This window comes from Rhamphochromis sp. 'chilingali', assembly GCF_963969265.1.
Source record: "Rhamphochromis sp. 'chilingali' genome assembly, chromosome: 19".
NCBI classification, from domain to species: domain Eukaryota; kingdom Metazoa; phylum Chordata; class Actinopteri; order Cichliformes; family Cichlidae; genus Rhamphochromis; species Rhamphochromis sp. 'chilingali'.
The window spans coordinates 23,339,256-23,411,344 of NC_137946.1; the positions used below are offsets into that span (position 1 = coordinate 23,339,256).

At 38.9% G+C, this 72,089-nt stretch overlaps 1 protein-coding gene and 1 long non-coding RNA gene across 2 annotated transcripts; one reads left to right on the forward strand and one right to left on the reverse strand.

Moving 5' to 3' along the window:
• Window positions 1–726: 726 nt before the first annotated feature.
• On the reverse strand, window positions 727–9,351 carry LOC308386666. The gene is made up of 3 exons (XR_013969838.1): window positions 9,213–9,351; window positions 2,956–3,023; window positions 727–2,121 (listed from the first exon to the last, which is right to left on the reverse strand). It is a non-coding gene; the product is annotated as an uncharacterized lncRNA (long non-coding RNA).
• Window positions 9,352–9,511: 160 nt separating this feature from the next.
• Window positions 9,512–57,753, forward strand: pdlim4 (PDZ and LIM domain 4). The gene is made up of 7 exons (XM_080866368.1): window positions 9,512–9,754; window positions 20,641–20,792; window positions 30,602–30,683; window positions 43,130–43,395; window positions 45,305–45,462; window positions 52,036–52,174; window positions 55,417–57,753. Exons 1-7 carry the CDS (start codon window positions 9,662–9,664, stop codon window positions 55,619–55,621), a joined length of 1,095 nt encoding a protein of 364 aa, XP_080722494.1. The 5' UTR covers window positions 9,512–9,661; the 3' UTR covers window positions 55,622–57,753.
• Window positions 57,754–72,089: the final 14,336 nt, after the last annotated feature.

Genomic DNA, 72,089 nt, shown 5'->3' on the forward strand with positions numbered 1-72,089 from the left:
CATCAAAAATATCAACTCCTACATAAAACTCGTCAAATGAGAATTACAGAGGACGTTTGGTTTAACCTTTAAAAGAAGGATGAATGTTTAAGGTGTCGAGGTTCCAGACTCATATTACAGTGTTGATCATTCATATACCACATTTCCAAGACAATGAACTGTCCAGTTTCTAAATGGAACTATAGCAGCCCTCGTGAGAAATCTTTGACAAGTGACTTCATAAAAGCTAAGCTGTATTCAGCTGCAACACAGGTGACACAGACTAAGCTCTCTCTCTATAGGAGTGTCTTCAGAGAGCTTATCTTTGATTCATGTTTTTCCTTTTCATCCTACTTTATAATGCGTACTCACTCAAATGTGCAATCCTATTTATCCCTATTATATATTCTTTATTTATATATGTGTATATGTATATATATGGTATATTTATGCTTATATCCTTACTCTCATTCTCCTTATTGTATCTGTAACATGCAACTTCTGTCGGTGCTGTGCTACTGGAAACTGAATTTCCCGGCGGAACCCACCCGAGGGATTAATAAAGTTTCATCTAATCTAAAGAACATTTTCAGAATTATTACAAAACACTGTCTTAGGAATACAAACAGTCAAACCAATATCTCTTGTGCACAGTTAAAGAGTGAGTTTGGCATCATTCCCACCCGCACACCAAAATTTCCAATTCACTTCCACAGCTAACCAAGTGATTAAAGAGTGATTGGAGCTTTGAGGTTGTAAAATTTTTGTTTGTAAAATTTATTACCAGGGAACAAACAGCAGTAGAATGAAGCATATTTAAGATAAATCAGTAACTTTCTGTATTATTTAAACTTTACTATTGCACTGTTTAATGCTTAATAATACAAAGGTATATCTTTATTTTGAATTATAAAGTTATCATAAAGTAATTATAAAGATCCACACATGTACACACACTTTGCATCAGACAACTGTATCATTATTTGATTGCATTAATTTATGTTGATTATTTAATGAGTCAAAATGTTGTATGTAGTGTTATGTTATGCATTATATGTGTGTCATATATTCATCTTAGTATGCAGTTGGTATACATGCTCATATACAACATTAGAAGTCACGCTAAATATGTACATAGACAGACGGACAGTCAAAAAAGCAGGTTTGCCAGCTGGGATCAATAGCTCACTCTGCAGTATTGTCCTACTGGAAGTACAAACAAAGCCGTGAATGTGCTGAACTCAGTTGTCAACAGCTGGCACGTGCACACATGGAAAACATGTGTTTGTCTTTCCCAGATCAGAAACGTCCAGCACAGGACAAAGAAGGCATTGTTAGAGTGTTGATCGGGTCTAATATCTGCATGTGGGGCATTTGCTAATGATTCATTTAGAGCGGAACCAGGATCAGATGATTTAAAAGGCTAACTAGAGGCCCGGAGCAGAGTTTCCCTTCATTTAATTTATCTTTATCTCAACCAGCAGGGGTCTAGTTCCTGGTTTTAAGTGAATTTTACTTTGTTCCGGAGAAAGCCATCTTCCACATGGAACCACAACTGCATTCAATTATTTGTGTAGTAGATAAAATCTGACATTGAGATGCAAACTGTTTATCTCTGTAGGTAGTTTGTTTTCCTTAATGTCTTTTCAAGACTACTCAGATAAACTTTACTCATAAACTGGGACTGGTTGTATAAACAGAACTCTGGTTTAAGTCTAATAAACAGCCAAACTACACACAAATATGTGTGAATTGACATTTACAGACAGCACGCATACTCCTGAAAATTAAAATTAAATTAAGTAGTGCTAGCTGAAATGTAAAAGTTTTTAACAGCACAAGGGAGAAAATGACTCTTTTTTTTTTTTAATTGAGCCACAGCACAAATCATTTCTATGCAATGATGTGCTGCAACATTGTGATCTTGAAGGAAACCTCAAGGAAACCTCAAGAACCTTCTTTCGACATGACAGAGCACGCTTACTTCACTTCTGGTGAAAACCTACCTCCAGAAGACTTAAATGACCATTACTGAATGGCCTGCACAAAGCCCTGACTCGAATCTCATTGAAAATGTGACGGGTGAATTTAAGACCAAGGCCCAGGCCTGAAGACCAATACAGGTGGAGGAGCTCAAAAGATCTGCCAAAGAAGAATGGGCTGGTATTATTCAGAGGAGACACGTGTGAGACTTGTTAAAAACTACAACAACAAACAGCTAAAAGGATACAAAATTGATTATTAGCATCAGGAGCGCTAATAATTTTGACTAATTTTGATTTTTGTGAAATAATTTGCTGTCGGGCTCAACTATACCAGCTGTGCTAACTGTGCACAGGAATTTATAGCACTGTCTGATGAGTAGTTTAGATTGGCTCATTTAGGTACAAAGAGTCGTCTTGGTGTCAATTTGTGTTTTTTTCTTTGTGACTTTGTAGGTAAGTTATCTGAAACTCATTTCAGTGGATAGTTGACTGTAAGCATATACATGTGTATGTTCATCAGATACTCTGTGTGTGAGAAAAAGAAAGTCTGTGCCGTCCACATTTGCAAATCATCACTGAAAAAACAAAACAGTTCAATGAGTTGCCACATGATTCATGGACAGCTCCAATACAAATATAACAATGATTTGGATTAAAGTTATTTATTTACTGTCGAGCTAAGTAATAACAACATGATTAAAGAAGGGGAACAAAACTGTATGGAAAAATGCAAAATGGTCTGGTGTTTGCAAATGCTTAAAAAGGGTAACAATTTTTCCTCCTGTCTACATAAGGTAAACGTCCCCATCTCATCAAACTTTTCTAATAGCCAGCTTTAGTATCATCTAAAATCATGGTTATTGTTTTTCATCCAACTAAAACTAAACAATAACATAAACTAATCCACATGTGAACACCCCATTAACACGCTGCCATACTGTTAATATTTATGCTTGGTTTTGTAATAAGCTTAAAGTATCTGACTACCCACAATTAGTGGCTCAGGTCCTGATCTTCCATATTCCTTTGACTGCTTTACACCCAGCTGTTGCACCCCGCCTGTAAAGGAAAAAGCATGGAATTAGTTACCAAGAACTTTTCATTTGATTGTCAAATGCTGAGCAAGACAAATAAATGCTACAGGATTAGATATAAAGGAATCAAACTATTATACCGCAATACAAATATTATAATAAATGTTAGAATAAACCATTACAGAATTATAATTTATTGTTTAACTGAAAGGTCGTTTGTCAAACTTGGCCTCTCTTGCTTTCGTGCCAGCACATTGGCAGATGTACGATCCTTGTTCACTTGTAACTCAGAATTTTGGACAATCCTTTCAAAGATCCATTCGCATCTGTTTGTTATTTCCAACAACAGCAATGCACCAGATCAATTATTCATTGCCAACATCTGGTCAGTGTGCATGTGTGTGTCCAGTAAATGTAGCCAGTTTGATGATGAATTACTTTGTAACATATCCTTTAACAACTTTCTCACGAGCTCGGCAAATTAAAACCTCAATACCGAAATGCTTTTCCAAAATGAAGTTGCATGAATTTGAGTTCAATCTGATATCCATCATATCACATTTTAGCAGCATTTTATATAAACGCTAACACCTGCTCACAATTAGCCTCTCAATCCGAACATATAGGGTTTAAAATTTTGATGTAGGAGTACTCGTGGAATAGGCATGTATGTACATCTTCAGATATAGGTCAACATAAATGTATTTTCTGTATGTTCATATCATCTTAGGTGTATAGGTCTGCAGCATTCTTTTGAGGCAGCCATGGGGCCACGGTGGTCTTTTGTTATAGCGTCATCTGTTTTTCATTTCTGACTCAGCAATATTGTTGCCACATGAATTAAGCTTCATGATTTCCTTGCAGCTTTTTGCTTCCCCATGAGGTGCTCCAGCACTGTACGTGTCACCATTGTTTCCAGCATTTGCCATTACAAAGCTCTAACCATTTTCAATGCAGGGACATACAGCTACCAAATGTGGTGTAATCTGAAAAGCAGGGTCAAACTTTTTCCCGTGAATGCGTTAAATCTGTTACCAATTAGGAGCTACATCTGCTGCAAGATTTGCTTGCAGGAATTTTTAAAATTGTGGTTTTTCTTTTAAAGCTTGCCTCATGAGATTCTGGTATTAAAATGATACATGCAGGATTTTTTTAATGAGTGCTAAGTAACTCCTAAAAAAATAGAGAACAAATCAAAGTAATGAATGCTGAAGAATATGGGGTGAAAGTAGAGGGCAGATAGTTAAGGGTTCCCTAAACAATGCGAAGACAAAGACAAGAAAAACCACCAAAAGAGAAAGAATACTCCTCCTCCTGTAGAAAGGAAAGGATAATATGGGTAACACGAACCGTCATTCACTGACAGTGATTGCTTTTATTTTTCTAGCTCTCATTCACCTTCTCCATGGTGGGAAGGGCTGGGTGTAGGTGACGTTTTTTTGGCAATCTTGGGGAAAAAAAGAACCCTCCAGCCTTTCAGTGTATGTAATTCAAGTGGTCTAACAGGAAACTAGACTCCTGCACCTCCTCCCCTAGGCACTTTATTCAGGGTATAGAAAATCGAGGCCATGACGTAAGATTTTGGCCACTCACAGAGCGTAAGATTTTGTGGCGCAATGGTTTAAACCAAGGACTTTCCCCTTGGGAGAGCTGAGCTTGAATTCAAAGTCAGCCTCGACTTATTAGGATGTGCCCTTGCTCATCTGGGGGGGAAAGGCCTATTATTAGCTTTGATTTTCACTTTGATCCACTTTTCTAACAAAATCTAACATTTGTTTTCATGTTAGCCCTGTTTGTTGTCCATCAGCTCCTGGGGAAAACATCTGGCTCTTTAGCCGCTAATTGCTCCACTATGTCCACCAGTTACATATTAACTGTCCTTTTACTGTGTGGTGTTGGGCAGGTTATGTTCTTTTGGTTTCTCAAGCTTTTCATTGCCAAAATCAGCTGTGCTGTGGATGCTGCATTTAGGAAAATAGTGAGATTGAGCCAAAGAGGAATAAAATAGTCCCTAGATTTAAAGAAAACAACTAATTTGGTTGATGATTTGTCTTATGCATGACTTGTCTCACATTACTTAAAGTCAGATCTTAGATTGAGTTATTATAATAGCTGCTAGTTGAGGACATAATATCAGATATCATTAATCCAACCTCTGGTTTTGTTGTGTTTTAAAGTTTAAATACAATTCACAGAGTTATTTTCTTTGGACATTCACACCAGTGAAAACATTCTAAGATGTGTTCTGTTAAAAAAACAACAATGATAAGAATAACAACACCTAGGGCAAAAAAAACCCTTGTTTACTAGATGTATTTATCACTTCAGAAGAACATATTTACTGGACATCTGTAGATATTTTCTGATAATAATCATAATTATTATGCTCTAACTATTAATAATGAAGGAGCTGTGTGATTGTGTAATAGCACAGATGACAAAAATCTCCCAGACTGCAGAGAAAAAAAACAGGTGGAGGAAAACAGCTCATGATTGCATCACTGCTCATCTTACCTGCTTCCCCTCAGGTACTTCTTAGCTTTGTAAAGAAAATAAGAGAGTAAATAGATTTGCAGTGATTTGAAAAGGCTTCTTTGACTCTGCAGTGGGTACATCAAAATGATGACCATCCAGGGAGGAAAGAACAGAGAGATGGCAGGTCTTTGTAGTTTGACTCAGATTTACTGCAGACGGGCTTTGAAGAAGATGTCAGCCTGCTGATTTGCTCAATAAATCTACAGCCGTCTCGGCCTTTCTTGGTTTTTGGTTAGTCATCCTTTGATGTGCCCTTGATAGCAAGTAAAGAGCAGTCTGTGAATGCTGTTTGGTCAAACATTTCAGAATATCAGTACTCTGTTTACAAATGTATGGACATGTATTGGTGATAACCATGAATGGCTATCACCAATACATGATTTGATTTTTTTTGTGAAACCAATGAGTACAATATCTTAGGAATACCTTGATTCAGATTTGCCATAAAATGATGGATGAACTGATTCAAACTCGGTGGTTCAAGGGTCAAAATTCAAGGTTGTTATCACTTCACAAAACACACTGTGGCCTTAACTCAAAAATTCTCTCATCATTATAATAAAGAAGCAGAAGGTTATTATGATCTCATATCTGCTCTTGTCTTTTGAATCTGTCATATAAGGTGAACCTGCAGGAAATACTGTCTGGCTCTAATATCCGCCTGGATTCAGGAATGAACTGGTCAGAATTTTGTTAAAAGCAGTATTTTGTAATTAGGTTTTGTTTTGACTCATTCTGACTTTTTGTTTCTACTTTTACTTTTTACTTTTAGTTTTCTTTTTAATTTGTTTCAGTCTGAGTTTAGAACTTTTGAAGTTTTACTGTATTTGGGGCATATGCCAGATGCAAGATTTAGGAAAATCAGTATAAATACTCCATTAAAAACACAGAAGTTCTTAAGAGCAGTTGACTTGCAGACTTATAGACATCCAAACTCTCAGTAAACATGTGAACAAAGCCTCATCAGGCAATTTAAGATGATACATTTTTACCAAATTACCATATAGTAAAACTATTTCCTGTATTTACAATTTTTAGTTTTTTTGTTTTTTCCATGTTGACAAACTCCAGACAGTTTTCAGATGTTTAAATTATTTATTTATCAGTTAACTGTAACTAAAAGTAAAGGTTCACAAAATGTGTTTATAGCTTTAACTCAAAATCCATATGTTATACAGTTACTAGGTCACTGTGACCTTAGATCTGTGCCTCTCCTGAGAATGTCAGACATTATTGTAGGAAATTGTGTGTGGGACAAATGTCTGACGGGACTCAATAGTGAAGTAATTATTTTGACTAAGATGTTTGGCCTTAAATAATTTGCATGTTAGTTATGCTCAAAAGTTTCTTAAATAATTCTTTAAATCTCAATAGAATAATATATTCAAATGTTCTGTGAAACATAATAGCAATCAATCAAAATACCTTCCTTTTCTCAAGGAAGTCCAATGAATTCATGTTTCTTTAACGTTCCTCTCACGCGCTCTCACGCGTTCTCCTGTTCTCTCTTGTTAAAACAATCACACACCTTGCATCATTACGATCTGCATACATTCAGGTTTTCACAACTCTGTTACATCACAGCAGCTCATTGTGCAAAGTTTACACAGGCTTGCAGAAACAGTCACAAAATACCTGATGCTGAGCTGCATTTGTGCTGACATCAGTGCCACTTTGTTACACAGTAACCAGGATAGGCTGGTGTCTGATTCAAGGTGACTCAGATTTTCAGACAGAGCTCCACATGTCTACAGTTGTCTAAAACACACATTCCCAGGAATGTCTATGAGATCATCCCCTCTGCAGCAGAAAAATCATAGTCTAGCTCAGTGACTCACTTTGTAATTGGCTGGGGACATGAACGAATCAGAAAGTGGGGCAGAGAGGATACTAGTATATCCATTGACAGATGGGAGAGATCCTTTCCGCTAGTGAGGCATTCAAGTTACAGCATAACATCTTTTCTTGCTACTCTATGACACTCAGGCTACACAGAATTTTTTGGAGGACCCAGATAAGCAAGTTATTGGCTGGTCTTAGTTTTAGGTGCACGCACAGATTATCCTTCAACGACCTAAAGGCAAGGATATTTTGTGAACTTCCCCAAAAGCTGTTTTGTTTTGCCAGCAAATATCAACAGATGCCTACCTCAACCATATCAAATCAAACAGCTCTTGGATGGATTATCTTAAAAATCTTTTCCTTGGCATCAGATCCAAACATCAGTCTATCCAATATTTTGGTTAACATGTTACCTGTTAAGAATTTGGTTTTTAATAACTGTGAAAATTACAGTTACACTCTGAGTCCTTTAATTGTTAAGGAATTACAGCCATTTTTACACACACAGTGTCCTTTTCAGGGGCTCAAAATGAATTGGACAATTGACTGACTGCGTGACAGCACGACCAGGTGAGGCTCAATCCCTTTTTATTTCAATGGCAAATGAAGAACACATAATATCAGAAGTTTATTGAAACTGCTGAATTTGCATTTTATAGCTTTTAATTTCAAGTGATGTCAATGCAAATTAGGGAGGCCATTAAAATATTACAAAGTAAACCTATCAGAGAAACAGCAAAATATTTAGGAGTGGTTAAATGAAATATGGTATATTTGTAAAAAGAATGATTGCAGTGACCAGCTCAGTAACACCAAAAGCCCCGAAAGGCCACAGAAGACAACCAAAGTGCATAATCCTATTCAAGTGGTTAAGAAAAACAACTTCATAACATCTAACCAAGTGAAGTGGAGGAGGTAGGCGAATTGTGGTCAAGGTGAACAATCATGAGACGCCCTCCTAAATGTAAATACAGAGAGTTTACAACGAGGTAGAAACCACTGTTTACACTCAAGAATAACAACACCAGATTAGACCAAGCCAGAAAACATATGAAAGAGTCTGCACAGTCTCTCTCTTTGTGTAAATGAAGCCCAGACCTTGTACCAGACTGATATAAAAGTTTGGAGGAGAGAAACAGTCTGCCAAACATGGTGGAGACAATGTTACGGGCATGTGCATGTAAGGCATGCCTTCCTCTCCACTCAGATTCAGCCACATGCTGCACGACTGATCAGACGATGCTTCACAGTGTTAAAGGATAATGACGGAGAGCGTAAACGCAACCCAAAAATTTCTCAAGGCAAAGAAATGGGATATTCTTCAATGGTCAAGTCAGTCACCTGATCTCAACTCAGCAGAGCATGCTTTTAGTTATTAAATCCAAAACTGAATGCCGAGAGACCCACAAACAAGTAAAAGAAACAGTAAAGCCTTGGTAGGTTGTAGGATTCAGGTAGTCACAACGCAAAGACTGCAAATGAAGAAACTAAAACTAAGAATGAAAAACAATCCTTAAATTAAAAATGACGTTAGTTTGTTCAGTTAATCTGACAATTGGAGCCTGTGTATAAAAAGGGCTGTAATTCCTAAACAGTTAGTGCAAAATGTTTGTTAAACCCCCTAACTTGAAGCTGAAAGTTTGCACACATATTGACTGATTTAAAATCCTCTGTGGTGGGATACAGAGGCAATACAAAATGTGTCTTTGTCCAACAAATTATGCCTTAAACTAGTGTACTAAGAATGGCATGTATAACTGTAACTCATACAAATGGAAAAGAGTCCCTACTAAAGAAGCAGTTGAGAACAGAAAGTGGCAGATGAATAAAGACTTACCTTTTGTTACTTTCATTGAGGTAGAGGGAGTAGAAGTGAATGAATGACAAGTCAAACACATTTAGCTGATAATGGCATGCACACTATATTCACTCCATTAACATTTGCACAAACACTGCCTCGTATGTGACATATCACCACTGGAAGTCTCCACACGCAGCAGCCACGACACCCAGCATCGTCCCCTCCCACTCTCTCTGCTATGGACCGGGCGAAGGCGGGCACGGCAGCCCGTCGTCCTACGTCAGAAGCGGCTTTGTTATTTAAACCTGAATCAAGCGAAGAGGAAAGTTTTCAGAGCCGGGGCAGCGTTGCCTAGCAGCTAGGCATAGGACTGTGGCTAGTTCACGTTCCCTGTTTTCATCCGTATATCGAGGAACCACGGACACTTCCCCGTCTCAGCCTGCCTGTCATTTATCTGATATTCTCTCACAGTCTTTTTGGCAATCATGACCCAGACCGTGACACTCAAGGGACCCTCACCGTGGGGTTTTCGGCTGGTTGGAGGACGGGATTTCAGCACCCCGTTAACTGTCTCCAGGGTAGGTAGTAATTTTGTCGTCTCTTGCGTCTGCGTGTTTATCCATTCATTGAGCTGTGGGAACAGACAGGGGATATTTGGCTGCTTTAAGTGAAGTAGGAAAATAAATAAATAAATAAATATAAACTGAGTCAGGTTGGAAGTTGCTCAATGAATTAATCTTAACAGGTCTCAGAGGTCTGCTAGCCCTAACGCCAGTGTATAAACGGGAGCTTTACTCTCAAAGCAGACAGATGGGGGCGTCTAATTTCTGGCAGCTGAAATTGCCAGTACGGTTTAGTGAGTCATTGCAGTTGGCCGAACAACACTTATCGACGTTCAAAATCATCAGTCTCAACATAAACAGAACGACACAACACAGGGATATATTTATATAGTTTAGAAAAAGTGTTTTATAATTTGAATGAAACTAAGGCTAACTAATGCTAGTGAACCTATCCTTCATAGTAATATAAACTCTGTGACTTAAATACTTAATACTTATAAATAATTATAAACTATTCTACATTTGGATAACCTGGCAACAACTCAACTGGTTTTAGTTTTTTTTTTTTTCTTTTATTAACTTTTTTTTTTTTAAAGAAATGGCATTTGTGTTAGTTTTAAAATATATAATATTACACTATATTAATAAATCTTAATTAATCACTATTAATATTATTTATGGTAGTACCAGAACCAGTAGATGTATTGTTGATAGTAATCACAAAACCTCCTGAACTTTCCTGACCTTCACAATATGGGTCAGGAGTCAGTGTGCTGGCAGTTTGATCTGGCAGTAGCCAAAGGTTCTTCTCGGCCAGGATAAACACAGCCCGGTCCTGCTGCAGGCCTTACAGAAGGGACGGAGGGGAGGCGCTGACATTTGTTTTTCATCAGAGCTCATTGGTGTTGCTGAGGGATTCCAGGTGTTGTGCTCAGCTGTACCACCAGGCCTAAAACTACCCTTTAACTACAGACCTGCAGCACCTCAGACAAGAGGTTCACCTTTTAGATTTATGACGGCTGATAAACAACTTTGAGAGAAGAAGATGAACTCCCGAAGGTGACCCAAAGCGCTCTTTTTAAACCTAATAAAATATTATGTTTTTTTTTTTAAAAAGTTGTAATATAATGATGTATCCTTGAGTCACATCTTATTCACACATGCTTCGACTCAGAGGGTGTCGTAAAACCTCGAGAGGTTTACTTGCTAACTTGACGCTTTTGACTCTGCAAACAACCTTAAAAGGTAGTTGAACTCTGCAGCTTAAACAAAAAATAGACATCAATCATGATATCAGCCTATATATCAAATATATAATATCTTCAGGAATCATCAAGTTTACTGTCTCTTTGTCTCTTTTCAAACTAGTGTAGTGGCCAAGGCAATAATTGTTTTGGGAAGAATGAGAGTTAACAAGCCTGTTGCAACCTCCTTGAGTTGTTTAGAATATTTCAATGGCATCTCAGGCTTTCCGATGCATGCCTAACTTCTTAAATAATTTGTTCAGCAAGCAAGTTGTGGTTTCAGGGTAATTAATCACACAATTTCTCACCAGATTAATCTGTGCGTGTATATGTGGGTGCCAGTGTTAAAAGCATGGCATGCATTGTGAAAGAGTTTCATAACTCTGCGGTGATGGCATCAGTAAAATTAATTGCAGGTTATATTTTACAGAAAGAGATGGCAATAAAAAACTGTGCTCACATGGAAGAGCTGCAGCAACAGCAATAGGGGATTTTTGAGTAACTCCAAAAACTTGGCTTGATATTTAGACAAGGAAGCAGCTGCTGAGATGTAAGCATATTTAGCCAAATATGTAATATCAGAGGCCTAAATACAAAGTGATTTGGCTGAAAGTCTCGTCATTACACTGCCACTTAAAGACCTTTATTTGCTTCTTGCCGGTCATTACAAACTCCTTCAATGTCCAATTGACACTGGCTTTAAACATAAGGAAAAAAAAGTGTTTTAATAACAGAACTTGATCCTTCAAATTCAGAATGATGTAAAAACCAGAAAATATGTGACACTGATTCTCTGGTGCGGAAGTGTGTGAAGTGATTTATTGTTGCTGAAGTGTGTGAAGTGATTTATTGTTGCTGAAGTGCAGGAGTATCTCGTAAACCTGCAGTTCATCACATACTTGTTGCATTCTTGCTGTACGGTGCATGCCCAAGACAGCAGTTTGAATGCACTGAATGGTGACGCAGAAAGAGTTATAGAGGAAGAGCATGTTTGTGTGTGTCAGAGAAAGATACTTCATGTAGTACAGTAACTAGAATGCCTCCTCAGAGGGTATTTAAGCACCATGTAAGCATTACACAGGCTGGACTATTCAGATAGTTCTTAGTATGTTGGCTTATCCAAGAAAAGAAGAGAAGGCCGAAGATGAGAACTAAATATTAGGAGTTTTTGAGTGTTAGATTACTTTACACAGCCCTCCCCTCATCTAATGTCTTTCAGCAAGCATAAAAGTGAATGTCATGCAACACCTGCACACTGAAAGTTGTAAATACCAGAAAGCAAGTTATGATGGCAGCAGCTGGGTCTTTGCGTAAGGTGATAATCTTCCTGGATAAGCTGATTAGTCCCCTGCCAGCCCTTTAGGACTTCAGCTCGTTAATGGGATATGTTTATTTGACACTAGAAACATTTGCCCAGATGGCATGTGTAGGCATGGTGGGTCTGGTTGTCAAATGGCTTGGTGTGGATGAGAGACATTAAATAGCTGAAAAAAACATTCCTTGATATCTCTGTAGAAGCATTTAAAGAGAACATGTTGAATGTGAAAGCTGTGATATTAGCCATTTTGTTAAAGTTACTTCCAGACAGAAGGTGATGCAGGACACTTGTCAGATTTGCCAGCTGGAAAACCTTCCTGGACAGGAATTCACAACCGAGCGTTGGGTGAATAATGATCCAAGCAGTGCACAGTGTCTCTGCGTTCCTTCTTTTTCGCTCAACCTGCTGCATGGCCTCTGCAAGATGAAGTTTTCAGACAAGTCACAGTAGGGATTTAGTTTTTGTTTATGAATGTAAAGGCCAGTTATTCACACATCAAATTCTTCTTTTAGTTGTCACAAAAATACAGATCTCCAAGTTAAGACTCTTTAATCTTCTAATGTCTAAGCCTTTATAGGTTAAAGTTAGGCAACCATAACCCTAATCCAGCCTTAAACTCTATTTTTGGAAAAAGGCAAAGTTTGTGATCATTATTTGTTCCTGACTGGGATAAGATTATAATACCAATAAAAATGACATATTCTGACTGTCAAAGATGGGTTAGAGTTGGTGTTAAATCATAGTCCACTCGCAGGAAAACTAATATGAACTGCAGCTAGTCACTTTCTGTCTTTGTGGCTGGTGTTTGCAGGACTTTACAAGATAAGGAGCACAAAGAGAAAATCAGTTATACCATGCGTCATTGCTCACGTTCTGCAACACTATCACAATCCTTTAATCAGCTGTTTTTCATGGAATATGATAGAGTACATCTTTAGTCTCAGTGGACTAAATGACTCAACCAAGTCATGTCATCCCACAATTGTTATTCTGCTTGTATTAGGACACTGGAATTACTGAAAATGAATTAAGAGCAAATGCAATTTCGGTGCATTGCAGGTATATATCACAGAACCTCAACACCACTGTACATCTGTCATATAGCAGAGACAGGATATTCAACCTACAGCCACATGGGTTATTTCTCAGACACTGCTGTGTATAATAATCAGCTTCAAGTTGCTGTCTGGGAGCCTTTTTTTTTCTCTCTAGGCTAGAATTACAGATGCTGCATTTCCACAACAAACTGAGCAAAATATAACAGATGGGTACCCTTGAAGAACTTCCTGTTGTCAGTGAAGCTGCTGAGCTCTTGAAACAGTACAGGACAGAGGGAACAATGAAAGTCCTTGGGTGGTTTCTAAGTTTTTCCTGTTCATCTGGTTATCTGATGTATGAAAGTGGATTTCAGTGATTGTTGTTATTATGATATCCATGCTGCAGTTAGACTTCAAGTGTTCTCTAGGGGGAAAGAATTGGGCGACTGCTCATATTCTCAGAAAACATGTTTGTTTCAGTATATTTGCTGCGAAACTTGCAAAAGAATCTTCTGGTGGTCTCATGAGCTTGTACAACATGTTCAAGCATCACATGGTGAAAGGAAATTTCAGGGAAAGCACAGCACATGTGCAAAAAAAAACAGAAGACAAAACAGTCAGTTATTCTGCTAATCTGATTACAAATTAGATTGACTGGAACATCTCTGCCATTCTAGATGCACTTGAATGCAACTGTAATTACTTCAACAGGGCACTCCCATTTACTTGGGTTCTCATTTATGTCTGACCTTGCATCTTTAATCAACTTCAGTGTTGCTTATTGGTCTTGGCAGATTGAGCCTCTTTGTTTGAGCGTGAATAACACAAACCAGTTGGAGCCTCACACTCCAGGCGATGTATTGGGTTTTCAAGGTCATAACCATGGTTCTTATCTCAGGTCCAACAAGAAAACAAAGGCCTGAGACATTGCCAGAAAAGTATTCTCTCTGTTGCTAAGATGTGCAACTCGGCGCTCCCACCCAGCTCAAAGTCTCTCTGTGGACTTTATACACGAGTACAACATCTGAAAATGACAGGCTCTTCTCATTTAAGTGTCGATCTTGTGATTTGCAGGTGAGGAGACATTTAGATAGAAAGCTCTGGTTGAAACTTCCCAGAATAAACAACTGTTGCTTTAGCAGTTTTTAAATAGCTGTAATTCATTGTGAGTCACATCTTAATTACACAGCTTTTTAAAAGTTGGTGGAACAATACAGCAGTCTTGTGTAAACTATTGTCTGTGTACTAGCTCTCTGATCAGTAATCCTGTAGGTTCCTGTAGGCCACCACTCCTTATTATCTGTGAATCTTTATTCTACTTCTTTATTCTACTACCTGGTCTGAAAAGACTTGTGATTGGCCCAAGTAAGTTTTCCAAAGACTGAACTTGAATGAGAATATGATAAAAGGGTATTATTTGTGACACCCACTCACTCCAAACAGTTTTGCGTACTGCAGCTTTAAGTATCACTGCAGAGCAAATAGGAACTTTTCAGGAACTAAGACAAACACCAAAGGACATTTTAAAGTACCTGTGTTACCTTGAAAAAACAAAATACAAAAATAACGTATAACCTGTCAGATTACTTCATCGTGAAGATGATGTCACACTTGAATGAGTTTTGATGCAGCACATGCAGCGCGTAATGTGCAAACACACATAATCAAACATTTACACATTTACTCTTTTCTTTCCTGTGTTCTCGGCCTCGTTGCTTCTCTCGAGTACACGTCCACAGCGAAACCGCACTCCAGCATACTCACCAAACCTCAGCGTGCCACATGATGACTCTGTGTGACATGAGGCTGTCATTTGCTAACCGCTGTATCTGTTAGCATTTAACTGTGTCACTGTTTGTGGAGTAGCTTCTTACGGGAATGGGGATGAATGTTTGGATTGCCTAATAACCAGTTGCTAAAGTTTCTTTATGCACTGTTGATGCTTCCCTGCCATCATGACTGCCTGTCTTATGCTTGAACACCTTAAGTGACCTTGCCGCAATAACAAGTGCCAGGTTTCTCTCTACTTGACATATATCGTACCACTCTTTTTAGGTTAAATCTAAGTTCTTCTTTACAGATGATAAATAAAAACATACTGAGGAAAAAAAAATACGATGACTTGATTGTGATTCAATCAAATAGCAATTTGATGTATTTCCAGTTCACTCACTACCTGGGTAGTGGGCAATGTTCCCTCTAAGCTGCGCACGTGCGCAATTGCGCACTGCTGGCACGGTCTCTGCGCACAGAAAATCTGTGTTGCGCACAAAAGAAAAAAATCTAACCTGCATTGAAATTAAAATGAATACTTTAACAATTCTGTTTTGCAGTGTTAGTCAGTAAGTGACTGGCTGCTCCAGTATGGGATTAGAACGATGCCACCTTATCCCATAGTCCAGCCAATGATGCGATTCACATTCGTATACGCAGCTAATCAACGTCGTTGACAGGCTATGACAGCGTCCTTATGTGCCGACACCAGTGTTTTAACTAGCAAAGCGGCGTGGCTGATGTGGAGTGAAGCCACGTTAATGACAACGTGTACAACCATCGGAGATGTGAGCAGGACAGACGGAACTGACGTCAGTAAATTGTGTTGATTGGCCACGTAAAACCAGAGTTGTGATTAAAAAATAAAAAATAAAAAATGCAATGTTTGGTTTTCTTCCTGAATACTGTCGTTGTTTATATTTACTGCGGAATAAATGGTAAAAACTGCGTTTTATAAGAAAAAAGGCTCGAAAGCGCTCTCCGCCTGTGAGCAAAAACAAACTCCACCCCCCTCTCCCTTTCCTCCAAAAAAGTACCATGTCAACCAATCAAAAAATGATATGGCAACGTGGCATCTAGTTGTTAAGAAACGGGGGGAAGTTTTAGGAGTGACGGCGGTGTTTTGAGATGTGAGAGATTTGCGACTTTTAGCGCAAATCTTGTGTAGTTAGTGTGTAGTGTAGTTTTGTTGTGTGTGTCAGAACAATGAGGCGACTGCTGAATGTTACAGGAGTGATACATCTCCTGTTGTCAGGCCTGCAGGTATCAGGCTGTTGTTCTCCTTTATCTCATAGTGGACAGAAATTATTTTTTGGAGTGGCACAAATAATTTGTGTGGCATCAAATTTGACGCAGAACAGCTGATTGTTCTGTAAATAGTTTGAAATGTTTATTTAAAAATGCGTTGGCTGCATTTTAAAAAAAAAAAAATAGCTGCAAAAAACTTTGTTGTTTGGCAAACTGAGTTACTTTTTTGAAGAAGTAACTATATAATTAATTGCCCAGCATTGGTCATTATATACTGTATTTTGCAGACAGAGAGCTACAGGACTTTACTTCCAATAGTGTTACCATACTACACAGGTCAATGACTAGATTTTTTTTTTTTTTTTTTTTTTTTAATTTTCATTGTTAGTGGGCTAAAGCAGTTAATTAAAAGTAGTCTAACATAAATGTAAATGCTGTAATTTGATTATTTTAATAAACCATGTAACTTGGATGTATTAGATGCTGGCGTGACCACAGTGCCCACGTCTGATGTCGCTCACAGTGGTCCATGGGATCGCTCAGGGAGTTTGTGTGTTTGCTCAGACACATGAAAAATTAGAGGGAACATTGGTAGTGGGTAACCATGCATCATTAACAGCCCCACGCAGGAAGGGTTTTGTTAAGATAATGCCGATTTTTGTAGACTTGGTTTTAGCACTAGCCTCATTGCAGCAACATATGTCAAAGTAATCCATTGAGGTCATAACAGTTTTTTCTTAGCTCAGCTTTCCCCTTTAAGGATGATAGCATTGTAGATAACTCATGTGACTGTGACATTATTCTCTACCAGAAAGGTTCTAACAGTTGGTTAGTGTTATGGTTTCTTTCTAAATGTAACCAAGTGGTTTTGTTGCCTGTAAGTTACAAACCTGTGAAAGAAAAGGAAAAATTATAATAAAAAAGAAGTCCTGATCATGTTATGTCAACACTGATTTTTGGTCTCACTTGCAATATAAACCTCATTCTCCTGGGTGAATATCCTGCATTTGATCCATATGTCACACACTCCACTTCCTAATGGCTTCACCCAACTTTCTAAAGCCTATATGACCGTTAATTGATACATTTAGCATAATCTACGGAAACTAAACTCTAGCAGCCAGAAAAACAACACGATTGCTGTTGTTTTTAATTAAATCCTTAGATATCTGTGGGACAGGAAAGTAGGTTTACTGGGTGAAAGTTAGATTTGAATTCACACCGAATGATATAAAGCCTCTAAGTCAGGTCATTTTGTTTAAATGTCTTTTCTCCCCCTCCAGATTGTACAGGAAACCCAGTTTCATTGTTGACAACAAATTTAGTCACATCATTTTTGAGGAGATTGATGCTTTTCATCCTTGAGTTACATTTTTTTTATTATTATTTTTGCCAACATATGAAGCAATAGGAAATGGATCACCTAACTTGTGGTATGCTGTTGTGAGTAAAAAGACCACAATGATATGACATAGATAAACAAAATATCCATTTGTTATTTAAAAGCTGTTTCGCAATCGTGTAAACTTTAACGCTCTGTAGATCTAAGTAATTACATCACACACAGAGTTAATATAGCACATTATGCGTATGCGTGAACTGTGTAGCTCTACATCATCCTTACATTTCCTTGCAGATGGGAATCTTTTTCTGTTAGTCACTCCATAGTCATGCTATTGTGGTGCTTGGCATACTACTATATGTATTTGTTTTTAGGTGTACTAGTAAATGTATTGGAATAATTCGCTATGCTGCATGGCCTGACGCTGAGGTGATCTTACTCTGTTGCTATTGCATGTCCTTCATTCCACTTTGACACAATCCAGACATAAAGCAAAGACACACACAGACATCTGACATGCATTCTCACAGGGGAGGTTGTGCTAAATGACAGGGGCAAACTATAACCTCCAGTTAGTGTCTGTGAAAACAGGCACTGACAAACAAGAATCCACTATGTTTCCAACTCCAAGAAAAGCTTTGTTTGTGCCTCTGCTCCTTTGAAAGGATCTATCTTGAATTTACAGAACTTAGATTACACTTGCTCAGTTGTTTATGCCAGGCTTCTACAAGAAGCAGCTTATAAACAGTGCAAGCTTAGGTGGGTTTGCATTTCCCAGGGACTCACCGAAACACACAAACCTACTCATACTCCCCACAGTTTACCGGAACTGAGTCAGGGACATTGGGCGGTCAGAGGCTGTAAATTAGGAATTCCACATTTGAACCACACGACTCAGCTATTAGTGCTTCGTGGAGCGTGAACTTGTATGCCTTTGCTCTTGAAAGGCTCCTCCCAGTTAGTGAGTCTGCTTCTCTTTTACATGCAACTGTCTTTGGATTCTGTTTATTTTTCCAGACTTTCAACCAATCATATCTTTATTTAGCTTTAATTAGATTACTGAAAAGTGCTTGTGAAAATGTGTTAGATCATGGTTTTTCAGCCTCCAGAGACAGTATATCTTAAGGTTTAGCTGTCATTGCAGTAGACATTATAAGAGGGTGTGGAGTTCGGCAGAGAGTAGTCTGGTATGAAGATGAATGAGCTCAAAGAGTGATGCACTTACCAGCTCGCATGATGAAACAAAGATTAGTCACAGACCCTTGATGTACAGGAGTAATAACAGGATGCTCTCCAAAACCATCAGTTTCCTTATCTTCTTATCCTGATAAATGAAAAGCAGGTTTCTGCTTTTTAGGTTGCCTCATAATTTCTTTAGGATAATAGGGCTAGCAGGCTAGTGTGCAGTCATGCGCTGTAGCTTTTTTCTTTTAGTTAATTTAGAGGAAACAGACCATTTCTCCACCCCCCCCCCACCACCCCAGGGACCAATCTTTTGGTTTAAGAGAAATAATGATTTCAGTCAACCAAGATTTTGATTGGTTGAGTACAGCCCTTGTGACCAACTGGAAAAAGCAAGTCCAGATGATATAAAAATGTAACATATTATTGCTTAATATTCCCCCCAAAATGGTGCAACTACACAAATCATCATCGAGCTGCAGGAATCTCACATTTAATGGCTGGGAAAATACAGACAAACTAATAGCCATGCAGGTCACTGTTCACAGCACATTACACATGCAAAAAAGACTAGAGACATGATGACAACTGTTCACTTTGCATCATGATTTTTGTTTCACTGCTATAAAAGACTTTTTTTGCTCTGCAGCCTGCCAGATGACAGCGACTTGTTTTACTGCGGAGGAAATAAGCTGCAGTTTCTTCTTATTAATGTCAGACAAAACCATATGATCAGTCAGAGGCACATGTTTGTGTATGTGTAATAATGCAAAATTGATATCACATGTGACTGCCCTCCCCCTTACTCTCCGTTGGGGCTCAAATATCCACTGGCCAGGAGAGTTTTTCGGAAAGAGAGATCACAGAGAAGAACCTGCTCTCTCTAACTCTTGAAAGAAAATCCACATTAAAGAGGTGGGGACATGCTGTGCAGAAATAAAAAAGACAAAAGGAAATGCATTAATTATATAAAGAACTTATTGCACAGATGCCTGGAAACGAGTCTAACATTACACAGATACATTGTTGTTCAAGGTTCATGTGCATGCCTGGTTCAAAAGTAACATACTCCCCAGACTTGAAACTTCACTGTTTCAACTTGAGCTGATTATAAAATTACACATGCATAGCCTCAGTGAGGTATTGGAAATTTCTTTTTTTTTTTTTTTTTTTTTTTTTGGCAAAAGCTACAACCATTAGGTTAGTTAATGTAGCATACACCGAATTATCTGCTTATTGGCCTGCTGTTTAACCATTCTACACATATGAAAAAAGGGGGAATAAAGAACCAAATCAAATACTCTTAGCCATTTGTTTCATCTTGTGCACATAGATGGTTATATTGCATGGATGGTGCTACATAACTGGAGTTCATTAAATTCCCCCAACCCACACACACGGCTTAGCAACTTTTCTGATGAAAACCCCTGATATGGATTTACTGAATTTGAAAAGACCGGGTATATAAAGTGTTACCCTTCCTTCCAGGTATTTCACCACCTTTAAAAGTGAGAAGACGATTCACCTGGGTCATTGTTGAAGGCTTTTGACAGTGTAAACCTGGAGTGCTGCCCCAGGTGCTGTGACATAAATCAAAGACTGGCTTATCTGTGATGACGCTCCCAGGCTAATTCTCTTTTTCTCACCAACATTTTGAAACCACTTATAATGGCTCTTTATTTTCTCTTTTCTTTTCTTGGGTGTGCTTGGATTGTTGTGTGTGTCTGTGCGTATCCGGTATGTGTGAATATTGTTAGGTGACACCTGGCAGCAAGGCAGCCCAAGGTGACCTGTGTCCAGGCGACACCATTCTGGCTATCAACGGTGACGCGACAGAACACATGACTCACATGGAGGCTCAGAACAAGATCAAAACCTGCACTCAGCAGCTTACGCTCAGCATCAGCAGGTATGGAAACATGAGACTACCCTCACTGGAAAACTGGTGTGTTTAAACCATAAATTGACCTGTAATCACACTCTTTCAGTTGAGGGAATGGTTATATTTAGCGCCGCAAAACATTGCAGAAAAGAAAAGAAAGCGAATCTTTGAAGAAACACTATGTACACAGCTGTTGTACCAGCTGAATAGTAGTTTACTATTAGCCAGCTAGCTGTGTGGCATCTGTGAGTTGTATTCATGTGACACACTGTAGATTAACCATATTTTCCATGAAGGGTGACCTCACTGGAATTTTAAGGTTCAGAATAATTGGATATCAGGAAATGCTGAGCTTTCTAATCAGTCGTCAGCTTATGAGTTTTGCTCTGAGGCTCATTAAGAAAATTGAGTTGAAAACCTTGACAGATTTTTTTTTTTTTTTTTTTTTTTTTGTATGACTCGGGTCATTTATTGCCTCTCATCCAGAAAAACATGTTGGTGATTCGTCTGTTCTGCCTGGCACCGTCGAGTTACAGTGACAAGTGACGAGTTTACAAGAGTTAAAATGATCGAGTCACTTCACCTACAAAGCGCTGTCAAAATCAATGAGGCTTGTACATACAGTGAGTCAAACTGTAGTCAAATGGTATTCCCGGGTCGATATTGTGCATTGGTGCGCTTCATGAGTTGGAAAATGATCATCGTTTTCGACCTGGTATGTGAAGATGTATGAACTGACCTCAAGTGAAGGTCAGGAACAACAAGTTTCTGTCAACATAGCAGAAAAAAGATCATCCATCTAAACATTTAATGAAGGAGTGGGGTGGGAGACGGGTAGGTCAGGGGTGGTTGGAGGTTAAAACCAAGGAAAATCTGAAATGTCAGTCACTTCCCACATTTCTGTTAGATGGTTGCTTTGGGTTGCCAGAGTACTGGAAAGTGCAGAGCGAATCTGGCAATCTCTAAATCCCATCCCCTCAGATGGAGAACACTGTGTGGTTTCAGCCTCAGTTACAAGTGACAACTGCCAACTGGTGCTTCAGCGTTCTCCTTTTAGGGCAGAAGACAACGCAGTCTCTCTCCCTCTCTTTCCCTTTGTCTGGTTAGAAACATGATGGTTACTCGCAGATTGGAGTGTGAACAAGAATTATTTCTGAAGTAGTAAGACCCATCAGATCAAAAAAGACACAAAGGAACTCTAAATTCAGATTTTTTTTGTTCTGTTTCTGTATTTGTGTTTTACAGTATCCACTCTAGCATAACAACTCCTCCTCCACCCCCACAGCCTGTAGTAGGAACCATCTACCCATATATCAAGCTGAGCAACTGAGCGTTAAGTGGTTTGTCCACAAAGGGATTGTAAATTTATTTGAGGATACATGAAATAGCATACTGCACAAAGACTAACAGAGATCATCTGTAGGTGTGGGAGCAAAAACAGGCCACTCTCGCTGTTTTACTGGCACCCTAATGTTCCTAAATTCAGCTTAAACTTGCCCTAAGGTAGCCAAACGTGTTTAACAAATTAAGGAAGTAAGAAGTAATTTAGTCATTTAGCTTGATAAACAGCAGGAGCATTTGAGAGTGATGACTGAGACCCAGCATAAGGAAGAATAGATTCTATTAGTTGAATCTTTGCCTCATGCTCCTTCTTTTTTCTGTTTGTTTTACCACATTGGCCCAGCTACAGGATGTTTACAGTGGCTATCAAATTTTAGGTGTCATTTTTTTGTGGCAGTAAATAAGAGAAATTTTTTTTTTTTTTTTGTACACATTCCCAATGTTTTGTAGAATGCATTTAGCCATAATTTAAATAGGTGTAGTGCTTAAACATTGTAATGGGTTGGATTGAGGTTAAAATTATTTGAAATGAATGTGTCGCATTGTCGTTTTAAGAGTATCAGAACCAATTTAACTTAAATTCAGTTTAGTTTTGTAGATCTATTATAAAAGCAAAAGGTTTGAGCGACAAGATTTTTTTTTTTTTGTTTGACTGTTTTTAACTAACTTACTTTTAAACTAAACCCACAAGTGAACCACAAGATACAGCCATGTTTGCTCATCATTCCTCCTTAATACCCCTTTGAACTGATAAGATAGCATTTGGACTCAGAGCAATATAATAAGAGGCTGGACGAGACTAGCTGCTGGAATGTGACCTTTGTGCTGTTATTGGTTAAATAATTACAATGTAAGCTGCACTTTGGTGAACAGGAGGAGGGCAAAGCAAGTATGAGAGATAGGCATGCACCCTTGGCTGCGGTGCACAGAGCTGAAATGAGCTGCTGGTGAAGTGGAGGCATTAGGGGTTCCAGCAGAAGAACAAATACTGTAAAAAATCATGTGAAAGTTTAGGATTGTGAGATAGAGACTTGATAAGAGACGAGAAGCGGTGTTAAAAGTTAAGATTGCTGGAAAAGATAGTGAGAATTTGAAAAACAGAAAGAGACGATGCAACAATAAGCTTGGAGGTTAAAGCCAAAAAGAAGAGCAGTGAATCAGTGAGAACAAGAGAGAACTGCCTCTACGCTTCCAAGGATGCTGTTTGACAACCAGTACTTTTTGCTTCATGTATTTCTGGTAAACGCAGTTTAAACGCAGTTTAGCTCAGAGAACCTAAAACCAGAATTATACTTCCGATTTTTTTTCTTTTGTTCTTTTCATCTGAGAGAATGACACTGCAATCAGTTATTTAGTTGGCAATTCTTTTTTTTCTTTTTCTTTATTTTTATCTTTATCTGAAAGCTGTCATTTCCCACCATGCATTTCTCTACTGGTAGGTTAAAAAGGTGGCTCTTGTGGTGGTCCACAATATCATTCAACTGCTTCATGAAGCTGCAGTTTCAATACAAGATGAGGGGCTCATTGGAGAGGTAGCTGATTATTACGTTATTCATTTCCCTCAAAGTAGACCTATAATTGCATGAATTATTCATGTGTGCTGAGCTTGTGCATCACCACTGTTTCCCATGAAAAATTTTGTAAAAGGCGTCATGTTAATAAGCAGCATCTGTCACTATGGCAACAAACAAAATAGCGCTGTCTTTAAAAAAATAAACCAAAAAAAAAAAAAAAAAATCAACAGGCAAAAATGAGAGATTTTGCCAAAACTACTAAGAAACCAATCAAAGTAAACAATACAGAACAAATCACAAATATTGGACTGAAAAAATTCCCAGATTTAGTGAGCTATAAAAATCAGCCACATGGTAGCCTGTTCTCTGGCTGGTGAAGAAGGTTAAAGTGGTTAGTCAAAATGTATCCTTCAATGGGGGTGTAATGTTCATATGTAAAAGATGTCTGTCATTTATTGCAAGAGATTTGAAATATGGACCTTTTCTGTTTATTGGAAACACTCCTCAGTTGTGGGCTACAGAAATAACTAGGGATTATTTAATTGTAACCATTCATTTTGGAGTCAATAGCTGCAAATGGGAGTGACTCAAAGAACCCATGCTGACTCACTAGAAAATAATATTTTAGAGGACAGCAATTCTTAGCCCTCATTAAAAGACTTCTCCATAAAATACTCCAAACAGTCACGAGAAACAGGAGACCTGTAATTTTGTGCTGCTGCCGATGGACAAATATATGAGTCTACACGTCTGCTGTGAACCAAAATTACAGTACGCTGCGCGGATCTGAGCTTGAGGTCTCGTGTAACACAAGAACGTTTCCTTCTAATGTGTTCACGTTTATAACTTTCTTAACCCCCATTTATCACAATTTCTGTTATGGAGCCTTTTTAAAAGCACTCAGCTTCAGGGAGTTTCTTGGTAGGTGCCTCTGGGGACTCAGAAAAGCTAAATAAGATTTAAAGGGTGATTATAGAAAAGAGATTAGAAGCTCTGGTTGTGCAGAATTTCTTTACAGTTTGTGGTAAATTAAATGTTTGAATTTGTGCTTTTATCTTGATTAATATCTACTTTTAATGCAGATAGTAATTTGATATATATAGATATATCTATCTAAGTTTCCCTTAAGTATAACTAAATGTGCTACAGGTAACCTTGGACATCTCCTGATTTCATTTAGTGTCATTATCATGTAATTCTTAATGTCAACTAATGCTTTTGCATTTACCTCGGAAGTCAAATGAGTTGGGAGTGGCATTACTTCTGAGTTGAGCTTGTTAGAGTAATAAGACTCAGAAAAGCAGAAAAAAGCAGGGTGAGTTTTCCTTCTTGGCAAGGTAGAACCATTCATATATCACTAGCAATACAGCACAATGGGTTTTTTGCACACAAATGTAGCATGTTCATGGCTAGAACCTGGTCAGTGCATTGCATATAGCTTGTTTAGCGAATCACAAATATGCAATACTGGCAATACTGATGAAAAGTTTGTCAGTTTTGTGATGATTTACGTTCACAGCTGCCACTTTCGATTGTTAAGACGGGATTGCTGAGGTTACTCCGACTTTCCAAGTTGGAAATCCAACTTGAAGGGGGGTTTCAGTTGAAAATCTTGACAAATAAAAGCAAGCCATGCAAATTTTATAGCTTAGTTGTGTTTTAGCCTTTCAGCACTGATATATTTATCAGTTTCTTTGGGCTAAACCATCAACTCTTGCATGTTAACAGGTTTAACCGTGCTTCACTGTGGTTTTACTGGCATAGTCTACATTATTTTCTCTTCATACAGCAAGTGGGTGCTGCAGCTCTGTTCTCTTAGAAAGGATGTGTTCTTAAAAAACAAAATTTTATGTATATTTTAACATATGTGTAAAAATTAATTTCAAAAGAGTTTCACTTATGGCTGCTTGTCTGTATATTCCAAGGGTGTCAAGTACTACAGTTTGGTCAAACCTGCTCATGTCATAAATATGCACTTGGTTCATGGTACTAGTTACTTAGTTTCTCATTCTTAAAGAATTCTTGTAAGAGACTCCTTAAAATGGCTACTGGTTAAGTGTAACTTTCGAGCATACAAGATTAATGTTTTAAAGTGGCAGATTTAAACCCAGACCTTACTTTGCCTGGATGGTGGTGGAAAGCACCGGCTCAGACAAATCTCTCACTGTTGTCGAGCTGCATCAAGATGATTGCCATGAAGGCTGTAGCAAGCGGATGTTTTACATAATTTTCATACTTATCAAAACTTTCATTCACCTCCCATATTCTGGATGTGTCCACATTTATTACATCACTGCAATATTTTACTGAGATGTTTTGAGCCATCTACCCACTGAAGAAAAGAATTACACTGCATTGGAATGTAGCCTAAAATGAATGTGTGCTCTTGTGTGTATTTCTGGCATCATATTGGAAGAACTATCAGTTAAACAGGAGGAAAGATTATTGAGATTGAATGAAGTGGACAAAGTGGTGAGAAGAAAAAAGAACAGAGGGAAAATTAGGAATTTAAAAAAAGGTAATACGTGGACGAGGAAGCAAGGAAGGTAATTCGAGGTCAACACTTACACACAGCTTTCCATTTTCCAGCAGGCCTGTCAACGCTCTGCTGTGAGGCAAAACACCCTTGCAAGTTTTTCTCAGTTCCTTGTGTTCATATGGAGTCGTGTCATCTCAGGGTAGAGGAAAAATGGCTTATATCGCCTCCACAGACACGCAGTGTCCAAGTTCATGTAACGTCAGAGGACCTGGCTGACTCATGAGGCCCATTTTGGAGTTTGTCATGTCTGCTTTGACCAGACATAAATAGAATCTGCGAATACATGAACCAGCTGTGGAAGAAAGCTTCTCCTGGAAAAATGAGCATGAGAAAATCATGCTCATTCTTCTTCTAACCTCTCCACGTCTTACCATCCTTGTCCATGACCTCTTGTTACCATGCTGTTATCTCCCTCTCCAAACCTAAATCCCATTCAACTAAACCACTTTTCTTTTTATTTCTTCACTTTGGTTTTTCCTTCTCTGTCGCTTCCACGGAGCCGCCTTCTCCCTGCAGTTTCCCTCTTTTTGCCAGAGCTTATTGGAGAGAACACTTTCTCTTCAGATGCCTGGGAGACAGATGATGGTGGTTGGGATTTGTGTTTTCCACTATTGGTCAGGCTATTCGGAAAGAGTCATGCTGGGATGGCAAGTTAAATGTGCTGAAAAATGAGTCATGATTCCTGGGCTGCACGTGTAATTCTTGTTTTGCTATTGTAAAACATCTGAAATATATATGGCCTGTTGCACTTATTTTGAACTGTCAGTGTTAGAAATGGGTCCGGGTGCAAAGAAAAGTTGCACCACTGATGGTTTAGACCTTTAAAAGTCAGTTCTTCCAAATAACATAAAAGCAGCATTTCCAAATGTGTATATAGTTTCAGCTCGTTCATCTCTGGGGTTTGGCTTCCACTTCCAACAATTGTGGTCAATTCAGTTTCACTTGTGACAGAAAAGTTGCAGCACCAGCTGAAAGAAAAATATCCTGGTTACTGAGAAAATACTTTATACAGAGAATCATAAATACATTATGTTGATCTTCTTTTTATTGACATAGCTGCAGAAAATTCCAGGGCCAAGTTACAAAGGTTTTTTTTTTAAATCTTGTCAATACTTTGGTTCGCATACACTTGTCAGAAAAAGAGTTGTAGCGAGTGATGGTTGATTAAATAGGTCCAGGATTCACTTACTGGGTTTTTAAAAGCTTACAGGCACACTAGACATGCACCATCAATGACTTCCACTCATGCTTTGATGCTTTTGGATGTGGTTAGACATGCAATGGTGTCATATAAGGCTATGATTAGGGGAATAAGATGGGTAACGCATGTAGTATGAGTGCATATCTCAGCCCTACAGATGCAATTAGATGTGTGTATATATATGTAATTCTGATCATGATCTGAAGAGTAAAACCAAAACAAGAAAGAGTATTTGAATTCAAACAGAGAAATCAGGCAGAGAAAAGACAGAGAGTGAGGTCCCTTTGGTGTAGAATTTGCCTCTTGCTTCTCACTTTGACTTAATGACCCGTGATTCACAGATGAAGAATTATGCACAAGGCTGCATGGGACCAAAGAAGCACAGGACTCCAGCAGGGACAAAAACAAAAAGAAACCTCCAAAGGAACCAACTTGTCTACACCCCTCCACTACCAGGGCTGTTTTCTCCTGTTTCTTCATCTCATCATTCCTCTCACACTCTCCAAAGGTCTCCTTTTTTGTGGTTACAACTGTAACATCAGTGGAGTTTGGGAGACTGTGTTGCACAAGAGGTCGAAGGGACGATTGTTCCTCCCTTTCCCTCTCTTCCATTGATCTTGTCGGCGCACAGATGGAGATTTTTTTGAAGTGTCCCTTTGAGATCTGCCAATGAAACCTCTAAAGCTGCACTTTAGACAGTTATTGCCTCGTCTTAAATGCTACAGAAACAACCCCCACTTAAGTACGGGCAGGTCCAGTGATGACCAAAACAACTTAAAATTGTCCTTTTTCAGATGGCTTTGATAATGGAGTAAGACTCTAAGTGAACCCTGAAATGATCAGTTATCAGCCTTGTCTTAATTTGAGGGTTTGCAGCCGTCTGCCCCATGCTCCTTTTTGAACATTGTGGTCATGTGCAGCCAAAGTAAACTCATCTGCTGTTCCAAGATCCAGATCTCTCCAATCAGGAAATTAAACCTGGCAGGGGGAGGTCAGGCAAGGGAAAATATGATCATAGGAAAGAATAGGAAAATCATTGTGATGACTTTTTTTTTTTTTTTTTTTTTTTCTGGTTTCTGTGTGTTTCCATTTCCGCCTTTCTTTCATTTTTTTTTCTCTTTCACTTTTATCTCTTTTTATCATGAATTTTTATCTAACATCTAAATCTTCATTTTTAGGGGGATTTCATGGGTTTCATGTTTTCTTTTTAAATTCTAATCCTATGAAAATAAATCCATGGGATCTAAAAATTCTTTGCCTTTGTATTGAAGTTGATATATTAGAGGTAGGAGTATTCACCCCTATGCTTTGACATCATGGTGCTGTTGTGACGATAAGTTTATTTCAAAGAATATTTCCAGACACATTTTACTATCCAGGCCTGGATCAGACAGACGCATGCACACAATCAAGTGGAAAGTTGGAGTTAGAGAGACAATCGACTAATTAATGAATGTTTAGCAGAAGTTTTTTGGATGTAGGATCCTCATGGCCCTGGGTAATCTGGGTGTCCTCATCACATCACACTTGTTTGCAACAGATTGTGTGGCTATTTTTTTTTATATTACATAACATACATTATGTTGAATTTGACATTGCCAAAATTGTTTCCAGACGACAAAACGACAGCTGTGGCACAGTTTTGTTTCAAGTGCAGTGCATATTTTTTAACTAGATGGTTACATGATTTTGACATCCCTCTTCAGAGTGACCTCCTAGTATAATGACCACTGTCTGCCTCTCATACTTTCCACTTACGCCTCTGCATTCAAAACTGTTAAGATGGATGTTCGGTAAATTCCTTGTCTTTGGTTTTCACCAAATACCAATTTAAATGGGCCACTTCAGACTGAACTCCTTTCAATAGGGTGTTTGTATGGTAGCCATCGCAACCAAACATTCTGGATACATGAAGGCTTTCAATTTCTGAAACGGGGAGGAATTGGCGGAGGAGGGGGGTGCAGGGTTCATCCTACGCAGTAGCGCTTGTCCATCTGCAGACACTCGGCGCCTTATAAGAGCGTCCTTGATAGCAACACCTCCATGGTTCATATCTGAAGCACTGGCTCAGCTCATACATTGATGTGCCAGCTGCCAGCCCAATGACCTCACCTCTTTAGACGTCAACCCTCCCCCATGTGGGGGTCAACAATGCATTCATGCACTCGCACTACTTCTGTTAATGGTTTTTATGTCTTTGCAGATGAATAGGAAAGTGAAGAAAAGCACACACACACACACTGCTGTCCTTCAGCGTCATGTCCGGGTGTTTTCCCACTTGACGGCCAACACTATAGCAACAAAAGCCAGATGAACCAAAGAATTCCCCTTGATTCTTTTATGTGACCGGAAAACTTCCTCTAGTTGAATGTGAAACTTGAAAGTTAAATAGCATTCCTAGTGAACCATTACTAATGCCGTTGGAAATGAATAGCACCAGTTTATCAGCTGGAAAGATAAGTTACACGCCCTTATTTTCACCAGGGTATTTTATTTTGGGTCTTTCAAAAAAAGAAAAATTGCTCTGTGCCCCTGCTTACCGTGTGCTTTCATAGAGGCTCATTCAGCAGTGCTATAAGTAATGTGTTTTATCATTGCTGTCAGACTGTAAGTCCTTTTACTTTTATGTAAGAATATGCAACTGGAGTCAATTACTGACAATCTAAACATGAGAGGGGTAAGCCTCAGATTCCAGTAATTCAGCTATCGCTACTTATGACAAATCCACAGCCCAAGATACAATGTGCTCTTCTAGTGATAGTTCAAACAGTGGATTTATGATATAATGATGATGACATTATCTTGGTATCAGTGGGAGGAAAGTAGCTTCATCCCATTAAAAATGTGAAAGCTGCCAACTATACATAAAAATCCACATATACATGCATGTTCATGCCCAGACTTTACCTTGAGTACTGTGAGTGTTTTGGCACAGAGGCATCTTGCACTGCTAATATTCAGTAACAGTTATGGGATTTTGCGTGATCCTAAAGCTGACATCTTTCCCATTTTACATCAGTTCTAAAACGATTAGAGCATACAGACTACTTTCATTTTTCTGGGTTCATTTTCAGACATTCACAAATACTTTATAGGTTCCTTGGGGGGAAAAATAAAAAGATGTCAGCAAAGAAAAATCCATACTCTCAGCAGAAATCATTGCTTCAGCTTGGGTGTCAGATGGCATTGGATTTATCTGAGACTCTCTTTTTTTCTCTCTCTCATGGGTATTGTCTTTCAGATCAGGATCGGGAGACAGAGTGTGGTCACCAACAGTTAGTGAAGATGGCAAGACAAGCCCTTACATGGAGCCCGACTCACAGGTAACCACTGTTTACAGTGGATTTCCCCAAGCACAAGTCACATGCATTTCTTAAGATTTGAATTCACATGAGGTGGGATGCGGTCAGGTTTCTCGTTGAATTTGTCATGCTGCCAACCAGAGCGATGGCTATAACTGCATCATGACTTTGAAGTACAGTTTCCTGGGTGTGAGACGCAATTCTCCTCAGTGACAGAATCCATGGAAACAGGCACAACAATCAATCTTGAAATTGCATGTGTGCTATCATTCACATGATTATAAATGAGATAATGCATCCCACTGTTCACTGGAATAGTTTTGAAATAGTATCTTGATTGTTCTCCAAATGTATGAGCTGCCAAAAGGACATTCAAGGCATGATGAACTCTAGCAGATGATCTTTTCCAAGTTTTCCATTGCTGGCAGGCTAGCAGGTTTCTGAGCATGGAGGAAACAGGAGGTGTGTGAGTGTGTGCGCACATAAGCTGTGAGTATGGATATTGTGGGACTGAGGCAGACAGACAATGGGAATATTGTGCTTCGGATATGTGAGAGATGTCCATTCGTCAAGTATTGTGTTGTTGTATTTATGGAGTTGCGATTGATCTGTCTCAGCCCTTGTTGTGGCAGCATATCCGTGCTTAAAAGGGTGGGACAGGCATACAAAGAGCCGAAGTGAAATCTATCTGCCCCCTCATGATGGAGTGTCTCGTTTATTACAAAAAAAGTGTTGTTTTTTTGGGTAAGAGCCAGTAGTTACGGATGCAATTTATCAGCTTGGGTTTTGGTTCTATTCTAATTTCTTTATCTAGGATTTTGATAGTTTATTGGAAATAGACTTTCCAAAAGGCTGGTTTGCTTGGTAAGTCTAACCTAAAACCGAATTAAATAATTTCTCAGTTACATTTCCTAATGTGTTAAATGTTTTCGGTGAGTGACCGTTCTGGACTGCAGGCGGGCCAATGAAACGCCCAGACTGTTTTACTAATGAGCCACATTGTTGGAATACACCCAGAATTTGGTTTGGCATTCTCTTGCTCAAATAAGCAGTCTTTCCTTGAAGATGTTGCCTGAATGGCAGGGCATGTTGCCCTATGCCATATGTGCTTTCACAAATGTGATCATGCACCTCCATACTATCATGAATGAGGCTTTAGAACTGCACTGATACGCTAATTTTTCTAACATTTTAATTGTTGATTTTAATTTGTCACCAAAGAACAATTTTCCACTTTAATTCCATCCATCTTGAAAGATCTGAGATAAGGCAACTCAGAAGGTTTTATATGTATGGTGTTAGTCAGAACCTCCCTGACATCACGTTGGAGCGCACCCTCCTACTCAAAGTGTCATAGCTTTTAATCCAAACCATTATATTCAACTCAAGCAAGTAGTTTTAATGCCTTAAACTAACCAAATAAAAACTCCATACTGAATCAAAGCACTCCCATGCAGGATACAAAAGTTCAAAAAGAAAACTCCCACATGGAAAAATGATGCTGCAATACTTGATACTGCAAAGGAAAGAAGTCATCCAGCTGAATCAGAGCAAGTCATACTGGCTTCAGAAAAAGTTGGCTGATGTTTGAAAGCACAGCCTAATATGGTAAATGGACTGGTTCTTATTAGAGATGGCACGATACCACTTTTTTATGTCCGATACCGATACCGATATCATAAATTTGGATATCTGCCGATACCGATATGAATCCGATATAGTGTTTTTTAATCAACAAAACTGTTTTTTAAAATATCTTGCTGCATTTTGCAAGTCTGCAAGTTCATACTCAAGTTTAAAACAACAACTACACTAAAGCTATTCTGTTATACCTGTATACAAAAAAAATATTTCATAGTTCAGCAATACTGATCAATCTAATAAACTTAGACCTACACCATCCTCCCTATTCTGGTATTTTAAAGAGTACTTAGCGTAAATATTAAGCAACCTAACTAATAGGGTTCCAACTCCCAGCAACAACAAACATAAATAAAAAATAAGGAACCACCCCTCACGCGCCACCTCATGATGCTTAATCGACGTAATCAACCTTAATTTGATGCAGTGTGAAAAAAAATGCACAGAAATCAATTATTTTTCAAGAAATATTAAATAGATTCAACATCTTTCTTCAACAAAATTGCAGACTGCACAGATGGTACCTTCCCAAAGTAAAAAGTACTATAGCTTACTAGGGTATATATTAGACTTAATAGTCACTATATACAGTAATTGACTTCTATTCATTTTACATCAAATTAAAACTTTGGGTGTCAGATAATTATTTATTAAAAGCTCGACATTTTAAATGAGAATAAGAAAGAAAAGTATGTCTTTGTGCCCCCTTTTCCCTGTTCATGCCCTATCGGCCCCCCTGGCTAAACTTTGCTAGATCCGCCCCTGCACAGTTACCAGCGTCAGCTACGTAGAAAAAGATCCTGGTGTAGAAAGAAATATTAAATAAATTCTAACAACAGCTTATCAAGCTTAAACGTTCTGCTGTTGTTCAGCCGCTGGTTTCCTCTTTCTGGTGCAAAGTGGGCCAAAAACAAACAAGAGAGACGGACTCGCGACAGAAAAGCCGATCAGCTGATCATTTAAGCAGTTTCACGATTGAAGTAGCAGCCGGCGAGCGAGAGGCAGTCGCTTGTTAAGCTTAACATGGGAATGCTTTACAAACATTCAGAGATGGACTTACACACTTGCTTTACTTCTCTCGGGGATAACTTTGTCGGAGATGAAATGCCAGGTTGCTAGCGAAGCTCCACATGCTATCCAGACCACCGACAGGTCCGGCATGCCACAGCTGCTCTATCACGTGATGCATACTGCTCCGACTGCTAACGTTCTGAGGTGAGTTACGGCGTGTTGCAAGTTTTGCGAGGTGCTTTCGTGATATTTGATGGATCGGATTACATTTTTTATTTTTCTCCGATATCCGATCCAGTAATTTAGGTCAGTATCGGACCGATACCGATACGTAATATCGGATCGGTCCATCTCTAGTTCTTATATAGCGCTTTTCTACTCATCTGAGCACTCAAAGCGCTTTACACAACTTGTGCATTCACCCATTCACACAGCACATCTTTCTAAGTGCTTCATAGCTAACATTCACACACATTCATACTCCGATGGATGCATCGGAGAGCAATTTGGGGTTAGTATCTTGCCCAAGGATATTTGGCATGTAGACTAGGGGAAGCCAGGAATCGAACCACCAACCTTCCGATCAGTGGATGACCTGCTCTACCACCTGAGGCTTTAAGATATCTTAGAAAAGCATTAGGTCCATATTGTCCTTGTGTCTACATTCTGTTATTTTGTATATCTGAAAAACTAACCAGAGATTGTGGCTTGTTGTACATTTAAATTCATAGACAGATCAAATTTCATGTTTTCAGCACCACAGGTAGAACTCTATGGCAACCTTTTAACAGTGTGGCTATTAGCTCAGGTCTTGCTATGATTAAAATAAGAAAATACGAAGTTGGAGTGAGAGGAACCAACAGCTACAGGAATTTCTACAAACACAGACATGAATGACAGGAGGGCTTTGCGTGAGGGTAATATGAGAGCGGCAAATCTGTCTTCCTCATGCTGCTTTTTCTCTCTGTTTATCTCTTCTCTCCATCTCTCTTTACATCTTTTCCAGTCCTTCTTTTCTTCCTTACTGAAGTCTAAAAATGTTCTCTGGCATCTCATTTTATGAAGTAAACGCGGACAGCTGGAAACCTCCAAGTGAGGGCCACGTTATTGTCACGCTCAGGTGGAACCTTCTGTGCTTTACAAGAGGAAACATCCACTCCCTAGAGTCACATAAAGAACTCACTCTTTCTTTGTTTCCTTCTTTCTGTATTCTGATTCAGTTTGCCCACGTGACATTGCTGATTGTTCACAAGATACTTTAGAAACAGTGTATATACCACGCTTTCTGTCCTGACAGATCCAGCTTCTGTGACGTGATGCTTGAGCTAGTGTGGACAGCAAGCTGAAAGTCACTGTTTCAGATTGTGTTGCTTAAGGCTTGAAGCAGTGAATCCATCATTCAAAACCTACCTTACAGCATGACACTTAACTTGCAGCATATTTTATGCTGAAGCAGTATGTTTTGGGGTGAAAAATGAAACCAAAGAAGAACACTTAGGCTCACATATTGTAATAAAAAAAAAAGAAAGAAAAATCACCACATGCCTCAGTTAACTAAGAATGTTTCAAAAGAAGCGCTATAACTTTAACCCAGTTAAGTTCACCAAATCCAGTGATGGCATCCTTCAGGCCTTTTGAAATTGAACATTTTCCTTTTCATTCATGAACTCCTTGACCAACTGGCTTTGTTGGAAATTCCAGTCCCACCAGTGGGAATTTTCTGCTGAGCAGGAAGTGACACATGGAAGGAATGAAGTGTTTCCTTTCACCTTGGGAACACGGGAGATTGTCATAAAAGTCGGTGTGCAAATGATGTATTTTTGGATATGCGCTAAGCAAGCATATGACTTAATACTGTTGTATGATGGGACTGTTTTGGGACTTTTGGAGGGTTTCTTTTACTAGTTTCAGTGGGACAGGGGAGTGTTTCCAGGGAGTGCTCATGTCTTTGCAAGAGTGTCTACAAACTACCGGATACCATACACAACTTCCTGAAATAGAAATGATTGTGATAAAGAGTGGAGAGAAAGATAAAGCAGTGATGAGGTAACTGTCATAACAGAAGAAATAACACGAGTAACTATGACAACCAGTTTTTACCTAAGCTTTTACTGTACAGTTCTGGGAAGGTTAGTGAACTATAATCAGATATTTGGCACAACTTCCAAATTTCATGCAAAACAAAAGGATTAATATAATAATCTGGATACAAATCAAGCTCCATACATGGAAAAAGTAATAAAAAAATACCTTTTTAATTCATCTTCAAGGTGCCAGAAGAATCTCAGTCCTCCATGTCAAGGTAGTCTTAAGTGCTTTACAATATTTCACTTCTCATCCAAGAGGCTTCTTCAATTCTAAAAGCTAACCAAGTGCCAGATATTTTATACCCTATACCCTCACTATCAAAAGCCTACCAGCACTTTAGCCAAGATGTCTTATAGCATCTTTTTTTCTTGTCAGAAACCCATAAATCTCTAATTAACATTATTTCCTGCCCCAGATCTTGATAGCCCAGAACCACTTTGATTATTTCTTCTTCATGTACAATATTGAGTACAAAAGTACTCAGGTACAGGGCACCAATTTAGCTCACTGTTTGAGCAGGCACCTATATGCCCTGTGGCTAAAATTGAGCACTTAGGTTTGAGTCCAGCCTCCTGTCTAGTCTTCACTCCTGAACTATTAAATAAAGACAAAAAACCCCCACTATAAATCTAAAATAAATATTGCCACACATTGCAGCCAGAGGAGGTGCTCGACCATGGAAACCTGTACCATGAAGCTCCTGAAGCATGGTGTTGGTGCTGATGTTAATGCCAGAGGAGATTTTGAACCCTGCAGTTTATGAGTCAGCGGAGAGTTGGCGACTTTTATGCACCATCTGTCTCAGCACTTGGTGACCACGCTCTGTAACTTTATGTGGGCTGCCATTTCGTGGCTGAGTTGCTGTGGTTGCTAAATGCTTCCACTTTGCAATGGTACCATTTACAGCTGATCATGAAATATCTAGGAGAGAAGAAATTTCACAAACTGGTTGCAATGATGGCATCCGCTTAAAATCAGCGACCTCTTAAGAACGACCCATATTTCACATGTGTTTGTACAGGGAGACTGCGTAGCTGGAGACTTTATTTTGTCCACCTGTGGCAATTGGACTAAAAACACCTGAATTCAGAGTAAACAGTCCATCCAATATCCAATGTATCTTCAGTAGTGCAGGTATTTATTGTCTGGCTCAAGCCCAGCTTTACTTTTAATCCAACTGAACTGAAGACAATTTGATTTGATGGCAAGTAAGATAATTAATGAAGCCAAATTTGATGTAAAAGCAATATAATAACAGATTTACATACAAAAATTCAATCACCTTTTCCAAAAGAAAAAATGCCTCTTGTAAATGGTTATCTAACCGTACGTCTGAATTTTAGCACTTGATTGCCAGTTTTACTGTTGGAATGGTTTAGTGGAGGAGTAATGCAATACCATGGGTTACTGACATTTTGGGTTTTCAAAATTCCATGCCTTAAATTACACAGTGGCAGCTTCAAGTAGGTGGGAATGGCTCGCACTCAATGTTCGTCTAACAGTATTATTTGGCAGGGCAGTATGTAAATGCCATTCATGGCAACTGGCCTATTATTATAGCGATGGCTATTGTGGCTGAGTGCTGTGGCCCTGTGGAAAGAATGAGGCTCCACAATGCGGAAGCTGAGAGGTCTGGATCACACGTCACTCGAGCTTCCAGTCTCAGCCCAGGAGCTGGCTGCTGAAATTGAAGTCTCCAAGTTAACATTAACAGTGGCTGACAGATAGAGACCTTGCATGACTAATTCCTTCTTGGTTTGGATCTGATTTTACTCTTAAAACAAAAGTATATGAATATTTTTTTTTTTCTAATGAATGGCACAAGGCTACTGTTCTCCAATTAAGAAGCATTAAGAACAATTTGCCTTTTTAAAAACCCAAATATAGTTTAAATGTTAAACTCTTCACATTTGTACTCCGGTAAAACAGATGGTGAGCTACTAGATTGATATATTTTGTTAACACAAAGTAGATTGGCATTTACCGCATAAACATTCTGATTGTGTTTTAACAACATGGAGTTATTACTTGATTTCAGCTATTCTCATGAGTTACCAAAGCATGTTGAATGGGTCAGGTTTTACTTGATCCCCTGTCGGGAAAAACTCAGATCAGCAGACCAGTAAAGCATTAAGAGAAAGTCATTTTAGCAGCTCTACAGGCATTTTAGATGTCAGACCTGTGACCCCACCTATTTGGTTGTTTGTGTTCACTAATCAACCAGTCATCCCCAGAAATGTCAAATCAGCCTCCAGGTTTTCTTAATGGAGCCTTTCCTGCCCCGCTTGGCTGCCATCATATTGAGGGAGTGAAGTCGTTAAGCCCTCTTTGCTTATGGTCCAGAGAGACTGCAGGAGTCTGGGCTCATTCATATTTAGAAAATTGAAACTGTATCAACGTTGTCAGGGAATAGAGCAACGTACCTGTGTGTGTTTATTTTTAGTTTTTCAATTTTCTGCTGCTTTTTCAAGGCCTCAAACTGATATCAGGATAAGTACGTAGCTTTTATATTGAGGTCATTTGATGAACTTTGATCTGTAATTAGTTAGCCATGAAAAGTACTAAACTCCAAATGGCAACCAAAATGAGCAAAACAATCAACAGTGATAAACCTGTTGGTCCTTTTTTTTTTTTTTTTAAATTAGTTTGATCATGTGATCATATGAAGTCCAAAAATAACATCTTTTAAAATAACATCAACTATTTTAATGATTAAAAAACAAACAAACAAACAAACCAAGTATATCTTCTGTAAAGCATTTTGTTGTATGGAACAAGTCTCTTACAGCTTACTGCCTTCACAGCTGCCTGCGCGTTACGCAACAAAGTTAGTTTCCTTACTTAAATCATTTGACTTTCTCTACGAGATAAACTTATTCCAAACCAAATAGTAATGTTCCCCTAAATGCTCACATTTGAAATAAGCTGATATTTCTGTCATGCATTACAATGCTAAAGATAGCTACTTCATAACAAATTTAATTTCAACCCAGTGTGCACTGCACAGAAGTTAACGTGGACATGACATTATCTCAATAGTTTAATTTAATAGCACAAAATTGGTAAAAAAAAATAAAATAATAAATCACATTTTTGTGATTAGAGCCTTACATTCCACCATCTTTTAAAATCTTTCTCCATGCTCTCCCACTCACCTCCTGCTCCCTGATACCTCCTCTCGGGCTTGCCTTCCTCCCCTCCCAGTGAGGCACCCACAACCAGGACAAGGGAGCCATTAAAGGGCTGGTTTGTGTCTGACTAGTGGTGCAGAGCGCCATGTGAAAAGCTTAATTTTAAATGTCCAGGGGGATTAAACCTTGCAGGAGGGAAGCAGTGTGTGTGTGTGTGTGTGTGTGTGTGTGTGTGTGTGTGTGTGTGTGTGTGTGTATTATCAGGAATTTGAGCATGTGTGACTGGCCTCGGCCCTCAGTTAAAGACATATGATTTCAATTAAGGCCCACAACCTTTTTCTCTTCCTCGACCCATCCCCCTCTCGTGTGTCTACCACTTTCTAGCTAATATATGGTTGGGACAGGAGGTAAAACCTCTATCATCTCCCATTCAGTTTCTTATTAATCACAGTAACTTTTAATAGCAGTAACAAATAGCAGAACACTGCTGGGTTCTGCTATCTTTATGCTTTCTTTACTTTTTTGGCACATATGCTCTTACATGGCCAGCCTTCCTGAAGCATTAGCCATGCTTGGTTACCACTGAAAAACAGGTCAGTAAAATCAGATGGCACCCTAAATTTATGAGCATACAGCGATAGATGATATTGGTTCTTACAAATAGTTACTGCTATTTGTTCCTTATCTGCATTCTGTGTTCCTGTGATTTCTCTTCCTCTTAGGCAAGAGGAATGTAGTCAAGCCTTAGGAGAAAGTGTGGCTACTCTCAAGAGAGAAAAATTTCATTCAGTAAATGTATGTTGTTGAGGTCTAAAGATGAAGAAGAAAGTTGCTCATATTAATTTTAAATTGTTATGACTATATTTGAAAAGTAAGAATGGAGAATGAGCAGAACTGGGGTGATTAGGCATTCAGAAGATTAATGCAGCTATCACTTTAAGGCAAAATCTCCATTAAACCTCTAGTACACCTTTGAAATAGAAGAATAAATTGCTGTAATGGGGAAGTTGGCTTAAATCTGATATTTGTAATAAAAATGAAAATCAAGGCACTATACTTTTAGAGCAACATGAAAGCCCTAAAAGGTTCTGAATGTTACCAAACTGGCATTTTTATAAGGCAAGTCCCAGATGTGCAGCCTTATAAATCTACCATCCATCCAAAGGAAATATCTGTGTAACAGATGTGCACAACCAGAGAGGAAAGAGTGTTATGAGGAGAACAAAAAAAAGACAAAAGGAATGGCTGGAGTATGTGGTTCAGTTCCCTTTGAAACAAAAGGAAGCAGACCATATCATACAGGGTGTTAGGGTGAAAATGGGTAAATCTGTACTTGCTTCTGACAAGAAAGAAATCTAACTAAACAAGACTTTTTAAGAACTTTGGCATTGGTTTTACTCATTTCTTTTCACCGCGGAAATGTTATGACCCATGTGGGACTGGTTTTAAGTTTCTGATCCCCCTTTTCACTGAGATAGTATTCTCTTGGAAATTATACATCTTAGCTTGATGTAAAAAAATATATATATATATATATATATATATATATATATATATATATATATATATATATATATATATATATATATATATATATATATATATATATATATATATATATATATATATATATATATATATATATATATATATATATATATATATATATATATATATATATATATATATATATATATATATATATATATATATATATATATATATATATATATATATATATGAATGAATGAGAGATCTCATTCTGATAGAAGAGATAACGTTAACATGTGGTTACCTGTCCCTCACATCTCACTTGTACACATTAGTGTCATAACTGTAATGCCTTTACTGTCATTCTACTGCAGGGGCATGTAACGTAATACACTCTCAGGGATTTTCCTTTACGTGTTTTGTTTTTTGTTTTTTAATTTCCTGAATCACCTACATGAATGAGCTTGCTTGTTGAAAGTTATTGTTCTGATTTTTATCTACAGATTTAGCCCCTGAATAAATATGAGAAATGAATAATGAGTGCTAAAAAACACATGTAGCAACAGTGACTTCTGAAGAACTTCACCTTTGTAGCGCTTGGTATGTTCTTAAGGAACAGTAAGTTCTCGAAGGGTTGAAATAAAAAGAAAGCCGGCAGTAAATCATCGTATTGGAAATTAAAAAGAAAACCTGTCAAAGTGGAAGGAAGGAAGTGATTCGAGCAGCCGTGTGATACTGTAAACCATTAAACAATATTTGCAGTCATCGAAACCAGTGTTATGACTATATTTTTAGCTGACCTCTCTTGCCATACTGTAAATAGAACTGAGTGTAAGTACTGCAAATAGTAATTTTTTTTCCAAGGGAGTCTTCATTTTTGTCAGAAATACAGAACCTTTGGAGAAAGTGTGTTACTGTACCCCCGCACCCCCATTCCTTTTGGATGACGATGGGGCTTGAGCACTGTACATTTCTGATTGGTTGAGTGTCAACAAGGGTTTATCTATATCATGGTCATTCCTCAGATGACCTCGTAAAAATGGTTTGCTCACCATAAGTTTAGCCTTTTTTGTGTTTTGAAATCCCTTTGCTTTCAGTTGACTGTTTACCAGCAGCCACATTATTTAAGTAATAAAGTATGGTAAAGAGCACAAGTGTAGGACTCTTCTCCATGCTTACTTGCACTGTCGCCTGTCTGTTGACAGTCATCTCTACCTACTGGATTGGACTGGTCTACGGTTAGGGTTAGGGTTAGGGTTTGAGCACTTCAAAAATGATGTGGAGTTTGCCTCCTCTTCGCAGTTTTTTTTTTTTTAGACCACTGTGGATAGACAGACAACCAACGATCTGAAGGAACCTTTTAGTTTGAGCTAAGGCGAATGAGGGTAACTTTGATTAAATTCCCATGAAGTCCCCCATCTGTACAAACAGGGCTAAAGATAACGACTGGAATCTGGTTTGGCTATTCCACTCAGTGGTAAGAATCAGGCTTCGGCTTGTCTCGTTTGCTTGAAGAGAGAGCCGCAGAGAACTGGGTGTTTCTGACATCCTGACCAAAGAGGGTTTGGCTCTCGGTTTCTAAGAGTGCTGAATCTCCTGTCTGCTTGTCTCAACTTTACCATGAATGGCTATCTGCTAGCACTTTGCCCAGAGAGTTACTGTGAGAGTTATATTTGTCTTTATTGTCCATGGTTGTTGGGGGAGTCAGATGAGATGTTTTAAATTTCTTGAAAGTCATCAGTCTTGACTGCAGGAGGGAATGACGAAGTGTTTTTCCAAGACCAGGATGTGGGGTTGTTGGTGTTGAAGAGGCGCTATGAAGTAGTAATTAAAAAGTGTGTGTGTGTGTGTGTGTGTGTGTGTGGGGTCCAGGCGAGGGCAGAGAACAGGATGACATCCAGCAGGACCCTTCTGTTGAAATGACAGGTGTCCTGTCTGCAGAGGCGGTGAACCTCCACCACCTGTGGCTAAGGCCCTTTAAACTAGGCCAGACATAGCCACACTTGCACGCACTCAAACTCCTTCTAGTGTCTCACAGTCAACAATGATCTGACTGTCTCCCTTACTGGTGCATTGCTTAACTTGTAAACAAGTCATTTTATTCTTAGCTGAAATGTGTATAGTCTAAATTCATGCGTATGCGTGGGCCTCGTCTTTAGTAATTCAAGCTTGCTATTTAGCTCTCATATTCAAAGCACTATAACACCATGAGAAGTGGTGACATCATTGCAAATGTTGAAATAAAACCTTATCTGTAAAGTTCACTGTCTGATATGGATGAGCCAAGCTGGCAGTGGGTGTTATCACTGAAGCGTGCTGATAAACACAGTGTCTCACTGTTGTCAGTGTTGTGTTGGTGCAAATTCATGATAAGGCCGTTGACCCAGCCATAAACACACTTACTGCGCATACAGTGGTGTAATTGTAGATTGTAATTGTCTCTGCATCTGCCCTGCATTAGTCCGGCACATTCTTCCAAACACGTTGAACACAGAAATTATATGGCAAGAGTCTAGAAAGTCTGCTGCAGCATGTCAGAAAGATAATAATTTAATCTTCTGCAGTATCTCAGCTCTGTCATCAACCATGAAGGCTTCAGCTCACAGAAGTAGCCAAAAAGCAGTACTTAAAATACACAAGTTAATCTGTTTTGACAGAAACATCTGCAGGAAATCTAATGCGAGCTCCTTCTTAATAAGCCTTGGTATTAAACAGGGAACAACACAAATGAAGTGGAAAAAGTTTTTCATTTAAACCTCACTGCTGCAAAGCCTCATTCGCAAACAACTGTTCATTTTCTCTCTGACGACTTGTGGTTTTCTAGTCAGGACACCACCGGGTTTGTTTTCTCTTTCATGTTCTCTTTTTATTCTCATTTCCTGAACCAGAACATAATGTTGTATGAGCTATAAAAGCTCATTATCCTTTTTTCCTTCCTTATTACATTAGCAATTCTCCCATAATGTAGGAAACTTACCAAAGAATCAAAGTTTCTCTGTAACTGCATACATTTTCAACCATAAAATTGTGATGTTTTCCTGTGATGCTGGCATCTGCTCTTCCTGTTTGGTAAACGTGTCTCCTCTTTTCTTTCCTTGGTTTTAGAATTTTCGTCCGATCACTAGCGGATATGCCAGTTACACCCGTAAACCTTCATATACCGCTGAACCCCAGTCACCTCAGGTTCCTCAGCCCGCTAACCTGAATAACGGACACTCCAGACCCAACAACGGACACAGCTATGGGTATGGCAATGGAACCGGGCACTCTCAGTACAACAACCCTGCAGGACTATATGCTCACAATGGAAGCAATGGGGACAGATCACTGCCGAGCAAGATGGGAGGTCTCAGCATCAGTGCCACACACAGGTGAGACAGCAATACCGTGTGCTTTCCAGGACTGTAAATCATAAGCATCCAGCCACACCTTACTTGCACTTTTGACAGGTTAATCTACAGTTACTGTAGCGCTTGTTATTTTCAAATATTTACCCTCCTCTTTAAAAGAAATGCAGAAGCAACACCAGTTTTTATTCTGAATGTTCTAAAATCCAATAAGTATAAGTAAATAAGTATAAAAAAAAATCTTCAAATATAGTTTAAAGTCTATTATTTTAATGCAACAACATTTTCTTTTACTTATCTTGTGCACTTATCCCAAGTTTCTGGTTACTTCGCTAGCTAGAAATCCAATTTGTTGTTGTGTTTACCTTAACAAAAAAAAAAGAAATCAATGAACCACGTGTATGTAATAGCTGTTTATATCAGATTTCAAAATATCCCCCTCATGAGTTTTCATGGACCTTTTTACACACATTATATCTGTGGGAAAATCACACGAGGAAATAGCTTTACCTTTCCCTCCACTGCTTCTAAAAACAATCATCCTATCTATTATTAAAGCCTCACCAGTTTCCTTGCAGGTCCCTGTGCAGACACTTAACACAGAGACACAGAAACAAACACACTGGATGTCTTTTGATACAGCTGCACAGATAGCCTTGTGGACTGTAAAAGGCATTTGCTGTCTTGTATCCCCTCAAGTGGGCAATAAATGTGCATGTTCAGTCTCCCAGTGAAGATGCTTTTGAGCACTCCTAGACACAGCCCCCACATACGCACACAAAGTTGCACTCAAGTGTTTTAACACTATCTTTGTTGCCTGCTGTCAGTCAGTTTCTCTTACACACGTATTACACAATTCTGTCTGCTCTCGCTTTCTCTCAATCACTCTCACTTTCATGACAGCTCAGGCTTTTCCTCTCAGACACACAGTCAGACTCCTGAAAGGGCATCTGGAGACAGACTTGTATTTAAGTGTGTCTGGACTTGCACACATCTGTCAGCAGTCCTAGTCATCTTCCAGAAGTTAGAATGTTTAAACTTTTCCAAATGAAGGGAAGCACTGGGAATAATTTGATAGATGACATAAGGAATAGAAGTATAATACAAAGCTGTTTTGATTAAGACTTCATGCGTTGAGACAGAAATACAAAAAAATGATGCACCGATGCGCTCTATATATGCAGTTTTAATTAGAAAAGAAAAATACTGTAGTTCTTCCTTACTCTTTCTCCTTACCTCATATGGCTGCAGCCATCTGAAACTTTTATTCCTCCCTTGGTCCCAAAACACATTTTGACATTACAAAAATATGAAGTGGCTATATTTGACATCTGCTTAAAAACAAAAATAGTATTCCCAGGATTCACAACTTTGTCCTTTTAGGGAATACTTATTGTTTTTGTTTTTTTTGTTTTTTTGTTTTATCCTCTTATTTAGAAGATGGAATCTCCATATCTGTAAATTTAAGCCAAAGCAGTAGTGGCCTGGGGAAAATCAAGAAAAATGCTACTTCTCACTTCATTTGTCACCTCAATAAACAGCAATCTGTTATTTCAGCTCGTTTTTTTTATTGTACATTCTCTTCTGATGTTGCATTCCGAAAAAAAAAAAATTATTAGGGTATAATTTCATTATTGGATAACTTATAAATAAATTATAAGTGTGTAGTATCCTTGTTTTTTTTTTTTTTTCATCCGATTCCTTACCTTACTCATTATGTTTGGTTTCAAAGAGAAATCATGCTAATGCACCATGCAGAGGGCTTCAAAACAAAAGCCAACAAAACAGTAGGTGACGTCATGGTGGCGATGTCCTATTTTTATGTATAGTCTACAGTCTTGATGGATCACTAAAATAAATTTATGTTTCATGTCTTGTCACGGTTGAATTTAAAATGGGTTATACTGAATATTGGTTTCATTGAATCTTTCAGCCCAGAGCCTCCCATACAGTCTCCTGTGAGCCGTAACGGATTTGACATGGAGTCAGACGTCTACAAGATGCTGCAGGACTATGAGGAACCTGTCTCAGAACCCAAACAGTCTGGCTCCTTCAAATACCTCCAGGGAATCCTGGAGGCTGAGGATGGAGGTATGGATTCATGTGTTTGCATATTTGTGTGTCTGCTTATCATGTGTGCAAAAATTAGGCAGAAAAAAGCATGTGAGAGTTCACTCACTGAACCTTTTAAACTTTATTTGGAGAGATCACCCATTGCTGCTAAAGATTCTTGTTGACATTATTGCACCAATTAACTTTATTGTGAAAGTAAAGTCATTTTATCTTGCTGAGTAACCATTTTGCCCACTAAATTTCCAAAAATAGCCCAAGCAATTCAGTTAGACTTGTTGTTCAACACTTCAAAGCAAAAAAACTATACATATATATTGCTTTTAAAAGCTTGAAAAAGAGTAGATAATTTTATGTTAGAGAAGAAATTAAGCTTTAAAACTGCCAGTTTTAAATTTGTTTTAAGTTATAAGTTTGTGTATATTTTCTCTATTTATGACAAGCTGTCATAAAGAAACCAAACAAACAACACTATATTTATACTTTACAACAATGATAATATCAGCTGTCAGAATAATTGTCGGTGCCACATACCAAACAGGTATAATGCACAAAGTATCTGCACATCTGCACAAATATAAATGTAAACGGTGGAAATTTCTGAGTAACTATTTCCTCTAATGCAGATGAGTCTTGTGATTCCAGTTAAAGGGACTTCTTGCACAGGCATTCGTTCACTGACTGTTATGAACTCCTCTGTCTAAGTAGCATAGTTTTCCTTTTATAGAAATACACAGACAGCAAGGTTAGGGGACAGATAGGAAGACATGGGGAGGAAAGCGAGATAGAAAGTAAAAAAAACAAAACAAACACAAGACAAAGGAAGCAGGAGAAAGATTAAGTGTTTTAAATAGCTTGCATGCAGATTGGCAGGGGGAGTTTTTGTAGGGCAATTTACTGCAAAAACAACTTTACAAAGGACAATAAAGTGAGAAATATGGTTTTCCTGTCTGCCTTCTGACCGCCTGGAATTCCAGCTTTTAAGAAGGGAGTCATATGATGCTGACAGCAGCAGGGAAAAGCTAATCCCTGGAACTAAAACCTTCTCTTCACGTTCCATGTTTACTGTTAACGCAGCGCAAGCCCGTTGGTATGTTCAAACACAAATAGCATGGGCCTCAGAGAAAATGATCTGTCACCAGTGACTAAAGATTTTCTAAACCTCAGATACTAACATTGACACATCTTTAAAAAAAAAAAAAGTCCTTTAACCCTAATTGCATGTAAAACAAACCAAAAAAACCCCCAAAAAACACGATATAAACTTCTCCACTGCTATAAAAAGGCTCTAATGAGTAAGTACGTAATCTTTGTAATGCTAATTCTTACTCAAATATCCGTCCCCCATCCAAAGAGGGTATACAAACTGACAATACATATACTACATACTGACTATACTTACTATTACATCAGCTTTTGATATACGCCAGTTATCCAAGATTTGGGAAATTTATTTGTTATCACAGTTAATATATTAGTAGTAGTAGTAGTAGTGTTGTTATTGTTTTTGTTATAGTAAATATATATGTACATAAATAAATAATTGTATTTTTTCAGGATCTACAAATCAAAACAGAAATTAAAATGGCAATGAAACGTTAAAATAAAAGAACAAACAATTCTCTGCTAATCAGATGTGCTGGGTTGTAGAGAGTTATTGCTTGAGGTAAGTATGGAGTATTATTTAATTATGTTAATATTTTTATTCAACAAACTGAAAAAAATCTGTATGGATATAGATTTCAATTCATTTGTACCATGAAAATGTCTTCTGTTTGGGTTTTTTTGGCGGTTTTTTTTGTGTTTTTCATCAAATGTAACTCCATGTTTACTACACAAGATTACATAACTCACAACTGCTGCCTTTAATGTGCAGGGTAAATGATGTTGAGGGCCGTGTTCTAACCAAAACAGGATCATTTCCACCTAAGTAGTTTTTGGTGCCTGAATTTATACAGGAAGTGTAATCAAATAAGAATGAAAAAGTAAACTAATGAGCAAAACACAAAACTCCTGAATGAGACACAAACCTCTTTTAGCTGGCGTGCAAACTTGTGACTTATTCATTTGCCAATCCTCCAACTTCCAAATGTGGACGTTTTTAATCTTTAAAAGAAGATTATCTCACCTTAATGCCAGGGCTAGCACAAAAGGGCACCAAATCCGAAGTAAAACTTATCAGGACAGCAGTATGCACTGCATATTTACTACAAATAAAACACAAAATAGTTTTTAAAAAAATCAAGTCTCTGAACTGGCATTATATAATGTTTAAGAGTTTTAGATAATTTAGAGTAGCATGATTTAAAGGTTTTCTTTCCCTGTAGAATACTCCGTTGTCTGGTTATTACTTCTCAGGATCAGCCTTTGATGTGAGAGCTGACAGGATAATTAACAGCACAGGGAACAATGTAAACTTCTTCTGTGGGGAGACCTGGATCAGAGCCAAACCAGACTGTTTTCATAATTTGTCACTTCTTATAGCAGTTAAAGCAATAAGATGCTAACAACAGATGAAAGAGGTTGGATGAAAATGCAGATTTTAGGACTGATGGATTAAAGAGATTAAAGGGACCTCTTTTGTCTGCTCTCATCTGCCTTTCAGCTTGAGTGACTGACAGGTTGATTGACAGACTAAATCCTCGATGAAACAGAGACTCTAAGTTTCATCAAGCTATCTGTGCCTTTGTTGATTCAAAAGCTACCTGTGTCTTTGTTTCTATTCTGTGTTAGAGAATTAAATCCTTCTCCAGATGCTGCTTGTTTCCATTTCTTTTTTTTATTGTGAAACAAGTAAAAAAAAAATACTGCATTTGAATGAATGTCTTAAATTGCTGGAGGTGGTTCCTTTTTGGAGGCTAAAGCCAGTGTAGAGGTCGTGTTGACTTTTAAGGGCTTTTAAAGTTAAAGCAAACAAAAGTGTCAGTTTACCAAGAATTCCACAGAGTCTTCCATGGTTTGGTTGCAATGTGGATGGAGCGGTGGTGTGACTGTTAAATAGGAAAGTTGGGGTGTTTTAGGAAGTACTGCAACAACATTACACTTGAGTACATATCCTGTTTTCCACAAGAGGACATTGTTTTAGCAGCAAGGACACATACAAACACAAAGATGTGAAATGTGAAAAGGTAAAAGCAAGGAAAACAGCAACATGAAGAATTAAAGATAAGAACACTCAAATACTAAGCTGTGCCACAAACCAAAATTCAATCTGCACTGTTGCAGATTGAATTTTATAATTTTCACCTTTACTGCTGATCGTTTGAGGCAAATTTTGAAGGAACACAGACCGGGGAGTGTTTTGTTTCTTTAACAGTTGGAAAAAGAAATAAACACAGTGCCAGTGACCCCTGAAAAATACTCCAGACTCAAATGTTGTTTGTTTAAAGAAATTTCCAAGATGGGTTCAGGCTGTGTCCTTTCTCAGAAAAGACCTCTAAAGAGCACATCAATCAGCAGGACTGTTTTACTTTCAAAGTATAACATTCATCACATTTCTGATTGCCTCTTGGGTTACACCACTAATACTTTTACTTAACATGTGGGATATTTAAAGGATCTCTCCAAAATGACCACAACTGAAAAGGGTAAAATGATGAAAATAAGCTTAACACTGTTTGGGGTCCCAATTAACCAGGCAATGTCAAAAAAGAGGGGTTGGGGGAGGGGGGGGGGGGGGTGAAAGAGAAGCAAAATGCATCTAAAAAAGAGGGTTTCTAGGTGTCTAACATGTGATTCTAGCAGTGTGAAGCGATTTCACGGTGATGTGACATGAAAAAAGACGTAATTGATATTTGGTGTTAACAGCCCGTTGTAATTTGTTATGCTTCTGTCAGTTGGCTTACATTTAATTATACTTTTTTTTTTTTTCATCTGCATGTGTGGCCCCATATTAAAAACAGCAAATCTTTCTAAAACATTTCATCAGATCTTTCTCGTCATATTTTTCTTGGCATTATTTTTGACAGATTATTTTTGATAGAATCCTTCCTTTTAAACATCTTGGATGGAACCAAACTAACACAACACATGTTTCAGGAACAAATCAAGATGTCCTTGAAGAGTTGTAGAAACAGTACCTCTCAGTAGCTGTCGAAAACGACACTGATTCCCACTGCCTTAAATTCTGTGAAGCTTCGCACTCTGCGTTTGACATGTTTTACAGTGCGTCTGCTTGACATTAGTCACAGATTATAGTGTGAATGTTACATGGGGTGAGATATGTGCTGCAAATGGACAACTTGTCACTGTCGATCAAACGATACATTCGTGTGTTTGGCAGCAAAATATAGCAGGCCTGTGTGGAATGGCTTTTTTTTTTATTTATTTATTTTTTTTAGGTAAAGCAAGAGCTGAAAAGCCCCCTTTTGCACTTATTTATGACTGTGGTACAAAAAATGCATTAGCTTTCCCGCTTGTTAGAAAGTCATGGTTCCATTAGAGTGCCTTAATGGGCAACTGAGGCATTCATCCCAGAAATAACATGGTCTGATAATATCATCTCTTAAACACACTATGGAGCAGTCAGAGGCTAACTGACACTGAGGGACAGAAATCACTTTGAGGAAGGTGCCAGATGTACGGTAATTACACTGTGGTTACTGGTAGTCATAGGTGGCCTGTTTGGCTGAACGGCCTCTGCTGGCACATCATCAGCAAAGGGAAGTCATGTAGTGGCTGTGCTCTACTGATTTACTCGGCTGCGCTTGGATGCATTGTACTGGCTCCAGATACCCACTATAAAATATCCCCTTTAATGCGTTCCAGTCAGGCATGACTAAATACCTGATTGTCTTAGAATTCACTTCTAATAAGAAATGACAACCATGGGAAGGTAGTAACACGCATCTACCACAGTACCACCATTTAAACAACCTAAAATCTGTTTTAAAAAATCATAACATAAATTAGCATTAAGCTTTATCTTGAAAGAAGACAATTCAAAGCATGCATCCATGGAAGATTTCTGAATCTCAGTATTTTTTAATATCAATACCAATTATGCCAGAGCTGCCCTAAATGACTGTATTGTTGATTAACAAAAAATATTTTATTATGTTTCTTTACTTATTCACCAGCGTGCAAATGCTCTTTGATCAAAATAATATATTTTTTTTTAATGCTAAAATATAATTATTGTGATTGTCCATGATTCTTAAAATTCACTGTTTTACAGTATTTACTTGCACTCCTGAACAGGAAAAGTAGTTTTAGTAGTTAAAAATGTTGTTCTTAAATAACTTTTTTTTGTATAAAAAGACAAATTCAGTTTGTTACTTGCATAATAAATAACAGTAATTTTAAACAATTTTTAACAGTATTTTTAGAAAGATTTGCAGGTTTTGTTTTTTCTGTAACAGATGGTTTGATAAATTTGTTAAGCCGTTTGTAAGCAGTATGATGAATCTCTTTACAAACCATTTTGCGTCTTTCACATGCGTCGTGTGATTGTAGCATATCGATGTGATGTGATGAGGTTCCATGAGGTACTTTCCTTGCTTGGTGTCGAGCCAGGCTGACTGATGCATTCCTCCCAGGAAAGGCACTACAGAATGTGACACTTGAATAGGGATCACGGGAAGGTGCCAGAGACACAGAAGAGGCACACAAAATGGAAAGAAAAGAAGGAATTCTGTGAATGTGATTTAAGGAGAACAGACAAGCAGAGCCCATATTAGGAAAAAAAAAACCATAGAAAAACTGGCAAATGTTCCTATCAGTATGTCTTGTAGGATTACTGTGTACATCGGTACTACAGTTTTTGCAGTTTCAATAGAACGAGGCTGAAGAAGAGCAAGAATGTTACTGTTATTTTTTAATTAAAGCTTTACCATGACTTGTCCCCTGGTTCCTGCAACCATGAACCAGGAGTTCAGGGCAGTTGCTGGGTCTTTGCTGTTTGGTTAATGCAGTGAATGTTGTTCATTTCAGTGTTAAAGTGTAATAATATTAGTTGGATGTTTTGCTTGAAGTCCTCACTTGCATGTACTTGGACAAACCAGCAGAAACATCTTCATATCCAACAGACACTATGTGTATTTCATATGTGTTGCTAATAATATAATAACACAACCATTGATTAGTAACAGTGTGCTTGTTGTGCTAACAGCTGAGAAAAAGAAACCATCTCAGTCACACTTCTTCCAAGTGTATCTCACAAAGGCGCTTGAGAGTCACACAAAGTGAAAAATGGTTGAGTGGTGAACAGAAACTACAGACAACTCATGTAGCATTCCCTTTCAGGAACCTATGTGACTTTTCACCTTCATTTAACAGAGTAGCGCTAACTTAACTTTAATTGAGAGAAATATGGAGACATACAGTCTGAAGAGATAAAAAAGATGGCAACTGGACTTTCTTAAACTTTAACTTAAAGAAGTTCAATCGCTTTCTTTTTCAAGCTCCCAAAACTACCATGACCTGAATGAGTGAGAACCTACAAACACATGGAGACATATATAAAATACGCTTACCAGAGGGATACAGAGGAAGTGTTGTGATATCTCAGTGTCTAGAATCCCTGGAGCATGATGTACTTGCCTTTTTTTTTTTTTTTTTCAAGTATGTCTCTTAACGACATATCGTTTTTCATAGGTGTGTCACCAACGGAGAGAATGAGAAACTTAAAGTCTCCCGTCAGATCTCCAATCCCCAAGTTGGGAAGCCCCATCCCCAGCCCTATGTCTGGTCTTCAGAAACTACCCCAGTGCACACGGTGCTGTAACGGTATTGTGTAAGTATTGTGCAAATTCTGACTTGTATATCCTAAGATGACAATAATATGTAAATAATGGGGTCATATTGGCGAGGGACTCTTTGGGCTGTGTGTAATATAAAAACATGTGCATAAAATATAAAAAAATGTACTTTTACATTTCAAGAAGCCATAAAAGTGATTAACTTGAAAATTTGCTGCGGTACAGTACAGACAAATAAACATGACATTGGAGATATAATCGATTTTCTGTTGAAATGCTTGTGAGGGTCAGCAGGAAGTTATACATCTCCCACTTATTTTATCATTCTGTCTGCTGCCATAAAGTTTAAGAGTATGCGAGGTGAGTCAAGGTTCTTCCCCCGATTTTGAAAACAAAGAAGTGATCTTTCACTGGTCGACATGCACAGACAGGCCTTTCAATAAGTCCTCAGAAAGCTCTGCTCACATTTATCATTTTAATGATTAAACCAAGCCATCCTCCACACCCTTTCCCATGCACACATTCTTCATACACGTATTGTGAATTGAACACACCTTTTGACAAACTAACCACATACACCGGTAATCCCCTCTCTAAAAAAGCAGCGGAGGTTAAAGAAATGTTAAAAAAATGATGTCATAAGCTTATTTTCAGTGTTAACAAGAGAACATTGTGGAAGCTTGTGCAGTATAATACGGCTGCTGTGACCTAAAGGCTTTTTACAGTCTTTAAAGATGTATTGAACACTGTGTCAGGAGTTTATCCTGCGAGTCATGCGGCCACTTTGGAAAAGCAAAGCACCAAGTTTATGATTTAATGGTTGTTGGCCCCAATCTCAAGGCCAGACAGGAAAATCTAATTGGAAACTATGAATGAACAACGTCCCTAACACTCTTGTCACCGTGCAGCTGACCAAAGTTCTTCTAAATTCACTGGTGCCAGTAAGTAGCCATGCAGCGGAATAAATGTGTACTGTTTAACAGCGTGTAACCTTTCTGCCACCTGAAGCTGACACACGACATGTGATGAGCTGTATTCAAATGCTTGCATAGGTACAGTGGCTATAAAGTATAATTCCTGATTTGCATAGATAATGCAACATTTGATGAACAACTGTGAGTCATTCATTTTTGCTTAACGTCTACTGTGATGAGGACATCTTTTTTTAAACTGGCCTTCAAAAAGTCAGACAGCCTTTAAAGGAAAACTGCATTTTGCAATTTGCTTATCTGTCCAGTTTCCGATCACGTTTTTATGTATTCATATCTTCCTCTATTGCTAAAAAGGTGAAATATAAGCCTTGAACACAGTGTGCACTCTTATTTATCACATTAATAAATGTTAAAGAGCAGGCCTCTGCCTCAATTTTATCCCACAACTTAGACATTCACATTATTCACACTCTCATTACACATACATATAGGATCTTGGGGGTGGGCACAATCACGGAGTCCAAATCACCATCAGGGTGTATACCTCACCCCTGACGTCGTTGCCCACCTCTCAATTTTAAATACACTTAGTCATTGAGGGTTAGCAGGAGGGACCATGCGCTTACCTGCTGCTCCTTGGCAGGTAGCTCCATGCCCTCCTGGGTTTTAATTGCACCTTAGAACACATATGCATCAACACTACAATGAGCGGGTGGAGGGAGGTTTGGAGTCTTCTCCCACCCCCATTCTCTGCGGCCTGCTGGAGCGGGAGGGCTAGTAGGAGGAGTTGGCCGTCCGACTGCGGTCTGGGGTGTGGGGCCTCCCTGCTGCTGCGGAGTCGGGGTGGTCTGCCTCTCCCCACCGCAGGGAAAAGGGTAACACCACCTGGGTCTGGGTGCAATTCCCCCCTCCAGGGGCAAGGGTACCTAGACCCGGTTTGTAGAGTACGCTTGGGGAGTGTGATCGTGTGTACAGCGTCTCTTTATGTCTGTCTCCACGTTGGTTGAGTGTGGAGTGAGTGCATATGAGAGCATGAGGGTGGGAATGGATGTTTGTGTCTGTGTGTGCCTGTATGTCTGTGTCTATATGTCAGGTTGGGTATCAGACGCCACCTCTCTGGGGACACCTCAGGCCCTCCAAGGTTTGGAGGCCTATCTCCACCCACCACCACTTCCCCTGCCGGTGGCGGACTCCCTCAGGTGTCGGTGTGTTGGTGGTTCTTTGTGTCTGGGGGTGGGCGTCCGGGTGCACACCGGCTCACTCCTTGGCGGCCGCTTGTCGGGGCCTCGGGCCTGGGGCTCGCTCGGGCCCCTTTGGAGGTGGGGTGCCCCCGGCCTCTCGGCCTAGGGCTCGGTCACTCAGGCGCAGCTGGGGGCCGGCGGAGCTCACGGGCGCGTCACTGCAACTCCCCCTGACTTCTGCTCCGCGGCTGCTGGGCGAGCCCTCATCTGGGACTCTCCTCAGCTCTTACTGGGACAGTGGCGCGGCTGCCCCTCTGTTGGTCTTCCATGGTCTCTTGTGTTCTGGGGGCCTCTGGATGTCTGGAGTTTTGATCTCCTCCATACCCGCTTCACACCCTGGAGGACGGGGCTGTGGCCCCCCCCACACTCCCTAGCAGATCATTACATGGAGAAACCTTTGGAATGCAAGCATGCTGATCCACACAGGTATGCACACATGGGTATTCACAGACGCGGACTAAAGCTTTCTTGGCTGCTGCCTCAAAGCACACTGTGCGCTGTCTATCTTGCGTGCTGCACAATATCGTTTATTACTTAGTAAATACTGATATCTATGACTAGCTAGTTTATTGTGATGGTGCTTTGTTTTCTCTATTATTATGTTGCTCTTTGTTGTTTGCTGTCTCCTCTGTTTGTTTTTGTTTGTTTGTTTTTTTGTTTTGTTTTTTTTCTCCATACAGGTGACCCAGGAGTTTTGTTTTTTTTTTTTCTCTCTCTTCCCCCCCCTTCTCACCGTCTCTTCTCCCCTTTGGTTTTCTTTCTTTCTCTCCCCCTCTCTCTCTCATTCATTCCCCCTGTCCTATTTATTTAAAAAAAAAAAAAAAAAAAAAATGACAAAGGATGAACTGAAGCTCTGCCATCACGTAATGTCGCATACTGCTGTTTCTGATGTCATTTAAAAAAAAAAAAAAATTAAAAAAAATAAAGAGCAGGACTGAATAACAGGCTTAACCAAACTACGTAATCAGTGTTTATCATGATCCAGTAGAAGCTGCAGTAATATTTGCAGTAATTCACTTCTGCAGCTGCAGGATTTTATAACTTGTTACATTTATTTACAGTATAGTAAACTCTTTTTTTGTCCTCTTTTGTCTCTACATGTAGTGGCACCATCGTGAAGGCCCGGGACAAGCTCTACCATCCTGACTGCTTCATTTGCGACGACTGCGGCATCAACCTAAAGCAGAGAGGCTACTTCTTTATCGAAGACAATCTGTACTGCGAGACCCACGCAAAGGCCCGCGTCCAGCCTCCCGAGGGCTACGATGTTGTTGCTGTGTACCCCAACTCCAAGGTGGAGCTGGTCTGAGATAAAAGAGGGGGGGCTATACTGTAATACAACTGGTAACCAAAATATTGTAGAATGCGGCTACTGAGTTTACTCGCCTAAACTAATCAGGGTCTGTCAAGCAGGAATGCTTATCTTGGGTCAGTTTTGACTTTAGGAGAGTGAAATTTGCAGTTGAGTGATCCCAGATCAGTGCTTCCACACTGACAGACTTGATGAATGCTTTTTATATTGAGCATATCGAAATCTGTTGACAGAATACAGCTTTGGTAAGATAAGCATCGCAAATCTCCAGACTATTAAAAGGTTAGCGTTGTATGTTATAGTATTTAAACTGGCAGCCCTAAGCTCGAAACACATGGCAAAACTCATAAGAAAACAGATATGACTACTCTTGCTTTTTTACTGATCAGGTTATTACAAACGTAATCTCCCACTTAAGCCTTACACTAACTTTAAGACACCATGTGCATTATCACAAAATATTTTTGAGCTGATTTGCTGGGATGTGATGTGATGAGCTGTGCCGAGGATGTGGTTATTAGCTTTGAGGACTAATTTTCACAGTTCTCTTCTCACCACATAATATTCCAAGTCCTGTAAGGTATTCTGATATATTGTTCAAGTCCTGGTTATGGGTTAAAAGGCTTTTTTTTCTCCTTCGCTATAATTCAATAATATACTTATTTTTGGATGGATTTTAGCATTTCTAACTCACATTTATGCAATTTACCTTTTCTGTTGCAAAACCGGGGAACATTTCTGTTTAGTTTCCACGTTTTTCTTCTGCTCACTTGTCAGTTATGCAAACAAAATAAGCAATAGTTCACTTGAAGCATATCTCTAACAATGTCTGGAATGTGTCAGTATGTTTTGGTGACTGGGTTTGCTGAACCTCTGCTTGTAATAAATGCCTCCGTTTGCAGCTATGCAAGCACCACCTTCTGAAAGGTAAACAAATCCCTGCTGGAAACATCCTGAAAACTCTGTGAGAAACTCTAGAACTTGTTGGGAGTCAACTTCAAAAAATGATTCCCCCCAGATGTGAAGAAATGCGACTTAAATGCTAAAGTAAATTAGTTGAATGCAGTGCATCCATTTGGACATTTTAAGCGGGTGTGATGCACATCTGCAAATACAGTGTAGGTAGGTGGTGCTTCTGGCTTATGCACCTGACTACGAGAGGAATTTCACTTCTCACACTGAAGAATTCCTGTTCACAAGAGCACAGAGTTCACTGGGCGCTGAGCCTTCAGGTTGACATCAGAATTCTCTCCACCTCTCATGACAGCTTTTAAAAACGATTGTGTGCATTTGAGACTGGAGACATAGCCACAGAAATCTGTTAGGACCGTGTAAACTGGGACTTCACAACCTACAACATGTGGGAACAATACTCACTTTATTTCTTTCTTCATTTTTTTTGTGACCCCACTATATACTGTAAATTCACACAGTTACTTTTTGGAAGAGAGCAAAAGACAGAAGTTCCCGCAGTGGCTTCAGATTTCTACAGCCAAGCCCTTAAGGCTAATGAAATATATTTCTACGTTTCCTCAGAGGGAAGGGGGGGAAATAAATTTAGGGACTGAGGTAGGGTGAGAAAGAGAAATGAGGGGACGACATGTATTTTGTTTTCTTGACAGAAAAACTTTCTGTAAGAAACGTGTAGCAATCAGTCTTAGCTTATTGTGAAATAATGTAATGTGTGGTGGAGTCAACGTGGTGCAGAGGAGCGATGATGTCCTTAATTTTAGAAATATTGCTAACAAAAATACTTCTGTAATTTGAAATGGGAATAAATTTTTGCATCGCTGATTTCCATTCTGTTTTCCAGATAGTAGCAGTGATGTTTAGCTGCTGGTATCTACCCAAGCTAGTTACGTGTAAATTATGAGAAAAATATATTGCTACCACATTGTGTCTTTGGTATTGTACATATTTGTTTCATTGTGATTGCTTTAACACACAGTATAGATCATGTCACTTGCGTGCCTTCGCAAACCCTGTGTCTAGTCTTTAAATAATTTCTGAGACACGAATCCTCTCCTTGTATTTAACTTATTGTTCTACCAACACATGTTTTTGTTCTGGATCTTCTTATTTGCTCTTTTTTTTTTTTCTAGGTTCTAAATAAAATGAAAAGTGCTTTATGATGGCATGATCTTTCACATTCTTTCCTGGGCTTAACTGCTGGATTTTACCACAAAAATGTACAAAAACACAAGAGACTCAATTTGTCTTAATTTTACACCCTAGCTCTGGCATGGTCCTTTCTTCATATTGCATGTTAGACCACAAGACTGCAATATGTGTGCTTTCTAACCAAGACCACATTACAAAACCCTTAAATGGAATAAAAAGAAGAAGAAAGTCTTGATTTAGAAAGGCACTTTTACTTTTGTGTGATTTTTCTGAGAAATTTGGTAAGAGAAGCAACTTCTTAATATAATTTCAAATGGATATTTTGCAAGGATGAACTACACTTGCTGACTGGACACACCTAAGAGGATATTTCCTGTGGTTATATGCCTAGTTCGTTGCTTTAGTAAGCCTCCATCATTGACACCTAATATGAATAGCATTGGTCATTTCATTACAGTGCTGATACTGCAGAGAAACTTTGGCTGTTAGCATTCATGTGGAAAATACTTTCTCAAAACCCTCCTAAATCCCCAACAGGTGCCTGACTGTGTCCTGTGTCCATAGCTCAGTGGTCAATTTTGGTGTCATAAGGGAGACCTACAGAATGTAAGGCAGGTGGTTCTAATGTTGCGGCTGATCAGTGTACTTAAAGCACAAGCATGTAGCTAAACAGATTAATGAAGCCCCTTTATATGTATACATAATGGCTCCCAGGGTGCCTCAAGCAGCTGAAGACAGACAGTGATGAGGAACGGGAAGCAGAACTATCATGGAAGACCAACCCCTCATGGGGTATACCATAAACAAATAGGGGAAGTGATGGACATCAAGAGATCCTATCCCTGGGTAGAAAAAGGGCAGTAGAGCGGATCTGAACATGTCACAAAAACAGACCTTAACCAGCATATCCATACAGGCAGAGATCTACCACAGCCAGCAGGACCCCAGTTGCAGACTGTGCAAAAGTGCCCAGAGAATGTCAACACATAGCAGGATGTAGGATGAAAGTTGGGACGGCGTACACTTTAAAGCACAACCAAGTGGGACAGGAACATTTGTGCCACATATGGACTAAAAGTCCCCAAGTCCCAATAGGAGACATCAATAAAGGTCAGTGAGAACAACACAGTTCTAAACAGACAAGCTGATGATGGCCAACAAACCAGACACTGGTGGTTGACAAAGAGCAGAAGATCACAGTTGGGATAGCTGTGGCAATACCATTAGACAGCAATGTGAGAAAATAGTCCCAGGGCTGAAGGAACAGCTGGAGCAGATCTGGAAGTCCAAAGTGGTCCCAGTGGTAGGAACATTAGGAACCCCCAAACAATGAGAGTGGATCCAGTAGATTCCAGGTACAACAACAGGGGTCTCCACCCAGCAGAATAAGAACAGCTAAAACCTAATATATGTGTATAATATATATATTATATATATATAATTGGTTATTAGAATTAGTTAAACTTCAGTAAGTGAAAGAGAAATCAATATTTGAAGGACAGTACGAATCTAAAAGAATGATAGAAGGTGAAGCAAAGGGCTAAGTTCACTCCTACTTCACAGCTGCTAATGCTTCAGACACCCGTAACACTCATGTTTACTTTATCCTTATCTTTTTTTATTTTACTACTATACTACAAATATACTATACAAATATATTTGTGCCACTGCAAGGGTTCAGACACAGAGAAATTTATGAAATAAAAATTAAAATGACCTCAATTTTGGTGCAGATTCCCTTCACACTAAAAAACTTCCCAGACCCACACAGTGAGGTGTAATGAAAACAGGCAGTGAGATATACAGCTGTTGCGTGCTAAGAGTTCTGCTTCAGCAATAAACATTCTTAAAGATAAACATTTCAAGTTGCTCAGAAACACAGCTTGCTTTGCTCTGCAGGCTGCAGCATCGCAAACTAAGCAACTAAGACTGTGAAAGCTGACTAAGTAATTTTATTACTTACCAGATCAGCAATCTAGCCAGTGTCGGCCAAGTTTATTGTGTTGAACTTCATGGAAAACGCTTCCACATACAGTATAGACATCTCACAATAAGTTTGTGGATAAATCAGAATAGACTCGGTGTACTTTTTTATGGTGGAACAATAAATCAGAGTTTAATGACACGCCCAATGCAATATATTTAATCCTTGGCTGCAATAGTTAGGGGCTATGTCATTCTGGAGCCCTCTGGTAGAAGTACTTGCTTGACAGCTCTTTCTGTATATATAGAGAAGCTAATCATTATGCAGGATCTACGTCATACATCAAGTTGCCAGTTTTCATTCTTTACTCGTTCTCATATAGATCCATTCTACCCTGTTGTTTTCTATACTATGTTAGAGATATCAATGAATTTCCATCACACGCTTACCTACAGATGATTAGGTTTTACATTAGGTTTCAGAAAGTTAATAATACAGTGCATCCTTTGTGTTTACAGACAACATCTGTTTGCTTTATCTTCTCTTTTATAATCTGTGCACTTCATTCCCTTTTTATTGAGCACAGTGTTCATTCCAGGTTTGTGCTCCACAAATATGACTCTGTTGCTTGTGCCAGCCATGATTTGCAGAGTCTCTCTGGACGAGTACCCAAGCTGCATTTGGCTTTAAGTGACTGCACATGCAGCAGAACAGCATTCTAGCCATTCCTTTTCACAGAGAAACTGAAGATGTTCCATAATTCAAAAACGCATACAAAGAGCACACAATAACTTAATTTATTAAAGTTTGGCTTTGGTGGAAGACTAGAGTGTGATGAAGGAGTCGGTAACTTTATGAAAACACATGCACTTTGGTGTCTAATAAAGCACTCAAAGCTTTGTTACTGAAGCTGATGCAGCGATATTAAGACACATGACTGTTTTTGCACTGCAACAGAAAGGTTTACTGTTGACCACTTTAAAACGTGAGGAGAACTTTACAGTCAGAGCTGGGACTCTGCAGCATTTCTTTTATTTTGATGTCCGACCACTTGCTGGCCACATTGCACACGTTGCGTTACTGTCTGTATAGCGCACACAATTCTTTTAGAAGAAAATCTGCTGCTCTGTGAAAAAGCAGTTTTTACACCAGTTTCTAGACTTCCATGTTTGTTTGCACAAAGTAATTACTAGTAACTTGCAAACTTCTTTGAATGTAGTTGTTTTAATTCAGACTTGGAGAAAACTGTGTGCCTCAGTATGGATAGACTTCAGGACCAATTTTGTTACTCGTGAAGGTATTTGAGGGTTTTTTTTTTTTAATAGGGTATAAAAAGAATAGAAGGATAGTAGTGATAAAAATCTTCACAAAAGCATGAAAAAGCCACACAGTTTGTGTACACCCATGGTTTGTTTGCAGAGATTCTTGTGCATGGAAGCCTCTCAATCCTCTTAATGTTTAAGTTGGCCCTGAAAAGATATTGAAGCTTGGATTACGCTTTGCTTTGATTCTCATTAAAAGGGGATTTAGAAAGAGACAGTCACTGATCTTGAGACAGCAACACCATGACCTCACTGTCACTTAGCTACTAGATGAGAAATAAGTCTGGACTTCACACTCAAGTGAGACTGAAAAGATCCTCCTGAACCAAACCTCAGGAGGATCTTTTCAGTCATACAGCTTAGCAAAATAATGTAAACTGTTTTGATAGCTCTTAGTAAAACGTGGTAGAAAGTAACCAAGTAACACATGCTTCACTTTTGAACACTTGTTTTTTTCACATGAACTCACTCAAATAAAAAAGTTTGGCATGTGTTTCATGGATGTTTCTGATTTGAAATAGATTAAATGTATCAAGTTTGGTCATTTGTGTAGCCTTTGTCAGATGTACCTTATGTGCTCTCTGACTTATAGTTACTTAAGCTAAATTGCCTAATCATATGTCACCCCGCCCTGAACTAAACTGCTTATACTGAACTGAGCTAACACTTGACATTTAAACAAAACAAGAGTGACAAATTAATTTTGCAGCAAAGAAACATAAGGTACTTGGAAATCGTGTCAACAGCATGTCATTTGTGTTTAAAGATTTGGACTAACTTGACTGGAGGGTAACAGAATCCACAGTGTACCGCAAACAGATGACATAAGGTGGCATTCGAAGACAGATCGGGAATTAGCCGATATTTGTTCATAGTGTTAAAGATATGCAGGCCATATGCTACATGTAACGAATACCCTGTGAGGTTTTTGTTTATTCTGAAGAATATAAATGGCCAGAGGAGCTGTCATGCAGTTGCCAAGAGGGCTTTGCTAGAAGATCTTTTGTTTTTCAGAAAAGTGCAAAAATATCTGCCCTGTTGAGTCTGTTTAAAAAAAAAGTGAACATAAAAAGCAAACAGATGGCTCTATGTTTTGGATACTCTCACCAAAACCTGACTCTGGATGAGGTGTATTTACGACAGATGGAGGCAGTGGATCGGTTTCCACATCAAGAGTCTTTCTTCATTAAAAGAGAGTCGGGGATTTTTTCAGATATCAGGATTGCCTAAATTTGTATTTTGTCTTCTGACTTTTGTTTATGGATGAAACTAAGCTGAAACCATCACTTGCAATCCAAAAATGTCACGTTAACGTGTGTTAAAATGAGCTGTATACATGTGAATTTAGCAATAACTGTCTTGTGATAGACTGGTATGCAATGATATTCATCAGATTCTACTTAATTTCAGACTGGTTCAAGGTGCATACAGCCTCTCACTTTATTTGTTTAATCTTTTGATCACTTGCCATGCTTGCAGTGTGATTGCATCTTTTTTTCTTATCCCTCTGAGTTAAAAAGACAAAGATGCTTTCAGGTTACATACTGGTCCATGCCATCAATGTATCAGGGATTTCATATTTCGAACGAAATGTGAGAATATGAATTTCAAAAATCAAGAAAAAAAGAAAGAATTATAAATAAAAACTATGAACAAAAGACTGCACAAAGGGGTGATTGGCAATGATATGGGTGGAAAGGGCAAGTCTGAGCAGAGATGGAAGAGAGACAAAGTAGATACACAAGTTCAGCAACTCAAAATAATACATCACGTACCTGAGAAGGTAGACTAGAAAAAAAATGGAAATCTGATGAATGGATCAAGGTGAATGTGGTAAAATGAGGTCATCCAGCCTCGCAAGAATCCTTATCTATTTAGAAAAAAAATCTTATAATAGTGTACTCTGTGCCTCATTTGACTTGGAATAAATTTGCATTCACTCTATCATCCCCCCCAAAAATGGCTTTATTTCCCAAAAGACAATTTTGGAGATATGGCTGTATTGTATCTTCATAAAAAGAAGAACTTTTAGTACAACATATGGTTACGTTTTGACTATAGGAGTCAATCAAACAATGATATTCATCCGATTTTACTTAATTTCAAAACTTTTTTTCCTTAACCAGAAACAGGAGCCTTTGGGCAATATTTCTATAAAGACTGACAAAAAAATGTTTTTTCAAAGTTAAAGGCCACACTGTGAACAGCTTATCGAAGAATTACACTGAGAAACTCCAAAACCACCCGCTCTCACACACTGAGTTTACTCCATTCCAATGCCAATGACTGGGCTTGTGTAATTATAGTTGTGCTAATATGACATAATGTTTGATAGATCCACAGATGTGCAGAGGTTTTCTGCAGACTGCCTTGATGAAACCAATGAGTTAGACCATGTCGCTAACAAACATGAGCTCATCCCCACGTTCAGACTTATGACTCAAACTTACCACAAAGTTTGATTCATGTGCATTCAAGAGTGAATATTTCATGCCGGACTTCCAGTTCACTTCAGCACATTAAATAAAGATTTGCAGTGGGAAACTCTATTAACCTACTGGGAATAATGTGTATGAGACTCACAAAAAGATACGGACAGAAATGGAACTAATTAACTTGATGAGCTTTCTCATTTGCAATATGATAAAACAAATATAAAGACATGTTTTAACCTTGTTACCTGAAGTCAGTAAGGAATCTTTTGGTGAAAGAATAAAAATCGCCAGGTTTTCCAGCTATTATTGCATTGCCAATGTGGGCCCTGCCCTGAGGAGCTGGCAGCCACCCAGGCAAAAGAATGGCATTAATATTGATTAGTTTCAGGACAAAGGTTAATGTTACCTCATCTAAATGTTATTTGGAGGTCATCCTACATAGGGAGCACAGCCCTCAAAACTTCATTTTAATGTTCTCTGGTGAAAGGTTACAATGGACACACAATGGATGCAATGTAACTGAAGGGAAAGAGGGTTCATGTGGAACTCTTCTGTAAACTAGGATATTTGTGATACTAGATGAGAAGAGTACTAAAAGATGGGTATTGTCCAGTGCACGGGTAGAGAAGCTCACAGGAAAGATACATTAAAAGACATTTGCTGTGAAAAAAAGATATAAAGATTTTATATGAATAATCCTGCAAAAAATACACAGGTGTAATAAATTGTACAGTTCCCACTTTAATGCCTACCATGAAAGTGGCACAAAGTTTTACTACAACTGCCGACCAGTTTCATCCTTGGTTATAAATGTACTGAGTGTGAATGGGAAAAGGATCTGTTGCCCAGATGCACTGAAGCGCTCTGCTGACTGATTGATGCCCTAAAGAAGAAGAACAGAAACACACAGCATATTGCTGCCTTTTCTTTTCAAGTCATATTCACTTCAAAGGTGATTTATACATCAAACACAACATTACGTTACCAGAGGGAAGATTTATGTGCAGGATTTCTTGAACTAACTCGAGTTATTGAATAAAGTGGTATCCATTAAAGTAGGCCGAGGAGCAGCACACAGAATATACTGTAGCGCTGTAGAAGCCTTTCCAAATACACCCCCATTGCTCTAAGATTGGTATTCACTGTTCACCTGCTGGTGAAGGGGTTCAGCTCTCCCCAGTTGGGCTATCAATATCTCAGGTTTCTGTCATCAGGGTCTTTGGACACATGGGCACACATGGGTGAGGTGTGGTCTGCAGCTCCACAACAGGGAAGAGATAGTGTGCTGGGGTTGGGGGCACTGCCAAGGATGCTGGCAGGACACCTGGGATCGATCAACTAATCGTGCTTTCCCTGTTTTTACTGGCCTGCTGGGACCAGAGAAGAGGTGAGAACTGAGCCAGAGGCAATATGGCTGAAAAGCTGCAAAGCACAAGTATGCTGTCATCGCCCTGAGCTTCCTAGTTTTCACCAGCTAGATAGCAAGACAAGCGAGATAAGGTATTTTTCTTTTTTGTGTTTTTGAAGAATGGCCTCTGACCTTCTATTTGACGATTGTTAAACTGAAATCATATAAAATATTGTAATAGCTAACTAACATTGTAAACTAGCTTGATACACGCTTACAGCAAGCTTGCAAAATAACACGTTCATACTCAATTAAATGTACAAATTATCATACCATTTTAAACAAAAGAAAGAGACAACAAAGCAACAACATTTTAAGGTCCATATCCGCTTAGAACAATAATACTTCGCCATTACGTTCAGCCATGTCGGAATTTTCGCTTTCTCTATTTTGCTTTTTTCAAAGTAATCAAACAATAATACAAAGCAGCCAGTAGAGGGAGCTCTCGGGCAGTTTACGAAACTGTAACTTCTAAAACAACAAGCGTGAATTATTGCTGAAAAAAATATCCACCTACACCTACCCAGCATTGTATGTGTGTGTTGTACTGGGGTCCAGCTGCTCAACCAATTCAGGTTTCCAGGGCCCAGAGTCCAACATTTTTCCAATCATTCTTCATATGTGGTACAAGTAACCTGGCTATTTAGATGTGATCATCTGCAAACAAAAAAACAAAAACACCAACAACAAAAAAAGATGTGACCATCTGCAGCAGTCAAAGAGAAAAAACAAGAGAGAGAGAGAAAATAAGCACTAATTTCAAGACCATGCTCTTTCCTAAAAGCCAACATTAGTCCTATTACCAAGAATTATACCATAATTATTATACCACCACATTTCTCATCCACAATCATCATGTCAAGCTTTGCCTCAAGTCATCTTATATAACCAAAAACAATCAACAGCTGACAACAATAATAGAAATTAAAATGCTTCAAATAGCCTCCCTCCAACAATGATGTTGTAATTTTGCAGCAGACACTAAGAAATTTGGTTTGTGATGTTATAGAATAAGAGAGCATGCTAAAACTAGACAACAAAGTATGAAAATAGCCCAATTAAACCCTGTGACCCTTAAACACAACATAACAGTGCATGGATGTGAGCGATCAGCTCAACCCAGCTCAGAAATGTAGTTAATTGTAAGCACATGCATTCCTCGTCGACAGACCCAACAAACTTGCATCAAGGACAATGTTAGATACCCAAAACACTTACGTTTAATACTTGCCTTGACAAAAATACAGATCTCCCCATCTCAATTTTTCATTTAATAAAGTACCTATAAGGTAAGTGGATCAATTTAAGTTAACTTTGCGCCCATGAATGAAGTAATGAAATTTAATGGTTGAATTGGGCTTGTATGGTGTCCCATCACACATCTGACACAGTGACTTGGTGCAGACACAGGCCAACAAGCTGCCTGCCAGCCGCTGGGCAGCCAAATGAGAGCGCTTGTTTGCTTGGCATCTCCATGGTTTCCATGGTCAGAAAGGAGGTCTTTGTGTGTATTTGTGTGTGTGTGTGAGTGAGTGAGTGAGTGAGTGAGATTGATAGTGTACAAAATGACTGAAACTGGATTTGGGGCCTATATTTATATCACGCATGTATATAAGCATGTACATGTGTTTTGTTTCTCCTGTGTGCATTTGCGAGTCTGTGCATGCACTGTGCTTGTGTGGGCTTATCCAACTGACTATTTCATCTGGCCTACTGTGCCAACGATTTGGAACATGGGTTCAAGCGCTGGTTCATTACTGTGAAATTCCAGATGACACTTTCTGGAAGGGTCTGCTTGTGCACTAAAACAGGGTTCCATTTTTGGACAGAGATTACACTGGATTTATTGTGTTCCACACTGGCATGAATGCTTACTTGACCAGTTAATTAATTTGCTATTCAGGATGGATAGTGACCACGAAAAGTTATCAAAGCTGCAAAGCTGTGCAGTGTTTCTGACAAACTTAAAGCAACCTTATTTCACTGAGTATTTCCCTAAAGCTATTTTTGTATAATTCATTTAATTCAGTTATATTTTAGATTTGAATCTTGAAGTAGCTTTAGCTGTGTGTCTCATTGTGTTTACTTACTTCATTAACTAAGGAGGCTTTGTTTGAAGATAAGAGCCTTCATTGTTTGACTGACCCTGAGAATTTGACTGAGACTAAGCAGGCCCAGCTGCTGCTTATTCCAAAAATGAATGAGTTCACATTAATTACACTGCTCAGAGACCTTGACCTTCCTTTATCCTATTCCCAGCTGAAAAGAAACCAACAGCTACTGGGTTCTAAATGGGAAATGGGAGGAGGGCTGGAAAAGGTTTGGTCTGTTTTGATTGGTGGAAAAGTTTTGGATAAAGAAGACAGATGGCATGAGGAAACCTTGCCACAGTTCATAAGGTTCAACTTGTGGTAACAGACACGCAGAAAGGATCTGATAATATCTGCTGACCGGTTTCTGCACCTTGGCCTCTGATGGTCCTTATATGGAACGGTCCAATCAGCAGACAAAGTTTGTTGCCAGGTGACCATGAAAACAAAATAATGTTCCTTTTTAATGCCCTGGAGGGAAGGTTTACTAATGCATTAGCTATTGTTTAAACAGCAGACAGAACATGTTATTAATGAACGTTTTCTCCCTGTCATAAACACACATTCAAGTCCAGTTCTTTCATTATGGCAGTCCTGGGCATATTCATGAATCATGAAGGGTTAAATGAGACTCATGTCTAATCTAATTCTAATTCTAATCTAATTCATCATATTTTAGTCTAAATGTAGTGTGATTTAGTGTTTAGTGAGTCACATTTTTAAAAATTTAAAAACTTCATCACTGGTGACCATCAGAACACTGTTCTTTTGTTTTGTTGTAGAGTAGAAAGAAGTCACTTTGTAAGACCTTCTTGGACTTCAGGGGCACTAAAATAACTACAGGTGTGAAAAGATGATGTTTGAACTTTAAAAATGGAATTGAGACAAAGTGATGCTTTAATAATTGAATACATGTAAAATATTTAGAAATAGGGTAGTCCTGTATACTAATGCTCAGTCTGTGTTCCACTCTCACATCTGGCTGCCTGCCAGGCATATACAGTAAAATCTTGATCCTGAATAGAGGATAAAAGGTGCAGCTGTGGGAGCAGCAGGCAGTCAGACAAAAGTAAATGGAGTCATTCTCCAAATCAAGGCCAACTCGTTGGTCTGCTGCAGTTGTAACCCAATTATTCCCAGGCCACATGTTTTCAAAGAAGGGGTGTAAGGCAGAGGGGAAAGCCCTCCTTTTTTCTCCTGCAGTCACCCCATAAAACACAGAGGGTAGAGAAGCAAGGAGAGAAAGTTGGGACATCTTAAACATTATTCCACATGACCTAAGGAAAAAGTCGGTATCCGATATTGTCTGTGGGTAAATGCTGGCATGTAGTCATTTTTTCCCATCTGTGCACTCCACTAATGCCTGCTTTATTTAAGTGGTTCATGTTGAGGTAACTTGTTAATGAGTATCTGGTAGAAATGGATTTATTCCTTGTTCAGATGTAGCTATATACTCTACTGAGAATAAGCATATTTAATAATAATGTGAATGGATCTTCAAAATAGACATCTAAATAGCTCATGGAGAAAATGAGTAGAAAAAGTTTATCAGCAATAATGCTGTTTGAATAATTATAACCATCATAAGTAACCAAATCATCTCAACATGTATTTGCTCAAAAATTATTTTATTACAACAAACACATCTTTAATCATCCAGACAAAGGAAAGCAACAGTAGATAAGTTGAGGCATCTCTTCTCTGAAAGGTGTGGAAATTCATAAAGTGGACGTGGTGAAACGTCAAGAGCGGTTACACCAGGAGGCTTTTCTGTGGGACACATGAAAAAGGCCACTTCATCGTCCAGGGAAGAACGGTCATATTTTAGATCTGGATGCAGGACCTTATGAGTGTCCTTTGACTGAGGCCAGGCATCAGCAGGTGGAGGACTTGGTGGCAGTGGAACCTCATGAGGCAGTGGGCTGATACACCTTGAATCACTGTATTCAGCAAACACAGGGGACAGTGGAGGACTTGGAGGCAGTGGAACCTCATGAGGCAGTGGGCTGATACACCTTGAATCACTGTATTCAGCAAACACAGGGGACAGTGGAGGACTTGGAGGCAGTGGAACCTCATGAGGCAGTGGGCTGATACACCTTGAATCACTGTATTCAGCAAACACAGGGGACAGTGGAGGACTTGGAGGCAGTGGAACCTCATGAGGCAGTGGGCTGATACACCTTGAATCAGTGTATTCAGAAAACACAGGGGACGGTGGAGGACTTGGAGGCAGTGGAACCTCATGAGGCAGTGGGCTGATACACCTTGAATCACTGTATTCAGAAAACACAGGGGACGGTGGAGGACTTGGAGGCAGTGGTACCTCATGAGGCAGTGGGCTGATACACCTTGAATCACTGTATTCAGCAAACACAGAGGACAGTGGAGGACTTGGAGGCAGTGGAACCTCATGAGGCAGTGGGCTGATACACCTTGAATCAGTGTATTCAGAAAACACAGGGGACGGTGGAGGACTTGGAGGCAGTGGAACCTCATGAGGCAGTGGGCTGATACACCTTGAATCACTGTATTCAGAAAACACAGGGGACGGTGGAGGACTTGGAGGCAGTGGTACCTCATGAGGCAGTGGGCTGATACACCTTGAATCACTGTATTCAGCAAACACAGGGGACGGTGGAGGACTTGGAAGCAGTGGAATATTAGCCAGGAGGCTGAGAGGCATCAAATCAGACCTCTTGTGTTTTAGAGAAAGAGGTGAAGCGTATTTCTTTTCAAACGGTGGAGGACGTGGAAGCAGTGGAACATCATGAAGCGTCAGCCTGATGAGCTTAAGCATTAACTCTTCCTCTTCATCACCTACAGACCACACTGTTGAACTTGGATTCTTTCCACTGGGACCAAAAGCTTCAACAGGTGGAGGACTTGGAGGGAGTGGAACCTCATGAGGCAGAGGGCTGACACACTTTGGATTCATGTATTCAGCACACACAGGGGATGGTGGAGGACTTGGAGGCAGTGGAATATTAGCCAGGACACTGAGAGGCATCAAATAAGACCTCTCGTGTTCAAGGGAACGAAGGGAAGCATACTTCTTTTCAGAAGGTGGAGGACGCGGAGGCAATGGAACATCATAAGGCAGCCCGCTGATACACTTTTGATCAGTATTGTCATCATTTACAGGGGATGATGGAGGACTTGGAGGCAGGGAAAGATCCCACGTCATCAGCCTCATACGTTTAGGAGGCGGTAAGATCCCCACATCCTGGAAGCAGTACTTGCTGCACACATAACAAGAAAAGTCAGCAGCTGATTATTTTTGCAACATATGATGGAAACAGATGTTTTAATGTCCTTTTTTTTTTTTTTATTGTAAAGCAAACATACCTGTCACTGCTGACATCTGAGCTGCTTTGTGAGTTAAACCTCTTAAGATGTGGATTTTCCTTTAAAAAGTTAAATATTATTATTGTTGTTGTATTTTTCATTAAGAATTCACATGATTTAATGTTTAGAAACAGACACAGTGAAGAGTAACTTACCACAGCTCGAGCCATTTTAGGCGTCTGTCAGGAGAAAGATCCACGCAGGATTTGGTTTCTCTGTGTAACATTACAGGACAGTTGCCATACATTTTCAAGTCAGTTTCAACAATGTATATCCAATCAAACTGTATCATTACAGCATTGTTTAGGTGATTAAATACAAAAGAAATGAAGATAAAAACAGTAACAGCTGGCAATCAAGGTAAAACAACCTTATGATCAGGTCTTAATCATTATTGTTTAAAAGTAAATCTTTCAATCCTTACTTCAGTGACTTGTTTGAAGTTTCTGTGCTTGCTGTCGCAGTTTTGTGTCAAATAGTTGTAGTTTTTGAACAAAGTTTGCAAAGACTCCAATGTTGTGTCTGTTCAGAACCAGTGTAATGAGGAGACTGCGTGCAGGTTTGGAATTGTCAGTTACAGAAGAATGCAGCAATGTTTGAATTTGAATTTGTTATTCTTATTGTTTTAACAACAATAACTACCAGGATCATGCCATAGCAACACAGTGATGCCCAATCAAATGTCAGATACAAGGGATCTGACATTACACATCCAACAGGACAGTAAAGCAATGGGCATCAATGCAACAAGTCAGGCCTTAAAAAATACCTGAGTTATATAACAGCACACTGACAGTGTCTCATAAACATGATATTCACTTCAATTTAATTTTAATTAGATGGGCAGATCTGTCCAGAGCAATATCCCAGCAATTTAACTGACTTGATGCTATACTCTGATCAGGAAGTGATTTTTTTTTCTTTTTTAAATTAAATAATCTTTCATTTAAAAACATAATAATTTTTGAGCAGTGTATTTAAATTCCTAATAATAATGTAATTTCAAAAAATTACATTATTATTTAATTTTTGCATTTTTGATTATTTTTTCTCCTTCAGTACTGTTTTCATATTTCACTTTGCTCTCACTCATGCTTGGTTATATTTATGTGCATGTCATCTGTATATGGTAAAGTGCTTTGTTACGTCCTACAGAGCAGGAGCTTTTCTGGGGGCTTGTCTTCTCCTGTTTTTTTGCTTATTTGTTGGCTTGTTTTGTTTTTTCCTATAAGCTACAGTCCAATTAGCCCGTCTTGAATCAGTGGAAGCTTGAGAAGTGACAAAACCCCATCCTTCACCTCTGTCTCAGCCAGTGGAAGCTGGTAGAAATCATGCTGGACGTTAGCGAGAACGAGAACCCCCCAATGCATTGCAATGTTTTGCTTATCCTCAGAAAATGTCTTTGTAAAAAGTAAATAAAAAATCTTCTAATTCAATCTTCTAATCCTTTTCCATGGCAGATATGTTGAATTCTCAGTCAACAAGTACAAAGAATTTAAGGGAGATGCTGATTTTTTGCAGACTAGGTCACTTCATGGAATGTACAGATGAGTGTGAATGAAATATAATAGTTTTGTAAATTGTATTTTACATTTAAACACATGAAAAAACAGAAAAGTGCTGAGGGATACTCTGATATACATGAGAAGTGAGAAAATGTACGTGTATTGAAGAAAATGAAAAACTATATTAAGAAAACCTGGACAAAACAAAGAAATGAACAACCAAAAAAAAAGAGAGTGCTGGCTCAATATAGACAAGATGACTTAACATCTGGGGAATAAAAGGATGTGGTTTCAACTGTAGTGTTCTGTGGT

What these genes read in the sequence shown, in the direction of transcription:
- pdlim4 (XM_080866368.1), top strand. Translation starts at nt 9,662, where the DNA reads ATGACCCAGACCGTGACACTCAAGGGACCCTCACCGTGGGGTTTTCGG. An exon ending in CCCCGTTAACTGTCTCCAGG is followed by an intron (nt 9,755 to 20,640) that starts GTAGGTAGTAAT and finishes GAATATTGTTAG; the next exon opens with GTGACACCTGGCAGCAAGGC. An exon ending in CTTACGCTCAGCATCAGCAG is followed by an intron (nt 20,793 to 30,601) that starts GTATGGAAACAT and finishes ATTGTCTTTCAG; the next exon opens with ATCAGGATCGGGAGACAGAG.